The sequence below is a fragment of the Bidens hawaiensis genome, unplaced genomic scaffold, assembly GCF_021521415.1.
Source record: "Bidens hawaiensis isolate Kalapana, Puna unplaced genomic scaffold, B.hawaiensis_p1.1 tig00022192_1, whole genome shotgun sequence".
Classification (NCBI taxonomy): domain Eukaryota; kingdom Viridiplantae; phylum Streptophyta; class Magnoliopsida; order Asterales; family Asteraceae; genus Bidens; species Bidens hawaiensis.
This window is the reverse complement of record NW_027493447.1, coordinates 1-72,089: the sequence shown is the minus strand read 5'-3', so window position 1 is coordinate 72,089 and position 72,089 is coordinate 1. Positions and strand designations below refer to the sequence as shown.

The following is a 72,089-nucleotide window of genomic DNA, read 5'->3' as shown; positions in this document are numbered from 1 at the left end:
TGATGATATCAATAAGAAATATATGAATTCCTTCTACCATCATTATTTTTGAAGATGTTGGGATTGCATCATAGACGTTGTATTGTCACTATGCTATTCCTTCTAGTGTGTGTTAGTAAAAAACACATTACCACCTGTTATAGAAAAAAGGTTGTGATAAGTAGAAAACACAATTATAATGGAGATAAACGATATTTGACACCTAATGTGATAACAAAGCAAATAGAAGTTAATAGTATAATCATCAAAATCCATAAAAAATAAATCTTAGTGTAAAATTTACTTTTGTAGAAGACTAATCCTCTTCACTTACCATCTGTTTCAGTCTCTCCGGATCAATTCCTTAAACAACCAAAGTATGCGATTGCCGGCGGTGGTTTCTGTCTCAGAGCACCCTAACCTCAGAGATCTCCAATCGATCTTCTCCCTAACCCCAGACTCAGAGCTCTTCAAGATCGTCGGAGCAACGTTGTGACTGCCGACGGTGGTTGTTGTCTGCCTGATTAATCCTAGGGAGGCCGAGGGGAAAGCCAGTCACCGATGGCGGGTGCAATACCAGATCTCGGTAATAACGTATGTGGTTCGTCAGAGAAGACAACACAACAAAAAGTCGTTTACAAAGGTACAACATACAAAATGTTTAACACGACTGTAATGCACTGTTCAACCACAACAGCAACTTGTACAACCTTATGAAACACAATTCTCCCAATATCTAACTATCTATATAATTGTCTACCATAAAATCTTAGGTGTCGCTCTCAGGTTGTTTCCTCTATTCTTTAGAGCCATCAGATTGTTTGATTTATAAATGGAGGCTTCTCATGCATTTGACCTGAATTCGCGGGTATGGGTCTCACCAAACCCGTATAGTCTTTAAATGGGTTATAACATCGCATTTATTTGTAAAACTATTTCATAATCAAATAATAATTTTCATGGGTCATGGGGCTCACCAAACCCGGATAACCCTAAACGGGTTATAACATCTCATTTATTTGTAAAATCCATAATCATCAAAGAATAATTTTCACAGGTTATGGGTCTTACCAAACTCTAATAGCCCTCATATGGATTATAAGATCTAATTTATTGATAAACTCTTTCATCATCAAACCCTAATTGTACTTATCTGTGTTACATGTTATCTGTTGCCGGTCTATCATCTCCATCGTCGGTTAACTTTCGATACTACCATCCATTGTCAACTACATCAACATCCATTTTTTCATTAGACAAGTATTTGTATTCATGTTTGTACATTTAAAAAAACCAACATGCTCGTGTTCGTTTATGTTTGTTAACTACAAATCTAGAAAACCTAAAATCTCAATTGATAAAACCCAGACGTTCAAAAATATAATAACAAACTAATATATATGTATTAAATTAGAACAGAATTACTTTAAAAAATAAAATAAATCATCATAAAATAGCAAAACGATTAAAACAAAACTTTAAATAAACTCCCGTAATAGGGGAGGATCAAACTAGTTTTATATATATAAATAAATATGAAGGTATTTTCTGTGAACTTACAAACATGTAATAATATTTAAAATACAAAATGTACACAGCCTTAAAAAAAGAAGAAGAAAAAGGAAAACTAACATTATTGATTCACTTAAATTCAGTGTTTTAAAAATCAGTTCAAACCGGCCGGTTGAACCGGTTAAACCAGATTTTACACAACATACCTGTTTTGGATAAAAATCAGCTAAGGATCAAGTATCCAAATCTGTAAAGTGAGGTATAGTGCTAATACGATAAAAGTGAATATGTAATCGAAATCTTGATGAACACAATGATTTGATCACGAGGGAAAAAGCCCTTGAATACGATAATCTTACTTCGGTCAAAAACTAGCAAGATAATCTTTGGTCGAATCACTTCGGTCAAAGATTAACGAGGTAATCTTTGGTCGTATAGTACGTGATTATAGTAATCTCCGGCACAAAAAACCCCCCGGACGGTGAAAACTATCACCGTCAAATTTATTAATCGAATAAAGGGTGTTACAATTGGTGGAGATTATGATCAGTGATACAATATTTTCTAAGTGTGTGTGTATTGCTGGCCTAGCTTCTATATATACATGAAATGCAATAAGTAAACTCCTATTTTTTAGCCACTAATCAAGCAATTCCTTCCATTTCTTCATTGTAATTGTTTCCTTAATTATCCACGCATTTTGTTGACTTGATTGCGAGATTATAGGTTGGAATTGGTAACTAGCCTTATACCTGCCAAAATATCAAGATAACAAAGGAAAATCATTAATAAATAATAAGTACCGATGATCATTGATCCTAACAGGATCTGCAACATATTCTAAGGATAATTGATCCATATTGTATGCCAGGATAACATATCCACAGTGTCAAATTTCCGTGAACTAACAATTGCCTCAAAAATGGCGGTTGTGATAAGATCACAGCTGTCATTTTTCCTTTGAAATCAAACTTCCTGCAAAACAGATGAGATTTGACAAGCTGGATATAATTGTCATCATGGAGTTTCCTTGGGAACTTCCCTTCCGGCTGTATATCCTTTTACCATAAGTATTGATCCTTTTGTGATCCTCGTAATTGAATTTAGGATACCTGATGCAAATAACTTATGATATTAACTGGGATTAAACCCAACAAACTGGGGACAAGCCCAAATAAACTGGGGACAAGCCCGTGCAACTGGGGACAAGCCAGTGAACTGGGGACAAGCCCAAACTGGGGACAAGCCCAAACTGGGGACTGGCCCAGAGATACGGATGTTAACTGGGGGCTCGCCCAAACCGGGATTTAGCCCAAACGTGAGATAACGTGAAAACGTTATAAACCGGTGGTATGGTACGTCTACCATAAATCGTAGGATCCTCCATATAGCCGAAGACAATGAAATTGTCAGCCACTAAACGTGTACTGGTCCCGCTGCCCCGGACTATACGTTGGATAGCGTGCGCTCTAGGCGAGAGTTTAGAAACTCTAATTTATAAGAAAGGTGAAAACCTTTAAACCTTAGGGGATATGACCATCGGGGGTCATATCCAATCGTGGGCTAGGCCAAGAAAATAGCAAAGTACCTTAAGTGTGAGGGAGAGGTGACCAACCTCTTAGACATTGAATCTCTTATTGAAATCTGCATTGTTATTTAAAACTTGGAAAAGACAAACGTTAAAAATATATTATCCTTAAATTAATAAGAATCTGAAATGAATAACGGATCGGATAGATATTACCAATTTCAGAATCCTTGATCCTTCTGAGGATACTTGATCCTGATTAGAAAAAGTATTTCTTGAGATGAATAGCATTCCATGCTCTAGGTAACCTGTTGCCTTCCATAGTCAGCAGGTGATATGCCCCATTTCTGGCTTCTGACTCGATCAAGTAGGGGCCTTCCCACTTGGGTGCTAGCTTTCCATCTGCTGGATTAGTTGTGTTTTGGAAAGCTTTCCTCAATACTAGATCTCCTTCTTGAAATCTTCGAATCCTGATATTCTTGTTGTATGCCCCAGCTACCCTTTGTTGATATGTTGCAATTCTGATTTTAGCTAGGTCTCTGTCCTCATTAATAGTATCCAGATCTTGGAGAAGGATTTCGTTGTTGGCTTAAGGATCACGGATGCTTGTTCTGGCAGAAGGAACCACTATCTCAGTAGGGATTACAGCTTCTGAGCCAAACACCAATGAGAAGGGTGTTTGACCTGTTGCATTCTTTGGTGTTGTTTTATCAGCCCAAAGAACATATGGTAGCTCTTCGGCCCACTTGCCTTTATTGGATCCTAGTTTCTTCTTCAAGTTGTTGATAATAATCTTGTTACTTGATTCTGCTTGACCATTAGCTTGAGGATGAATTGGTGTGGAGGTAATCATCTTAACGCCCCAACTATCACAAAAGTTAGTGGTTCTTTTCCCGATACACTGGGAACCATTGTCACAAATAATTTATGAAGGGATACCAAATCTAGTAATAATATTTCTTTTAATAAAGGATATCACCTCTTTTTCGCGGACTTGAACGAAAGCTTCTGCTTCTATCCACTTTGAAAAGTAATCACATTGCAAGCATGAATACTTTTCCTCCTGCCGCTTTAGGTAGCTTACCCACGATATCCATGCCCCACTTCATGAAATTCCATGATGAGATATAGGATACATAGGCTCTGCTGGCTGATGCAGAATATTGCCATATCTTTGACATGAATCACACTTCTTTGAGTACTCCATGGCGTCTCTCTTCATGGTAGGCCAGAAGTATCCTGTTCTCATAATCCTAGAGAATAGGGCTCTACCTCCAGTATGATTACCGCAATCTCCTTCGTGAAAGTCTTTGAGCACCTCTTGAATTTCAGGATCTTCGATACATCTGAAGTATGGACCTGCAAGAGATTTCCTATACAGAATATTATTTAATAAAATGTATTGTGATACCTTAAGTTTGAAGGACTTAGGTTTCTTTGTGGCTGGAATCTCTCCAGTTTGAATGAACTTCTTGATCGGGAGGATCCAAGATACTTGATTACTTGAGGATAATAGATCCAAAGACACAATATCTTTGTCAGTTGTTATCTCCCCAACTTCTTGTTCTCCTATTGCTGGTGAGAGTACATGGATAATTGGGATCTTCATATCTTCTGGAATCTTCAATGATGAAGCTAAATTTGCTAAGGAATCTGCCCCAGCATTCTCTTCTCTTGGTACCTGTATAATACTAAAAGAATCGAAGAATTTTGATAGTTCCTTCACAACATCTAGATATTTGATTAGATTTTCACCTTTAACAGCATATGAGCCATTAAAGTGGTTAGCCATCAATAAAGAATCTACATATACTTGAAGATACCTGATCCTCATGTGTTTAGCTAATTGCAAACCTGCGATCAGAGCTTCCTATTCCGCTTCATTATTGGTGGCTTGGAATGCACATGCAATGGACTGTGGTATTATGTCCCCCTGTGGCGATTTCAGTAGGATACCCAATCCTGTTCCTCTTACGTTGGATGCTTCATCAGTAAAGAGGATCCAAGGATCATTGGTTTCTTCCAGTTGTTGAACCTCCAAATCAGCTTCCTCTTGCATGTCACTACTGAAATCAGCCACAAAGTCTGCAAGCGCTTGTGACTTAATGGTTGTCCTGGGCTCATACTGAATATCATATGCACTCAATTTCACAGCCCATTTGGCCATCCTTCCTGACAATTCTGGTTTTCTAAGCACATTCTTAACAGGTTAATTAGTTCTTAAAATAATAGTATGTGTTTCAAAGTAGTGTCTCAACTTGGTTGAGGCCATAATCAAAGCAAGAATTAATTTTTCAAGGTGAGAATACCTTACCTCTGCGTCTAACAGGCTTTTACTTACATAATATACCGAGTGCTGTTGTCCTTCATGATCCTTGGCCAGAACAGCATTGATTGCATTACCTAACACGGCTAAGTACAGAGACAGCGGCTCACCATCTATTGGCTTCATCAAAGCAGGCGCCAAGGATAGATAATCCTTAAGAGCCTTTAGTGCATCTTCATGCCTTTGAGTCCATTCAAACTTTTTATTTTTCCTCAAGATATCATAGAAGTCTTTGCACTTCTCTGAGGATCTAGAAATGAATCTGTTGAGAGCAGCTATTCTTCCCGTCAGTCTCTGGACATCTTTAGCATTCACAGGAGACTTTAAATTAATGATGACTTCTATCTTCTCGGGACTCGCTTCTATTCCCCTTTTGGTCACCATGTATCCTAGAAACTTTCCAGCCTTAACACCAAAATGCCATTTTGACGGGTTCAGTTTCATATTGTACTGATCAAGGATATTGAATGCTTCTTCAAGATCTCTAAGATGATCCTCAGCCCTCTTCGTCTTCACTACCATGTCATCTATGTAGACTTCCATGGTTTTGCCTAACTGATCCTTGAACATCATGTTGACCAATCTTTGATATGTTGCCCCTGCATTTCTTAGTCCGAACAACATAGAAATATAACAATATATGCCGGTAGGAGTCATGAATGTTGTATCCTCTTGATCAGATGGTTCCATCTGAATTTGTTGAAATCCAGAGGAAACATCCATAAAGGTAAGCATCTCATGCCCTGCCGTTGCATCCACCATGGAGTCTATATGTGGTAACGGGAAAGGATCCTTGGGGCATGCCTTGTTTAAATGAGTAAAATCGACACACACCCTCCACTTTCCATTCTTTTTAGAAACAACAACCACATTAGCCAACCATCGAGGATACTTAACCTCTCTGATCATACCGGCCTTAAGAAGTTTTTCAACTTCCTCTTGTATGATCGCGTTCCTCTCAGGAGCGAATTTCCTTCGCTTCTGATGGACGGGTTTAATAGAATAATCAAGGCCTAACTTATGAGTAATTACCTCCTTATAAATACCTGTCATGTGCGAATGTCTGAAGGCAAACGTGGATTTTCGTTGATTTAGGAAGGATACTATATCCTCCTCGATCTCGTTAGGGATACAGGATCCTAGGAACACCTTCATGTCTGGATCTTCAGGATCTAAAGATACTTCTTTTACATCTCGCTCCCGAGCTTCCAGCACGTCCCTAGGATGTTGTTGTAATTGCTATGCTATCGTTTGTTTAGCTGTCGGCTTCGTTGATGAAGAATAATAATTCTTGGCTTCCACTTGGTCACCATCTATCCTTACTACTCCCCAAGGAGTTGGTAGTTTGATACACTGATGGTAAGTAGAGGCTACAGCCTTCATTCCATGTATCCAAGGCCTGCCAAGAATAACGTTGCAACAAGAAAGACTGTCAATAACACAAAACTTTTGGTAAGAGTTTAACCCTTCGATGTATATTGGGAGTTTGATGTCCCCAATGTTTTCTTGGTTTCACCACTGAAACCCACTAACACTGACGTTCTTGGGATGATTTCTGAGTCTGTGATGTTCATTTTCTGTAGTACGTCATGTTGGATGATGTTGACCGAGCTTCCACCGTCGACTAGGATCCTGCGTACATAATGGTTAGCAATAAATAAAGTTATAATCAAACCATCGTGGTGAGGATCCTGGATGCTTGTCTTATCTTCTTCGTCAAAGAAGATTCTTTTGTCAGTCGTCAAAGTAGTGGATATGACTGGTCGGTCTACGTTCTCCAACTTTGTTTCTTTGGCATGTCTTTTTGCTGAGGAGAAAGAAGTACCGCATATATCTGAGCCACCGGAGATGAAGTTGATTACTTGTGCGTCTGGTGGGGCGGAGTTACTTTTTGTGGTACATCTTCAGGATCCTGGATCTTAGACTTTTTTCTTCCCAAGAGCTCTTTGAAATGACCCTTGCTCAGGAGGTATCCAATTTTCCTCCTTAAACCAATACAACCTTCTGTCTGATGGCCAAAGTCTTAATGGAATGCACACCACTTGAACTTGTCTTTGAAGGATGTTGTTTTTTCATTTTTTCGAGGTCACCTTGCTTTCTCTCCAAGATCCTTCATGGCACAAATCAAACCATGGGTATCAACAGAGAAGCAATACTCGGAAATACTTGGGTAGTCCTCATCATCTTCTCCTTCTTCAACTGCCCGGACATTTTGATTGTTGGATTTTGAGTACGGTTTTGAGTCGTTGTTCCTGAATGAGGATCTTTGTTTCTGGTTAGGTGACTCTTGTTTCGTTGGAGCTCCTAACCGTTCTTGGATATTCTTGTCATCTTCTAGTCTTATAAATCCGAGTGCCCTGTTTCTGACTTCATCTAAAGTCCTGCATGGAGTCATCACAAGATCGTCATAAAATGGGGAGCCCCTTTTAAGTCCCACCTTGAATGCTTCAACAGCCGTAGCCATATCAAGACTAGGGATCTCTAGGGCCTCCCTGCCAAACCTTGTAAGAAAATCCCTTAGGGATTCATTATAAGGTTGGACAACTGTAGGTCCCCCCGTGGACGTCGCCGATCGATACGAGATCCGCACGAGGTCTAGGAGTGCGGAATCCTCCTAGACTCGTTTATGGTGTACAGACGAATAACACAAACACGTACACGATCAAATACACAAACAAATACTAGAACGGGATAAACAAATCTGCAGATTCATATATAAAATAATCACGTTACATACCGTAACAAAAACAGAAAACACGACTGACCCGAGGTGAGCTCTACCTCGGGTCGTCTCTCACGACTCTAGTCTCTTACTCTCTCTCAATAAACAAGCTGCTCAAACACACCCTAATTTCTTGATTCCTAAAACTAAACAAGACACAACTATATATAGACAAACATTCACGGGCCTGGGCTTCAGTAGGCGAAGTTGTGATAACTTCGCCTAAGGCAGAAGTTGTTACAACTTCGCCGTTGGCGAAGTTGTTCTAACTTCGCCTAAGGCGAAGTTGTGCTAACTTCGCCTGTGGCGTTCCGCTGGTCAGAATTGCATAGCGACGGTCACAAAATGCACCAACAGTCTCCCCTTTGATCGTTGCTCTCAATTCTAACAAACACAAAAGATCATCTGTTACAAAACATGCACCAACAGACTCCCTCTTAACTGATGATCTTCTGTTTTCTCATCAACCAGCCGTGTCTGAAACTGTCCTGTAGCTTCACAAATCTACCAATCACCCAGCGTCTTCCATATCAGATCTCCCCTTCAGTGTAAGCATCTCCGACTATAACGATTGAGGTCTTTGAAATGCATGCATCCTCGTGCCAATAGATCATCTCAACCAATCACGTGAGTCCATCTGACTTCACCAACACATGAAGTTGGGCTTCCTCCACAACTTCACCAACTCGTCGGCATACAATAAGGTTTAATCTTCAACTACTCAACATCAAGTGATCAGTTTCATCACAAAACCACCTTGACAGAATCTAACACATGACCATTAATTAATCTGAAGCATCTTCAATCACCAGGGATAACGATCAGGAACATAAACACTTTAATTCCCGGTTAAATCCAACTTGTTCCAGAATCTTCACTCTAATAAATATGCATCACGTTTCAGGATCCAATTCTCGAACGCCTTGAAAATAACATAAATAATATGCTCTGACCGCAATCCAGTAATGACGAAAAACCTTCAGTTCAATTTGACTTTCTTCGGTTGGTCACCACGAACAACAACAATTTCCTTTCCCACAAACACCCGAATATGTGTCAATATCCAGTTTCAAACAATATCCCATTCACAACCTCAATTCCAAATCAGAGTTGACACGTATTTGTTCACACGTAAAACCAAAAGATAACAAGATCACTCGTTGACGGAACAACATCTTCGGTCTCACAATAATCGTGTACACCTGGCCATACAGACGAAAACTCCAAAATACTTTTTTTTTTTTCGTTAACTTCGCCTAAAGTTAACATCGCCTGGCCATAACTTCGCCTGGCTATAACTTCGCCGAGAAGTCAACTTCGCCTAAAGTCAACTTCGCCTGTTCATAACTTCGCTTCTTCTTATATCTTCGCTGAAACCCTACGAACAGTGACGGCAACTTCGCCTGATGAACAGCAACTTCGCCTGATGAACAATTAACTTCGCCTACGGCGCTGTTCAGCCAGAAACGCACAGAAACGTGCCAGAAACACCAAAACGCAGATCTCGAACCATAGCATAAGAGCCTAAGGCTCTGATACCACTTGTAGGTCCCCCCGTGGACGTCGCCGATCGATACGAGATCCGCACGAGGTCTAGGAGTGCGGAATCCTCCTAGACTCGTTTATGGTGTACAGACGAATAACACAAACACGTACACGATCAAATACACAAACAAATACTAGAACGGGATAAACAAATCTGCAGATTCATATATAAAATAATCACGTTACATACCGTAACAAAAACAGAAAACACGACTGACCCGAGGTGAGCTCTACCTCGGGTCGTCTCTCACGACTCTAGTCTCTTACTCTCTCTCAATAAACAAGCTGCTCAAACACACCCTAATTTCTTGATTCCTAAAACTAAACAAGACACAACTATATATAGACAAACATTCACGGGCCTGGGCTTCAGTAGGCGAAGTTGTGATAACTTCGCCTAAGGCAGAAGTTGTTACAACTTCGCCGTTGGCGAAGTTGTTCTAACTTCGCCTAAGGCGAAGTTGTGCTAACTTCGCCTGTGGCGTTCCGCTGGTCAGAATTGCATAGCGACGGTCACAAAATGCACCAACAACAACTCTATACAAATCACTAGTTAATTTCTCAAATTTCCTACTACAAGAAAATTGGTTGTTGAACAAGTTAACTAAATGCGAAAAAGAAGTAACAGAATAGGGAGGAAGACTTAGCAGCCATTTAAGTGCAGATCCTGTTAGTGTGGATCCGAAACCCTTGCATAGACATGCTTCCTTGAGTCTTTCAGGAATTGGATTGATCTCCATCCTCTCCCTATATTGAGCCACGTGCTCTTCCTGATCAGTGGTCCCATCATACACCTTCATGTTGGGGGTTTGAAAGCGTTTTGGGACTTCAGCATCACAAATTGGTGGAGCAAATCTGGACAACTTATGGCTCCCTTATGGTATTTCAGGAATTGGATGGACCACTCCTGGCACGCTGGATATCATATCCTTAAGCTTCTGAAGTTCCTTAGCCATAGCCAGGTTGATATATGTATCCTGCATAGAGCCAAGGTTAGTGTCTAAGGATATATGATTATACATGTTACCTCTCGGTTGATTGAACGTTGGTATCCCAGAAGTGTAGCCAAGATAAGAAGCATCTGCTATAGGAGTTGGTCCACCATAGGCAATGGTTTGCATGGGGATTATGTCTCCTTCATGAACCTCTGAGGATCTTTGATGTTGCAACCCTGAGGATCCTTGATTCTGCCATAAAGATACTTGAGGTTGGGAGCTGAAGGATCCTTGGTGATACATCCCAGAGGACCCTGGTTGAAGGAACGATGATCCTTGAGTTTGCTGACCCATGGGTCCCTGTTGAAGGATAGATAATCCTTGTTGAAGGAACGAGGATCCTTGATTTTTCTGACCCATAGATCCTGGTTGAAGGATAGATGATCCTTGCTGGAAGATGGAGGATCCTTGAGTCTGTTGAGCCACGGATCCTGGAGTAGTGAAATCCAGAATCCTTGGCATCAAAGGAGTCTCATCCTCCAGTGGTCTCTTTCTTTACTTGAGATCTTCAATTTCACGAAGGATCTTCTGATTAGTCTTGTTCTGCTGCTCCATGTATGCTTTAACCTGTGAAAACGTAGCAGAAACATCATTGTTAGAGTTAACCACTGATGTGGCAGTAGTGGTCTTTGAGCTCTGGAAGACTGGAATTTGTGTCTTGTTTCCAGCAGCAGCAGCCCGTGATATTTCCGTGAATGGAGGAGGCATCGGCGAAGTCTTTGATGAGAGAGAAACTGAAGATGGCATGGTTGATGAAGCAGAGGTTGATTGAGAGGCCATTGATAGTAATATGGGTAAGAAAGGTTGAATATTGATAAGGTATTTTCTGGATTATAGCACCAATTGCCCCACGATGGGCGCCAAATTGTTTTGGATAAAAATCAGCTAAGGATCAAGTATCCAAATATGTAAAGTGAGGTATAGTGGTAATACGATAAAAGTGAATATGTAATCGAAATCTTGATGAACACAATGATTTGATCACGATGGAAAAAGCCCTTGAATAAGATAATCTTACTTCGGTCAAAAACTAGCAAGATAATCTTTGGTCGAATCACTTCGGTCAAAGATTAACAAGGTAATCTTTGGTCGTATAGTACGTGATTATAGTAATCTCCGGCACAAAAAACCCCCGGACGGTGAAAACTATCACCGTCAAATTTATTAATCGAATAAAGGGTGTTACAATTGGTGGAGATTATGATCAGTGATACAATATTTTCTAAATGTGTGTGTATTGCTGGCCTAGCTTTCATATATACATGAAATACAATAAGTAAACTCCTATTTTTTAGCCACTAATCAAGCCATTCCTTCCATTTCTTCATTGTAATTGTTTCCTTAATTATCCACGCGGTTTGTTGACTTGATTGCGAGATTATAGGTTGGAATTGGTAAATTGCCGTTATACCTGCCCAAAATATCAAGATAACAAAGGAAAATCGTTAATAAATAATAAGTACCGAGGATCATTGATCCTAACAGGATCTACAACATATTCTAAGGATAATTGATCCATATTGTATGCCAGGATAACATATCCACAGTGTCAAATTTCCGTGCACTAACAAGACCTATATTCTGAGTCCGGTATTTTGACACGTTTGCTAGAACATCGTACCGGGGGTTTTTGTCTAAAATACTGGTTTTACTGGAAAACCGGATTTAGGTCCGAGAAATGTTTGATATTTGTGGTCCATATTTTTTCAAAATTACTTTTAACCCAACAATTAACATTTAAACGTGTAAACTTTAGGACTATTTTTTATAAAAATTGAGTGCTTTTGCATTATTTTTTTAGTATGTACTAACTTTTGGATTATAAATCATTTACTTTTGGGTTATTTTTGAATTAAAGTTACATTTATAGGAAATTATAAGGTAAACTATTCAACCGGTTGAATCTTCCGGTATAACCTGTTTTAACCGATTGTACCATTTTTTAGCCTAATCATATACAAGTAAAATACTAGTTTTTAAAACATTGCTTAAATTACAAACGAACTCGGAACTCATTCTATAGGCGTTCAAACCGGCTCGTCAAATATCCTTAACCAGAAATCTTAAGCCTCACACCAAATCACAAATAAAACCAATCTTAAACCTCACACCAAATCACAAATAAAACCATATATTATATAAGGGGAAAGTGAATATGGGGCTGTTAAGCACCTAAGCTTACATGTGAAACCATCAAAACTATGTAGTTTTGATTAACTATTGCTAAATAAACTGATTTTACTTTTCTTGTAACTGTTTAATTCCCAACAATTTAGCAAATTTAGGTTAAATCCCTAACTTATAATTTATCATCGATGGATCTCTCATATTCAAGCAAATAATCTTCCTTAATCTTCAATCATAATTTTTTAGTTTAAAATTTTCCAATTCATTTAAAATTAGCCTCCGCAAAAACAAGTTTCAAAACAAAATTTATCTTTGGAGCATTTCTAGACCTCTGGGCCTGTGGTTATAAAGTCAAAACAGAAGCTGTTGAATGATATATTTTTCTATTCTTTATTTTTGCAACAAAAATTATTCATATTTGTAAATCGTAACAATAAGACATGAGAAAAAGTTTGAACCAGTGGAAGTTAATGGTGGCTTACACTATAAAAGGAGAAGTCATTATTCGTTAGAATAGGATGACGTCTTTTTGGTTTTGATATGAGAAATTGTGATTAAACATTGAGAATATGAGTTGCTTAGTAATCGTTGATGTTGAATGATTAAAGTAGGTATTTAGTCCAAGTTTGTTAATTTAATAGAGAGGAAACAAAAATAAGAAAGGAATAAAATCATCTTTTTTAAGAATTGTTAATCAAAACTACGTAGTTTTAATGGTTTCACATATAAGCTTAGATGCTTAACAGCCTCATATTCACTTTCCCCATTATATAATTATCAATAGTTAATAAAAATATTTGTAGCATAAAATCATATGCTTTAGTTGTCTCCACAAATGTTGGTAACTTTAATGGTACTAAGATAGTCAATGTACTTTAATTTACAAAAGATGACAAAAAAATCACTCTAGGTTAAAATATATAAGCTAGAAAATGTAGGATGAATTTTTTAATAAGTTTATAATCCGTATACATTGAAATATGACTAGATATAACAATGAATTTTTTATCGACTTCGGCTTCAAGTTAATTGCTCGATAAAGGGTAAACAAGAAAAAAAGAATATGTATAATGTAATCAGATAAATTCTTATTTAAGTGATGACATATTGACATATGATAGGTGATCATATTGTCTTTATTTTTACACTTATGAGTGAAAAGCTTCAATAAATTCATATGTGTCATTGATTTATGGTTATGGTAGTTATAACCATTTCTACTAAATTATAAGTTGTCTTTTTAAAATTTTTTTTTTTTGGCACTTTTATGATGTAACTAACTCTTTTTTTTCTTCTTCTTCTTTCATTTTTATTAATTAAAGGGCAACTAATATATTCATATTAGCTACTCCTAACATCACCAATCTCAAACACTAAATGAATTGAACCCCTAGCCCTCATGCTAGGGTAACTAGGGCATAATACTCGGACAATCCTAGTACCTGGTTCGAGTATCCGAGTAAGAAGGTGAACCGCCTCCATAATTTGAACCACTCGCCCTCATTGACAAACGGGATGTCCCATTGCGAACTAAGGATGTAAAAAGCTATAACTATGTTTTTATAAGTAGGGATATTTCATTATAAGGTTCTTGTATGCTTCCTAATAATAATCAGGATCTATTGAATTATAAACAAACATTCACCGCGCTTATCAGATATTGAGAATGTCTTGGACGGGGAAGTTATGTTTTGGATCTGACTAAGATTATCTTGCGTATTGAGAATGTCTTGGGCGGAGAAGGCGTGTATGTTTGTGATCTGACTATAGTTGTTTGATCTGTTATTAGGACCTACACTTCAATGTTGTAAAAGTGTGTTTTCAAGGCCAAGCATTTCCTGAGTACTCGTTACAAAGTATGTCGTCGTTGCGAGTTTCTTTAACTCCGTCTAGTTACTAAAGTTGATCAAACGTGGTCAACTTTAGTCAGAATCACATTAGTCGGTGAATTTGGGTTGATTTTAAATTAAAAAAATAAAAAAAAATTGTATTCCTATAATTTTAAAGACAAATATCATTTTTTTAATTAATGATTAGCAATTTTTAGAATAATTTATTATTTAAAAATGTATTTCTCTTATTTATATTTATATTCACCTATATTTTTATAAATATTAGTAAACTTATGATATTTGATATACATGTGTGTGTGTATATATATTTATATATGCACAATATCCAAAAACTAATGTTTTTTATAGTTATCATGTCTGAGTACTCCCCGAGTACTCCGAGTACATCTAACTCCCTAGTCGATTGCCTAGCGACTTTTACTTGAGGTGTACAAAAGCGGTTTTTTTCCAAACCGAATCGTTTGGTTAGATGTTGGTCAAAACCAGTTTGAATCAAATCGGTTCGGTTTATAATCCGGTTTAGAAGCAAAGCAAGCCGGCCTAGTCTAGGTTGGTTCGGTCCGGTTTAGAACCGGTTTTAAATTTGTTTAACTGGTTTTCCTCAATCTGGTTCGGTTTTAAAGCCGGTTGGTTGTTCAAAGGGGGAAGCGGTACCAAAACCGACAGTTTGGGTCGGTTCATGAACCAGTTTGAGGGAAACCGGTTTCCTTATCAAACCGATTCGGGTCAGTTTACCATGAACTGGTCCCAAACCGGATTTTTTAGACCTCCTTTTACAACCCTGCTTCATTCATGCATATTGAGTTTGTTGGCCAGAAGCCCAAACAAACCGATCGAACAATTTACGGCCCAAACAACAAACTCTTAACGGGCAAAACCATGCATAAATAAACCGGTCAATGTGTTGACTCAGTAAAACGGAAATAAACGAAAGAATAATAAACTACTAATGAATTATCTATCGGGTGACAGATTAAAGCTACATGATAACAAACAGTGACGGAACCAGAAATTTTTTAATGGAGTGTTCAACATAAATTTTGTGTTTATATTCTTAATCATATGTCGGCCATTTTTTTTACAATAGATGTCACGCTAGAACGATTGTCAACTTTTTTTTAACATTACCTTAGTTGTTATATAGTGGATTTGATAAATCATATATTTATACATTATAAAAAAAAATTGTAAGGGGTATAACTGTACAATAAAAATTGTTATTCAGATTAAAAAAAATAGAAAGCAATAAAAATTGTTATTCGTATTAAAAGAAAAAACCATAAAGCATTTAAAATTTAATAAATAATTAACTTGATAAATGCATAAACAAATGAATCATAATAAATAAAATAAAACAAAAATATGAACTTCTTTTTATTTTATATATTGATTTTAAAAATTAACAAATAATAAAGAGATGAAATGTTATAACGTACATTTGCTTCTAAACGTTTCACTATTATAATATTTATAATAAGTATTAACTAATGTTTATCTATGTAGTTTTTTAAACTTTTAGAACAATTTCTTACTTCATTAAAATAAACATAAAAAAACTTGTTTTAAACTGGGCTGGAGCTTAATTAAACAGGCCCAACACATTCTAAAATGAAATTAGGTCGTTGACTTGTCGTCTTCTTTGTTTCTCTAACTATGACAATATTTTATCATACAAGCCATCGGAAAAATCTTGGTCTTACTTTTACTCAGGATCTTCGTCTTAGATACTCTCTATCTCTAAGTCTACCAAAGATAATTTGTGAGGGTTAAAGCGAAGAAAGCGACGGAGTTAAACACCACCATTTGAAGAAACTTAAGCTTTGTCGGAGGATCGCCGGAGGGTCAAAGGGCCCTCTTGGCCCTCCTGTAGTTCCGTCCCTGAATAACAAAATGAATCAAAGTATTTTCTTATGTAATCATGCCAGTAGATGTTAGTATAATTACTTGCTATGCAATAAGTTGTATGTAAAAATGAAATAATAACTAAACTTTTATAATAAAATTTAAGATACAAAACACACACACGACCAAATAAAGATATAAATAAAAATAAGAAAACTAATACTATTGATCCAGTAAAAAAGGAAAACTTCCCAAAATAACTATATTTTGATCATGAATTTCACAAATAGCTGAAGACCAAACAAAAATACTCAAACTAGTCAAAAAATTCCGTCGGATCCAACTGAATTTTTGGACCTTTAATATCGCGTCACGTGCCAACGTTTTAGCGGATCTGACCAAATTTCTTAAAATTCCATCGGATCGGACTGAATTTTAGTATGTGGATCCAACTGAGTTCTTTATCTTACCTCTCAAACCTTAAACCACTACCTCTAACTTTCTTATTTTTTCACAAAAATCAAGCAAATAATGGCTAGTTTGAGAATTTGTTTTGGCCTTATGTTAGAATTGGAAAACCTTTGTTAATAATGGTTAGTTTATAAATTTTCTCGGTAGAAAAGAATTGAAATATAATAAAGTATTTAAAAGGCTAACATTTCTGTTTTCCTTTTCCTTTATGTCAAAATGAATATTATTATAAATACCGTGAACAAATAATGAAAGGTCCGTATTTATCTTTTCCATGAATTTAGAGTATCAATAAAAGTACAAGGAACCTAAGAAAACTCTCCACCAAGGAAAAGTTTCATCTGCCAAATTAAAATACAAGGAAATTGAAGAAGAAGAAGAAACAAATTAATTGAGTGTATGAAATCTATCATCAGGTACTTGTAATCTACACTAGATTTTTTTATATTTTAAGGGTAAATCCATCCATCTGGCTAATTAACTATATATACTTGAACATGTAGTAATTAATTAGCTAGGAATAAAAGTAAGAATGGGTAAAGGAATTAGAGTTGAGTTGAAAATGATATATATACGTTTTCAAAAAGAAGAAGAAGATCAAGAAGAAATGGCGCTATGTGATGCAGAAATTGACCTTAATTACCATCTTCTCTATAATGAGTTGATCTGTACCAGGTACTCTCTCTACCCATACACAGTTACAGCTAGTTGCTTACAAGCTTTGTGTTTTTCTTTTTGAATTACCTAGCCAGGCTATTAACTAAAATTGGAGAAAGGCTAAATCTTTTATGAAAACATGATGATATATGTGTTAAAAAAATGAAATAAATAATCATAATGATAAAAAGTGTTATTGAAATTTATATTCAATGGAAAGTGATTACTTAAGGGTACGTTCTTAATTAATCCCTTCTCATTTTCTATTCTAGTAGTCTTATGCGGTCTGTTCTGTCCATTAGCTGCTTAACTCATAGTAGTTAGGAGGTTGTTGTCCTAATGAGTGTAGCGGAGTGCTCCCTATCCTATTACTCATCTATAGAGCTATCACCCTAGCTTTCCTTGTCTATGCCTTTCTTTCCTAGTCCTGAGTTTTTCTTCTTGACTATTGCTTGGAATTGGGTTTGACACTATTCAATACTAAATATCTACTCGTGGAGGGAGGGGAGGCAATAGATTCATCTTAGGCGATAAGTGAAGGAACTGTAGCCACTTAACTGTCATTAAGAGACTACATCTTAATGGCTCATAGTCTCTTAATGGTTAAGAGGTAGCTTTAAGTCTGAATGGTTAAGAGATAGCCTCTTAAGTCTTAACCATTCAGACTTAAGGTTACCTCTTAACTATTAAGAGGTTACGGGCCATTAAGAGGTAGCCTCTTAACGATTGTTAAGAGGCTACCAAACAAAGTATTGTTTGCTTAATTAAGGTATTTCATTTCTCTACTAACTAGCTTGGATATATGCATGATCTTCACTATTATACATTTGGTAACGAAAGTATATATAAATATTATCCATCTTCTGTCTTGCTACCTAAAGTTAATTAATTGATATCTGAGTCAAGAAATATAATGTTTTGAGCCAGATCTTGGATAATAATAATAATAATAATAATAATAATAATAATAATAATGCTTTAAGCCCAAAACAACTTCTTTTACGTGCAACGCTTTAATATTAGTTGGGATGAAGATAATTATTTAGTGTTATCTATCTTCCATGTTTTAAGAAATATAATGTTTTAAGATCCAAGAGTAACGTTTCCTTCTAAATTGTGGATATCATATCTTTGAATGATACTATTTGTTAGTAAAAGTGGAGGGAGGCTACAATTTTGTTTCTGACCATAACTTATTTGCATGCTGGGAAGAAAAATCGAAGAAGCAGATATGATACGAATATATTGTTGTTATTTGGTGTTACAAGATGCACGTACGGGTTAGAAATGATCAACTCGATCTACAAACAATGAAGGGAAATGCAATAAACCACCCCCCACAAGGTACTCTCTACACATACAAATATATCTAAAATTGGAGCTAAGTTACTTTGCTAAGTTTTTGCGTGTTTCTTTTACTTCATATTATAATGTTTTTTGGGTTATTAGACACATATATCTAAAAGTAGAGGCTTAGAGCTAGAGACTGGCTTAATAACATTGAAAGTTAATTCTGAAATAGGTCAAAAGAGAAAGTTGAGGAGCTAAAATTACAAGTTTAGTTTAATTAGTTTGAATAGTGGTTTAGTAGTTTTAAGTGTTTGGCAAGTTTATCTATTATTTCAAAGTCTCGAAATTGGAAGTATGAGTTTAAGCATGTTTAGATTGGGTCAATTAGGCTATAAATATAGGGGTTAATGTATTGAGTTTAAACCGGTTGTATTGTGTGTACTTGATCCAGTTAATTACAACAAATAAAGGAAAAGATAATTTGTGTAAAAAAATACTAAGCAGTATGCTTCATGGTGAAGTACATTTTGGGTGGCATTTAGGGGATAATTATATGGTGTTTTTCTCACTTTTGGCTTATAATAATCATAATAATAATAAAAAAAAGGTTATTGACATTTATATTCAATGAAAACCAATTACCCATCTTCAGTTTTATTCAATGAAAACCACTTCTGACTGATAGTCATAATTCTCACTTTTGTTCATAAACATCCCTTTTGTTTGCTTGCCTGCTTTTGCCCGTATTTTTCTTCTAACTAGGATGATTTTCATTATTATACTCTGGGAAACGAAAATATATTATCCATCTCCAGTCTTGCTAATAATTTGAGATCTGAGACAAAAAAAGATATTATACTACTGCTAGAATAGTTGTCAGTGGGTGCTAGATTATGTTATGGTTTGAAACCTACACAGTAATAATTTTTAATAATAATAATAACAATAATGAATTATGTATGTTATGTTGGGAGAAAATGGATATAAAGAATTAAAAATGAGGTTAGTTTCATAGCAATTATTTTCTTGATTATTATTAACAATTTTCAAACAAAAATAACAATTCTTATCGATCATTTGATGACATATGTGGTAGATAACATTTTAGGGGAATACATACCCATTGAGAACTAAGGATGTAAAGAATTATCACTAGTTTTTCATAAATAGTTAGGGTTATTTCCTTATAAGGTATATGCTTGTATGCTTTTGCTTCATAATGTTTCCTTACAATCCCTACTAGTTTTACCTTTACTTTTACTTGGGCTATTAATTACAATTGTTTTATATGCATCTGAGTGAAGATGTCAAATCAGCATCATTACTTTTGAAAGGCCAAACTATCATTTTGAAAAATATAATTTATATCTTTTAACATATAAATAAATTACTAAAAACTAAGAAATATTTATATAAAACTATCATGAAAATAAAGCACAGTGGGTTAGTATTTTCTATCAAGTAAGCACATTAAATAATTAAGGAGCTCATGCTCATAAACAAAATCATTTTAAGGCAAGAATATCAAATAAAAGGCATTAATCTCTGACATACAAAGGTTTCCTCAGGGAAATATCCGACAAGAAAGGACTACTACATAAAGTACTCTGATTAAAGTACAAAAATATGGGTTGACTGAATGAAAACATGACATGACTTCTTGTTGAGTTGCAAATTTACAATACAAAATGTCATATAAAAAAGATACATGGTTATGGCATAGGCTTTTTCTTTGATGTTTTTGTCAATAAAGATTACTTTTTAACTTTTAGAACATTTAAGTCAACTTTAATTAGTGTAAATAATAATTTGAGAAAAGAGATGAAGGTTAGCACCAAGTGTTAGAAGATTTTGATTGAGCAGTTGTGCTTATTTTCATTTCCGTCAGCAGCGGTTGATGTAAGATGGCTTCTACTCATACACCTCTACGCCACCCTCAAACTCAAATATGCCAACGCCACCAAGCTCAATCGACCGTTCATTATTGAATCTGTTTAATATATGTAGGGAACATGATTTGACATTCTACGCTTCTATATATAGACTTTTGCTATAGAAAATGAACGGCCTTTAATATATTTTGGAGATTGTGATTTCCATTTTCTTGCAACTCAAAGATCAACTACATATCTAATAATCATGATTATGAGGAAAATGAATAGATATAACGCTGTGTGTTGCACACATTTTGAAGATACAATCCCATGCATACCAGCCACATGCAACTATCCTTTCTCTAATCCGGTAAACAACTGATATTGCGACCATATATAGTTGTTACATATAACTTTCTTACATAAGTAGTATTTTTCCTCTTATGAGAAATATTCTATCTATATCTAGTGACTAAACACTTAATTAATTAAATACATATATAAGATATCTATAATGTATTAAAAAAAAATAGATGGGACCATTTATAATGTGACCATTTTACCATCCAAGATTTGTACTAACCAGCTTTCAGTAATTAGGACGAGGTTGCTATTTAATTAAGATCCATGTAAAGATAACTAATCGATGTACCTACATTGTTAATTGAGATTTAACCCCATCGATCTACCTAGCTACGTACATTGTTAGTGGTATGAACAAGTTTCTTAAACTTTGTAAAGATGCATATGCTTATTTTATTTTATTTTTATTTAAAAAAATAAAAACACATGTCCGATTAAGACACTTGAGATGGCACAATGGAAAGTAACAATATATAATCAAGGTCAAGATTCATAGGTCTCATGATATGTAACATATTTTATATATGGAAACTTTTTAACGATATTAATTACTTAATTAATTTGTTGCCTTTTAATTTATGGAAACCTCAAGGGGGGTTTAGGATTATTTATACTTCCTAATGAATAGCGTCATTAATTAAACACTCATGTAACACATATGTCCCCTGCCGGTTTACCCTCGTTTTTTCGATTCGTATGGTAAGTTTTCGCGATTTCGTTCGAAAATTTTTATAGGTATCGGGGTCGGTTGCTTGGGCCTATATTTCTAAAATTGGTTTAGGATTTAGTGGGCCAAGAGCTGGTTGTATTGTAAGAATGTTTAGTGTTTGCACTACACACACACTCTCTCTTTCTATAATAAGCTGATCTTAGGAATTAAAAAACACTCAAAACAAAAAAAAGAAACTACACATTGTTTCAGCTGGTTTCAATATTCTTAAAAAAAATCACACAATCTTATCGTCAAGAAGCTGATTGCAGTGTCTGTCTAGTAAGAAGCAAGCTGGTTTAGGTGAGTGATATTTGTTTGTAACTTGCTTGCTCTTGACAAGGGTTAGGGTTTACATTTTTACTTTACTGATCTTGTATTTTTCTTCTCAATATCATTCCACAGGTGCTCATTTATCTCAAAAGCTGAGTTCAGTGTAGTGGTTTAGTGATATTATTATTATTGTTTGCACTCAAGATTCATCCTATTTGCTAATATGGCTGATCATGGTCACCAAGAAGATGCTGCTGATAGTGTTGACTGGCGTCAGTGTGGCGTCGTTGGTAAAGTCAAGGACCAAGGAAAAGGCTGTAAGCGATTCACCTCCCATACCTTTGTTGTTTTTTTTTTTATATTTTATTGTTTATATATTTATTTTATTATTTTCAAAAAACTTTGTTATTTTTCACGGAATAATAGTAGATATGGTGACATTAAGTACAAGGGGTTGTAAACAAGCTCGACTCGCAAGTTGTTTTTTCTAAGCTCAAGCTCGACTCGATAATAAACGAGTTTTATTTGAGGTTCGAGCTCTGCTCGTTAGTTGTTTTTTCAAGCTCTGTTTTGAATAAAAGTTTACACGAGCCTAAGCTCGACCGGCTCGAACTCGTGTAGTACTTTAAACGAGCCAAGTTCGGCGACCGTATTATTTAGTTTTTATGTGTTTTTACCTGTTTTGAATAAAAGTTTATACGAGCCTAAGCTCGACCGGCTCGAACTCTTGTAGTACTTTAAACGAGCCAAGCTCGGCTCACTAGTACAAAAGTGGATTATTGAGGCGTTCGTGTATTATTAATTATTTAGTTCATATACGTTTTTATCTATTTTGAGAAATAATTTTAACGAGCCTAAGCTTGTAAGCTCTGCTCGCAACATGTTTTTTTCAAGCTTGAGCTCGACTCGTGTATTGTTTGTTTATTAATTCATATAAGTTTTTAATTATTTTGAGAAAAACTTTTAACGAGTCTAAGCGCGGCTCGAGCTTGTAAACTTGCCAAAGCTCGGGTTGAGCTCGACTGGGTAATGTAAAGCTAATACATAGAAATCTGGAAGAGGTAAAACTTAAAAACACATGAGGTTCGTTAAGGCTCGATGACTAAGCGAGCTTTATTTAAGGTTCGGACTCGGATCGTCAGTTGATTTTTCAAACTCGGGCTCGACGTATTATTTAGTTGTTATGAGTTTTTACCTATTTTGAGAATTGTACTTTAAACGAGCCAAGCTCGGATCACTAGTACAAAAGTGGTTTATTGAGGCGTTGGAGCGGCTGCTATGCAAAATTTATTTTTAAAAACAAATATACTCAACCGCGCTCTAAAAAGGCGTGGACATGCATTTCATTGGTTTGAATTTATATGTATCGTTTCTTCATGGTTTCTGTTTGGTGTAAAATCGAGCCAACTTGCTCGCAAGCTACTAGACACCGGCTTTCAGAAAAGTTTGAAACAAGCCGAACTCAAATGAGCTCGAGCCTTAATATAAGCTTGTTTAGTAAATGATGAGTCCGAGCTTGAGCCGTATTGTAAGCATAAACGAGCTTGTCTTTTTTTTATATATAGTTTTTATGTTACATATTTAATGTATAATTTTATAATAATTACTGTTATGTGTAAAATTATGATAATAGCATCTAAATAATATATATTATTTTATATATAAAACTATAATTGACTTAAAACACATAAAAATATATAACTTAATTAAGAAATAATGAACAAGCCTAGCTAACTCTAGCTAGAATAACTATTCACGACTCGAGCTTGAGGTTTAGAAATACAACATAAAACAGCCAAGCTCATGCTCTCGGTAAGTTAAACGAGTCGACCTCAGGTTCGACTTGACTTGTTTACACCCCACCACTAGCGTCGGTTTTTGTTGCCATTTCATTTCGTGATTATGTGAAACCAAACAAATTTCTTAAACATTTTCATTTTCTTGGTGGCATTGATCCCAAAGATATTTTAATGCATATAACAAAACCGAACCATCTTACTATGTCATTAAATTACCAATTATTTACACTAGCACTCTAATATGATATTTCCTTGAATGAAGGTGTGTGCTGGTCATTTGGAGCAATTGCAGCCATAGAATCTGCTAATTTTCTTCATACCAAGAAGATGATTTCACTGTTTGAACAGTTTCTCATCGATTGTGATAAGGACTTTAACAAGGGTTTTGCTATGGGTCAAGTGAAGAAAGCATTTAAGTTCATCATCAAGTATGGGGGTGGGGTCCCTAGTGAAGAAGAGTATCCATTCAAGGGTGAAAAAGGAACATGCAAAGTTAGACATGTTAGTATATACATTTTATACTTTTAGAACTATAAAAAAAATAATAATAAACTACAATTGCATTTAAACTTGTCTTGCAGATGAGGGTTGCTGCTAAAATACATGGGTATAAGGATGTGCCATCGTGCGATGAGGAGGCGTTGAAAGAGGCTGTGAGGAAACAACCTGTAACAGCTGAGATAGATTGCACAAAGATTAAAAAGCTCAGTTCTCCAAAGGTAAAAAAGTAAATTATAAATTATAAAATCTTAATCTTTTCCTTGTGTAATAACATGCAATTTCTTTGTTTTTATCAGGAAATAGTGCGTTATATACCTGTCTATAAATGTAACCACAATGTTTTAATTGTTGGTTTCGGAAGAGAAAATGGCATTGATTATTGGATAATCAAAGGCTCGTGGGGTGACAAGTGGGGTGATGGCGGGTACCTCCGCCTCGAGAGGAATGTTACCGATCCTAAGGGAACAGTGGGGATATCAACTCGATGCTATTACCCTTTGATAAAAGGTTTTAACATGTAAATTTAATATTTGAATACACTATATTAGTTTATGTTTAAAGTATTATCATACTATGGAACACGATCTTTTTAAGCATGAACTTGGTTATGATATTTATGTTTTTCATTTGAACATGTAGTTAATTGGTTATGTTTATGTTTTTGATTAAGTATTAATTAACAAATATAGATGTAATTAAGGATGGATAGAGGAAGAGTTGAGTTGAAAATGATTGAGAACAAGATGAATAGATTGGTGGCAAATGAAATGATAATTAATTTGTGTAATATAATAATAAAACTAATATTTATATTCGATAAAAGCTTATTACCAATAGACTGACTATGTTATCGTCTGAACTTCATTGAAATTATGACCTTTTAGTAATAATAATAATAAACTAATAATGAGTGTTATTTTTATTTCCTTTGGAAGTGATGGATGGAAAGAGATAAAAATGAGATTAGTATCATAGCTTTTTGTCGATTATTTTTAATTTTCAAGCATAAAATAAAACTAGCTATCGTTTGGAATTAGGCTATACTTGTTTTATATTTGACTTCTGTGATGGGAATTTGAAATCATTCGGCAACGATGAACTTGGTTTATACGTGCTCAATGAAAGTGATAATAAAATGTAAAAGCATGTCTACAATCAAATTGTCTAAGAATACGGTAAGCACATCAGAATTCGTTTTCATTTTCGTCATGAAATTTAGTTAAAGACGAAGTGGTTTCTTTGGAGCATTGTGGTTCAAGTAAACAAACAGACAACATACTTACATAGCCCCTAAGCCATGATGTTTTTTTCAAAACTATGGAAGAATGTTGGCGAGTGATTTGTTGAAGACAAACTTGAGTTACGTACCGACCAAACGAAAAAAATAAAATAAAATAAAAATAAATAAATAAATAAATAACTGCTGTGAAACCAAACCGATGCCCTAATCTGATTTGATCAGAAGAGAAGACGGTTAAAGGAGATGATTAAATTATGCTTTTAAGTTACAACCAAACAAGTTAAAACGTACATTTTATTATGCTAATCTATTAGATATTTTATGATACAAAATAAATTGTTACATTACATCCTTATTTTTGAGGAACAAAAAATAATAATAATAAAAGTTAAATAACCGGTTCCAAGTCCAAATCGTACAAAACTCAAACCAACTAAGTTTTGGACGGTTCCTTCCCGAAATTCAGCAACCGATGTAACATCATATGTTAGATGTAACATTAAACTATTCTCATGATCCTCATTCTCATCAAAATTCAGCACACGATGTCTCCTCGTGTTGCTTCCCGCTACCAAAGAGCATAAATTAAATTATAAACATCCAAACAAGTTACCTTTTAGTTTTCAACCATCGAAACAGTATGTGAACATGAATTCTAGACAACTATCTATTTTATCAAATTCAACAAATCAAAACAAGCCACACCAACTACGACTTCAGCTGTTTGTAAACTAAATAGTTTTTTTGTTTTGTCTTGTAAAAATGATGGGTTCGCATTTGATAACAACGAATTTAGAAGTCGGGAAAGGTTGAAGTCGAAGATGATGATATCAAATTCTAGGGTTAGTATTTCTAAATTATTCATGTAACAAGTTTCTCTAGTAATTTATGATAGATAAAAATAATGAATTGAAGCCAAACAAAAACAGTCAGTTTGGAATTATGTTTCATAAAAAGTTAAAAACCGAATCGAATTTGTGTATTTTCGTGTTTAATATTGATATTATGTAAATGTAAAAATTTAATAAATAGTGTAACCCAAATGTATTATAGCCAATTAATTAGCAATTAACAACAAAAGAATCCCAAATTCATTACTTTGGACCAAAAAATAATTTCATCAAAAATTTTCAAGCACAAATGGTAAAATCAAAAAAGTCAAAAGCAGAACGAAATCAATGGTTTTCCCTTTCCGGGTGTAAATTAAAAGAGGGTTCAACAGCATTCGAGTCAGCATGCAGTAATATGAACACAGTGTTAGGTGTCTGCATGCAGTAATATGAACACAGTGTTGGGTAAGGTGGTGGCTTGAAATGGTGATAAGGGAGGTTTAATTATAATCTTAGGTGATGAGTTTTTTTTGATGAATTAATTATCCCATTTCTGAAAAATGTGATGTTGTGAATCTTTTGATTTCTGTTTTTCTTTTTCTTTCGGATTTCAACTGCAGTTTGAGGAAGTGCCACCAGGTTTGAAAATAATTTCAAGCCTGGATTTTAAGGCCAAGCAACTCAGATTCAACGCTTGCTTACTAACATCAGACGTTTAAGGAAGGATCAAACATTCAATTGTCTTATGAACTCGGATTCAACCTTTGATTAATCTGAGAAGTCAGTTCACGTACTAGTGATTAAAGACAGATATGTGCATAATGAGAAGCATTAACAAAATACATATTGGTCATAGCAACAATGTCAACTGTGAGCATGTGGGAGCGATGCCAAACGTTAACCAGCAAAGCAAGTGTTTTAACACAGCAACATCAACAGTAGCAGCAGAACATTAATACAAGTAACTTAATATAACTTAACAGATAATTAATACCAAGCATGACACACATGCTCCCTAAGGTTCGGGTTGCGGTTAGACAGGCGCTGCAGCATCCTGGTGCTCATCATCATCATCATCATCATCATCAGCAGCAGCAGCAGCAGGAGGGGCAGTAAAACCTAGCATTTATTATTATTATTATTATTATTATTATTATTATTATTATTATTATTATTATTATTATTATTAACATGAAAGAAAAGATGCATATGATCACTAGTGATATGATAAATCTGGCTTGAATTAATGGGTAAAGGGGATCGAGGAACTTACAAGAGCATGGTCTTTGGCGTTTGACAGTAGCATCCACCTGATCATTAGTGGTATCCTTTTCATCACCTAATAATATTTGGCAAAGAAAGAAAGAAACATATGATCGTCGAATCCATGATTAGTGAATCAAAGATTTGGCTGGGTAAAGACTTACAAAAGCAGAGGCCTTTGCGTTTAACACCAACCGTCGACCCCTCTTCTTCCACGAACCAATCTTCAAAAGTCATACCCACAACCAACTTTTCTGAAATACTTTCATCAATGTACCCTAACAATTATTATATATGTTAAGATTAATATTATTAATATATAAAGAAAAAAAGAAAGGTAATACGAGATTATTGGATCACTAATTAATTAATAATGGGTAGAGAGATAGAGAGGAACTTACACGCATGCACCCCCTTCTTTTCGTCTTCGTCATCGGATTCAGGTTCCCATGATAGGTAGTCTGCGCGGAACTCCTCATCGGTCAAGTCTGAAAATTTGTTCAAATGCACCCACATTGGTTCCTTTGTTAGCGGAAACGCTTCCTCTGCTTCACGGAGACTGGCTTTAAACGTTTCGAATCTCTTGAGCTTCAAAGCTTCGGTTTCGTAACTTATATCGCGATTTTTCATCCATTCCTCAAAAACCGCCATGTCGTCAGGCATTGTTCCACCTGTAATTGAACAGAAATCTGGAAATTGATTTACAAGATTAAACCCTAATAACCAATTAACAACTACTTTTGAGATCGATCCAGGGGTTTTGATTTATATACCAAACAGAACTTGTAGTATTTGGGTTTAGAAATAACAACCAACCCCTAATTTTGAAATCAAACCCTAATTTTGGGATCGATCGATGATTTAAGCTATGCCAAACAAAAAAATATACTAACAAGAATCAAAGCTAACAATCACTCTAATAATAATAATAATAATAATAATAATAATAATAAGAAGAAGAAGAAGAACCCTACCTTTCGTTGTCTGAATCGGGGGGGGGGGGGGTGGGGGGGGGGTGCGATAGAGCTTATACGTATTTGGATTCTGTTTGTTTGTGTAATATAATATATAATCCCAAGACACAATCCGTTTTTCCAAGATACGGGTCGGGTGGGTTAATCTCTTTTTAATATTATTATTATTACTATTTTAATAAACACACACTAGTAATAATAATAATCATTTTATTATTCAAAACCCTAATGATCCTAATAATTATTTATATGGGAAATATGAAGGATGAACCTGACTTGTCAGGGTTCGAGTCCTGATCTCACTCGGTTTTACCGGCTCCTCGTTGTCGTGCCATTTGGCGGGCGTGGGGGTCGGGTTTTATCCGGGAATCCCTCAATAGGTGAACCGCTAGGTGCTCCGTCCGTCCGGACTCGTGGCCGGCTCGGGCTACCTTTAGCCAATGGGGGCCGCGTACGGAATACCTGACGTTACTTAGTTGGTCGTTTCAAAAAATAATAATAATAATCATTTCATTATTCAAAACCCTAATGACTATCAAAGATTTATAACTCTCAATTAAAACCCTAATTTCAATACTTAGTTTGAGAAAATTAAATATTTGTTTCCTGCTTTCACCCTTTTTATTTTGCTTTTGTTTACTTGTGTCTTTCCTTCTCATTAGTTATATATTGTATTTTGTTGTATTGTAGTTAATAATGTTCATTGGTTTCACATTTTGTATTTTAATCAAGTTTAAAAAATAATTGATGTTTATTTATGTATTTTACTTTTGTGAACGGTGGTACTACAACTCAAATACAACAAGTCGAATGCTGCTTTCAACCAAGGTGTCCTAGCAATTTTCAGCGTACGGTAAATGCGAACCGAAATGTATCAAAGTCATCTCCAAAGCAACATATCCTGTCATTAAAGGATGAAAAATGTGAGCGTTTGGGGGCTGCCCTAAACTTATTATATTTTTATGAAGCTTTGTTTGCATCTTGCATTAGCCTTTTCCTACAAAAACAAATTGAACCACGTTTTCTTCATGAATGCCACCGTCAACTGTTTGATGATCCTCTTCGATAGCCTTAATATAGCCTCTCCACTCTCAACGCACCCATTGACCAAATTATTAAACTCTTTGTCCGGAATGATGTCTAGTGTACGAGTCTTTAAATAGATTTAAAGTCCTTCAAGTAGCTATACTAGCCACATGGACTCGATCATTTCCTCACAAAACCTTGGGTCTAGCTCGATTCCGGATTTACAATCGTCTTTCATGAGTGTTGTAACACCACATATGCGCATCTCATCACATGCACATATCATAAGTGCAATCTAACCGGTCTCAAAAGATATTTATTCACGTCACCTAGTTACATGTACCAGTACGAACTTAACCAATCTTGAACAAATCCGTGCCGTTTTGATCATAAGTTGCATGTGTGCCGAATTATTGGTTGTTTACAAAATTATTATTTAAATTAGCGTTGGTGTCGTGGCAAACTTCAAGGATACTAACCGAGTTCATGGCCATCCGCCGCACATCGGGTTTTGCTATCTAGTTAGCTTAATTACATTAGGCACATAAATTATTTATAAATTCATAAATCATCTTAAGATTTGATATTATTTTAAACTATACCTTATCTATTCTAATTATACTATTTATTCTTAATATTCCCTCGTATTCTTCTAGTTTCTCTTCTCCCTCATTCTACATATTCATGAGTTAAAACCATTTTAGCATATGTGTCATAATTTTCCCTTAGACCATCCATAGTCGGCCAAGTTGTGGCGTTTTGGGAGTGTGAAAACGCCGAGGAACACCGCCCCATAAGCGTTTTGGGGAGGTGTTTCCTACAATACGCTAAGAAGGCACAAATTTTGAGGATTTTGTGAGAGAGAGGTAGAGAGAGAGAGGCGTTTTAAAGTCTTATTCCCATTACACCCAAATTTTGCAAAATACCCAAAAGCTGATAGGCGTCACATGGCGTAAAATGTTCGGGTGTGCCTAGTTTTGACTACGCATGGTCTTATAATTCTTCAATCTCTCATCTTATTCATTCTGGTTATCCATTGATCATTGATTAAAACAATTTTGGCAACGAGTTATAATTTCTCTTCTAATTCTCTAATCTCTCATTTTATTCATCATAGCTATCTGTGAGTCATAGATCTAAACAATTTTAAAAAACGGGTTATATTTTTTGTTTAAATTCTCTATTTTTTCTTCTCATTCATCATGGCTATTCATGGGTCATGGTCAAAACAATTCTAACAAATGTTGTCCATAAATAGATTTTTACAAATTTGTATATGTGGGATTATACACTTTTTGTTGTTTGTACTATATATTATATTTTTTTATCTTTAATTTTGTTGCTTTATTTCAAAATTTAGTTAATTAACTTGATCTATAAACTATAACTTCAGAATTTAAAATAAATAAAGTCGACATGAATTGGCTTCATAAACAAGTTTAACATATAAGTTCACTTTTTAGATAATTGTAAGGATATAACAAATATATACGTTTGGAAAAACTGTCACTTTAATTCACTTCTCACTACCCACCTTTTAAGTGACATAATTTGAATTAAATAAATACCGGAAAAAACAATTTATAGTAAACCAAGTAGCATTCCGGAATATTTATTGACATATTAAAATGAAGTGATGGAAACAAATGAAGACAATCAACTCCAAATGTGTGGAGAGTCGTAATTAATAGATTGGCGACTCCAGTTGCCTTGGCAAGAAGAAATATCCCGGTAGGGTCAATATACCGGTTTGTGGCGTGGGGGAAGAAACGGTCGAGCATGTTTTTTATTTTGTGGGATGTAGCTCAAGTGGTTTGGAGTTTGAAATGGTGCAAGGTGCCTTCGATCTATGCTTTTTGTTTTAAGGATTTGGTCTAGCTTCATAGATTTCAATGCTTCCGAAAGAGAAGACTAAAGTGTTTCATGTGGTTTGCTTGATTACGATGTGGTGCCTTTGAAAGAAACGCAATGCTTTAGTTCACAAAAAGACGCCGATAAACATGCATAGATTGTTGGAGGACATAAAAGCGCTCGGGTATTTGTGGATAAATAATAGGTAAAAAAAAGATCGGTTTATTGTGAGAGAATTGGTGTAAATTTCAGTTGTATATTTGTTGTTTAACATGTTTAGGTGGTTGGTTTGGTTGTTATTGGTTGTATCTTTATTGTTAACGGGTCTAATGCCTTGCTAGATTATTAATAAAATTTTGTTGGTTGTTGAAAAAATACAATCAAATACAAATAAATATGGTTCGCTAATGGTCAAAGACATGGAAACTATGAACTTGATATTTTTCGGTCAGTTATACTATAGCATGTTTAGTAGTAAAAACATTAAAAGGACAAAAAAAAGGCATGAAAAATATTAACTTGATATTCTTTTAAGTAAGATGTGTCGCTATAAGAAAGAGGATTTAAATAACCAAATCCCAAAAGTTTTTGTACATAATTTTTTTTTCTACTAAAGGGCATATAGTTCACCGGTACCAAGGTGTAAAGAAACGATGTCCCTCCGGACCCTCCCTATATTTTTGATGGTTCAAGTTTTATGTGGGCACAATGTAGATATAGAAATAGTAGGGTTGTCATAACATGTCGGACACGGCACAATAAGACAAGACACGATAAGACACGATGACCTGTTGTGTTAAACACGAACACGACACGATAACTAATCGTGTCATTTTTTCCAAACACGAACCTGTTTTGTAAAAGGTTAACCTGTTAACAGACATGTTTAAAAACTCAATGAATAATACATGTGTACACGAAATCAAAATTTTCAAAACGAGCATAAAAGTCTTAATCAATAAATAATCTATAACATATTTGAAACAAAAACCCACAAATCCATAACATACTAGAAACAAAAGATGACAAATACATAACATACTTGAAACAAAAAACCATAGATGCAAATCATAACATTCATAAAAAATATAATATCGGGTTTTGATGGGCATTAATGAAGTGTCATTTGTAAGTATAGCTTTAGGTTTAAGACTTTAGGAGTGTATATATACTCATTTTTTTGTATTAATATTACACAGATTATTAACATGTTAACAGGTCTTTAACCTGTTAGGACACGAATAAAATAAATGTCTTACACATGTCAACATATTTAAGACATGAAACCTGTTAAGCTCAAACTCAAACCTGTTAAAATCAGTGTCGTGTCGTGTTAACAGGTCCGTGTCATAAGTTGACAGCCCTAAGAAATAGGATTAAAGGGTATCCATGAAAGCAAACTTTTTAACTTCAGAATTTAAAGTTAGTGAAGTAGATTTGATTTGGTTTAACTAGTTTGAGATATATGTTCACTTTTTAGATAATAGTAAAGATATGATCAAATAAGCACCTTTGGAAATAAATGGTATCACGAGCTACAATGACATAATTTGAATAAAACAAATACTGAAAAATAATTTGATATATTGATATAGCAAGTAACATTCCGGAATATTTATTGACATAATAGAATGAAGTGATGGAAACAAATGAAGACAATCACATACAAACAAATATGGTTCGTTAATGGTCAAAGACATAGAGATAACAGACGGCCATTAGTTTCTCCTGGGAAGGATGACACTCAGGCCGACGAATATTCCGAAAAGAAGTATCAACAATCCAGTAAAGTTGATCATCAAAGCTTCTTGGCTGCGTCGTAGGCCTAGAAAAATGAACTTTTGTGCCAATCCAGTCTCGGCTGTCACTAGTGTCATAAAAAAAATGACTATGCCGAAAAAAGCGTGCCATGGAGCCATGCTTGCCCTTCTTGTTGATTCGGCTCGCGGGTAAAAGAAAGTGAAAAATCCTAGCAGCCACTGTGTCACAAACAAAGGTTTTGAGTTTATGTTTATGCCGAAAAATTGTAAAAGTTGTTGCATATAATTAACACTACTACAAACATGTCATTGTACAGCCAAAATGGTCCCAACTGGTTGCAAAGACCTTTTCGACAGATCTTGGTAGTCATAAAGGGTTATTCGCTAAGATAATTTGCAAGGAAATCATTTACGACATACTGTAACCGCTTATAAAATTCGTTTCTAGTTTATACCGAAAATTTTGATACGTACTTTGATCGGTATCATTTAAATACTTCTATTTAGGGCATATGGTACTTTTCACGTACCAGGTCGATCATCTTGACCAATGAGTTTAACAAAATAATATTTAATTTTAAATTTTCTAAATCAACGAATGTTTGAGAAATGCCAGTTAATTCAACATATTTTAAGCTTGGTGTAGCATATTTTCATTTGGCGTTATAGTATATTCATTCTCTTGCGCCAGATGAAAATTTGTTGCACTTGTGTAGCAGTGTACACCACTTTTGGTTGGTTGAAACAGTTGTTTATAACTAAAAGCAAGAAAAATCAAATATTTTTTTGTGAGAAAAAATCATGTTAGAAAATATATGTTACTTCCTCAGTCCCTTTGAAAGTGTCCACATTTCCTTTTTAGTCTATCCCATTACAAATGTTCACTTTCAAAATTTATTAATTAATTTCCAAGTTTACCCTTACATAAATGCAACCATTCAAACTTTCTTAAATTTTGTCTTTTTATATATGTCGGGCATTATAGTCATTTGTTATGCAAAAAGTGCAATCATTCCAACTTTTTTAAATTTTGTGTTTTTTAAACCATGAGGGACGGGGGGAGTATAATCCTGATATAGGAATACGATGCCACAATGTTACCATTTTTCTAATGTAATTTACTCTTTTCAAGCAATATAATCGGCATAAAATATGTATTTAAATACCTGTAAACCAAACAAGCAGATGGTTGATAGGCCGATCCAAGAATGTAGGGTGTACATATGTGGGATGTGGAGTTCATGATGGAACTTGAAAACTGCATAAACACCCAAAATTCCAGCAACAAGTGCGATAAAATGCAATATCAAGTGCATTACTTTTTGTGCTTTTCGGTTGGCAGGTATCGCCTTGTACACGATGATAGCTGATTCAAAGACCATTATCGCTAATTAGCATCCGTGTATAGATTGTTTCAAACAATTAAAACACGAAAACTTGAAACTATAGCATATGTTACCTTCTCCGGAAAATATAAGGAACCCAAGAATCATGAGAAGCGGATGCAACTACAAAACATAGGCAAGGTTTAATTAATCAATTAATTAAACCAATTAACGAAAACCAAAACCAAAACCAAAACCAAAACCAAAACCGAAACCCTAAACACAATATTACATATATATTTAGTTATGAAAAGTTACATTGAAAATCTTGGCTTTGACATGGGACTTGAAAGCGAAACCTTCACGGAACTTTAAGAGCCAGACAAGGGTAAGGGTCACAATAGATATCACTAATAAGTGTACGAAAACAGTCACAGGAGCCGCCGACATCTGATAACTATAGCCACCCTTCACCATGAAAGCAGGACGGGCTGAACCAAAAATATTAGTCTTGTAATTGATCTTATAAGAAGAATTGCAAAGACATATATATGTAGTCATAGAGTTCGATAAGACCAAAACAAATGTTGTATTGTTTTTATCGGTAAAACATTGGGAAATATTAAACTATATAAGTTAACTATTATATATTATTAATTGTTGGTAAGCATTGTGTTGGTACTGCCACGTACATGGGCAAAGTTCTTATTTGGAAAAAAGTTGAGATGGACAAAAACAAGAAATGATAAAATCAATAGATTTATCATTGTTGATTGATAAATCAAGAGAGGGAGAAGTTTTAACGGGTTGTGAAGAATAACAAGATTCTTAGACCGAATGTTAATATGATATGATCACTACAAATGCTATAATCCAAAGTGCTATTACAAGGAAAAGCAATGACATTATAGTTGATTAACTTTTGTAGGGTACGGACGTCAATTAACTTTTATGTGACTAACATTGAACCAGCTTTAATTGTTTTTTTAGGCTAGCCATATCTTGACCATCTACTAATATTGGTATTTTGTTGAATTGTTTTATATTTTTATTTTTTTATATTTTATAGAAGTGTATCATAAATTATTAAATGATTTTATCATATGTAACACATATTAAACTAAATAGACTAGGATTTTTATTAAGGTTTATTATTATTAGTTAGAATATTTATTATTACTATTATTATTATTAACTTACGAGTTTTGCTATTATAATTATTACGAATATTATCGTTAATTTATGATTTATTATTTAGGATTTTTATACTAACATATATATTTTATAATTTCATCATCTTATTCATAACCCCCTATTTGAGATAGAGGATTCCATGTGTCCTGTCACCTCATATCTACCGTCATTTGGAAAGGTTATTGTGGTGTCATCTTAATCATCTATCTTAGATAGTAATTTGCCTATAATCACTTAAAATAAAGCCAGCCATCTAAAATCATTCTTTTTTTATTTCAAAACCACATATTTAATAAAAAAAAATCGGTTGTGCGCACATATAAAGTGAACAGTCTTTGACTCAATGAAGCACTTAATGATATCTCTGGCCCTTAATCTAATTAGGTCTTCTCATCTAATACCGGTGGATGTATCTTTACAAGCAAGAATGATCAGAAAACAAGGCAAGCTATGAGGAAGTTGTAGTTGAGTCCTATTTGGTAGTGAACTATCCTGCTATTGCTCCCTATATTTGATCCGCGGATGAAAACAAGACATAATCATGTGTCAAGAAAGTTTGGTTTTGACATCTTTACTACTTTGGCTCATGACGATCGACTAAGCATATTCAATGTCTAGTCAATATTATATGATCAGGGCCGACTTTGAAAATTCACGTGCCTCGGCCGAGCTGAAAAAATATGCCCCTTAAACCTTAACATACTAAATAATGTAAATACATTTTTATACGCCGATTAAAATTATAGCGATTAGCATAAAAATTAGATAATCATGATATTATAATGAGTTTATGACAGAGTTAATAAATTAATAGCTAATTGAGGATTTGTGAAGCTCTCATAACATTATTTATAGCAAATTGGTGAATTAACTCTTCGCAGTTTATACTCACTAATGTTCCGTTCTTGATAACTTTCATCACCAACCCGCTAAAGTCTTTCTTGAGGCATTTTGGGTCGAAAATAGGATTTCAATAACTATAATTTTGAAAAACTCATATTTTCATATGCTACCGTGACTGCTGGTGTTCGAAGTCGACGTGACTGCTGGCCTTCGAAGTCGATTTTGCTATTATCTCGCCAATTCGTTTCTTCTATTTATTTAACATATATTGATTAATTAGAACTACTTGGCATTTTTCAAATTTTAGTGGGCCTATAAGTCTTTGGTTAATCCAAAAAATGAGGTCTAAAAGGTGTTTGAGTAATATAAAAATAATGATTATAAACATTCGGGTATTCTACGTATATAACATCAGGAATTTTTAAAAATTTTGTGCCTCCGAAAAAAACGTGCCCCGGCCGGTCGCCCGCTTTGCACACCCAAGAGCCGGCCATGTATATGATAATTAAGGCAGGAAACTTAGGAGGCTCAATGATCATGAAATATATAAGATCCACACATACCCTTTCATTACATTGTATGTTAACGTATACCTTACAAATATCCAAATGTTACTAGTGCAAATGTGGATCAACTAAAGGAAAAAGGGTTTGCTACTTGGTTTACCAAACATGTATCACAATTTCATAAATACAACCCCTAAATTCATGTGTTTTTTAATTTACTTATTGGTGTTTTATTTTATTTCTAGCTTCATCACTAAGTGATCGATCGAATGAAGCTTTAGCAAGCGGTAATGTTAATTTAGATACTATGTCAGCTTCCATAGAAATCCGTAGATAAGCCCTTATTAAATTCCCCGCTGGTAATCCCTCTGTAAATTCACTCTTAATCAAATTACTCGGACCCTTATTGCTGGCAGACTCTCCCCGACGGATACACGTTAGTGATGACTTTTGTTGAAATATTAATTCAAAGTTTATGTCTATATTATTATTGTTATTTAGGGATTATCTTGTTTAGTTTTTTAAATTAGTTTTATATTTATCTTGTTTAGAAGTTTGATAGGGTTAAGTTTTATTTCCTTGTTTGAGTCGGTTTGGGTTTCCTCTCCTATATAAGGAGATTTATGTTTAATGAAAAATATTGTCGTTCTTTGAGTAATCCGACTTGGTTGTTCTTGGTTGCCATATTCCAACATTGTGGTATCAGAGCAATCCGGGTTGCGATTCAAGCACTTCGTTCTTTAATCAATAACATGGCCGGAAAAGATTCAATTTCAGCGATCCCTATCCCAGTGTTCAAAGGGGATGGGTATGATTTTTGGCAGATCCGCATGAATACCATCTTAATTGCTCAAGATTTATGGGAGTATGTTGAAACAGGCTTTGATGGGGGTGATGATGACCATGACCGATTAAGGGAGAATAGGAAGAAGGATGCCAAGGCTCTGGCTATTATTCAGCAAGGGGTCCATGATGAGGTGTTTTCTAGAATTGCTGCTACAACCCAATCGAAACAGGCATGGAATCTTCTCAAGAACGAGTACCAAGGTGACACCAAAGTGAAGACAGTAAGACTTCAAGGTCTTCGTCGGGAATTCGAGACGAGTCAGATGAAAGAAGGAGAACTGGTTGCAGATTACCTATAAAAAGTTATGAAGATTGTTAATCAACAACGGGCGTATGGTGATGATGTTACTGATCAAACGGTGGTCGAAAAACGCGGTGTTAACCGTGGTCGTGTTAGAGGTAGAGGACGAGTTTTTGGCAGAGGAAGAGGAGGCGTGCAATGTTACAATTGCAATCGTTTTGGTCATGTTAGATCGGAGTGTTGGAGTGAACCTCAAGCAAACGCTGCCCTAGAAGGAGAAGATGGTGATGATGAGGGACGACTCTTCATGGCGGTTTCTGGTTGCTATGATCAAAGTGAGGCTTTCATGGCAAATAATAATGAAGGAACATCCACGAGTAATGTATGGTTTTTGGACAGTGGATGCTCAAATCACATGACGGGTCAAAAGAAATTATTTAAAACCCTAGATGATACTGAAAAGGTAAGGGTTAAAATGGGTAATGGAAAAGGAATACAGGTGGAAGGTCGAGGTGATGTAAAAGTTAAAGTCATCACTGGAAAATATAGGACCATTGAAGGGGTTCAATTTGCTCCAGACCTAAGCTTTAATCTCCTTAGTGTGGGACAATTGATGAGGATTGGTAACTCAATATTGTTTGACAATGGAGTATGCACTATCACAAACAAACGAAGTGGAGAAGTCACATATAAGGTGCCCATTGCAAACAATTATACTTTTCCTCTTGACATCACACAGGTACAATCTGTACTAGCTTCTTTTGATGATCAAGATTCCTTACTATGGCACCTTAGGTATGGGCATCTCAATGGACAAAGTGTAAAAGTACTACGAGATAAAGGTATGGTAAAAGGGTTACCGACAATACAAAATTGGAGTTCGGTGTGCGAAGGGTGTGTTTTTGGAAAACAAACCAGACAAGAGTTTCCTCATAATGCATCGAGGGCAACTCATATCATGCAGCTGATACACACTGATGTTGTTGGACCAATGCCGGTACCATCGTTAGGAGGCAGTAGATATTTCGTGTTATTTACCGACGATTATAGTCGAATGACTTGGGTATATTTTCTAAGGGAGAAATCAGAATTGTTCAGAAAATTTAAAATTCTCAAGGCTAAGATTGAAAACGAGACGGGAGAGAAGATAAAAGCCATACGATTGGATAATGGTGGAGAGTTTTGCTCAAAAGAATTCAACATGTTTTGCGATAATGAAGGAATTCGACATAATCTCACTACCCCATACACACCGCAGCAAAATGGTGTGTCAGAAAGAAAGAATCGAACAGTGTACGAGATGGCTATGAGTATGTTGCATGGAAAGGGTCTAAGCAAACAATTTTGGGGAGAAGAAGTAGCCACGGCTGTGTATTTAAGGAACCTATCATCGACTAAGGCTGTTAGTGAGCAAACTCCATATGAGGTGTACTACGGGACGAAGCCCTCAGTGCATCATCTAAAGGTGTTCGGATGCGTGGCCAATGCGTTAACACCTGTACAACAAAGAAGAAAGCTAGACCCTAAATCAGTTAAGTGCATATTCGTTGGATATGCTCCCAACAGCCAAGGCGTATAGGCTGTATGACCCAAGTAAGAGGACCGTAATTACCAGTCGAGACGTTGTATTCGAGGAGATATCGGAATGGCATGCAATCAAGAATAAAAGACATGTTTTACCAGCAGAGTTTGTACAACCAGAACTAATAACTATCGATAATGATCATGAAAGTACTAGTGGGTCAGAGATGATCATGCAAAAAGTATCGAGAATAATAGTGGGCCAGAAGATGATCATGCAACTGATGAGGAAGAAAGTTTAGATACGGCTGCAAATAATCCAGAAACAAGGAAGAGTAGCAGAACAAAAAGACCATCCACACGTCTAAATGACTATGTTGTAGGGTCTACTAGTAGAAAAACTACTGATGATCAAACGGGTGAACTAAATACATGCCAACTAGCTCTTACTTTATTGGAACCCACTAACTTTAATGAAGCAATTCAACATGAAGAGTGGTTAAAAGCAATGAAAGAAGAGTTAAAGTCCTTGGAAAGTCATGAAACATGGACGTTAACAAGTTTACCAAGTAACAAAAAGGCCATTGGGTTGAAGTGGGTTTATAAAATAAAAGGTGGAGCTGATGGAAAGATTCAGAAGTACAAGGCACGTTTGGTTGCTAAAGGGTATTCGCAAGAGTATGGAATTGACTACGAAGAAACTTTTTCACCTGTAGCCCGGTTCGAAACAATTAGAGTTATACTATCTATTGCAGCTCAACAAGGCTAACGTCCAACAACTTGATGTGAAGTTAGCCTTTCTTAATGGCCCCCTTCAAGAAGAGGTATATGTCGTTCAACCCCCAGGATTTGAGATTGAAGATCAAGAAGAAAAGGTGTCACACCCCAACCTACGGCGGAAATGCTGGGGCGCGAACTGATTGTCACAGCTCTCAAGGTTACTATAATGCACAATATAAGTTTCAATATCTATTTAATTATTTCAAACAATATTCATGTACATCAAATTTATAAATAAACAATTACATTAAACATCCAAAATTAAGTTCTTGTATCTTTTCTCTAACATGCATCCTAAATTTCTTCAAACAATCTTGATAATCACGTCACACGATAACCTGCATATGCGTTGAAAATAATATAGTTTGTCAGCACAAGGTTGAGTGAGCAACACACCAGTTTAAATGTACATATAGTATATAACAAAAATATGTAGTTGCAACAAGTCAAATGAGGATAACAAATTAACCAAATGAGCAAGTATAAATGAGCAACTAACGACTGGCGTATGATCATACTAGACTGAGATTATGTTGGACCTCTCCGAATGCGAAAGCATACAAAGCAAATAAGCACATAAACAAGTAAGGTATAAGTTGTTAACACATAAGACAAAGTTGCAGTTTTAAGTATAAGTATGTAATGAGAAATATATTTACGCATATGTCCCCAAAACGTTTATGAAAATCGAGTAAAATAGGGGAATGTGGTACTCACCTCGATAGACGAACAAAAGTGAAAATGGAATATTTAGAGTGATGATCGCGGATCATGCGTTGACGATAAAGCCTAATAAGGATAGAATACAAAGGTACTAAGTTAATGAATCGAATAGGAGAGTCGATAGTTATAATATTTATTAAGTTTACATTGTATTATTAGTTCGTAAAAATCATTTTAAAAATACATCATGAATATATTATAATATTTTATTATACAAAAAAATATTATATAAGTAAAATACATCATTTGAAATTAATTAATTTGCCAAAAATATAAGTATAAGAATTTCCCTTTTTAATATATATTAACCCTACAATCCAATATTACATGGTATTAATTATACATGTCTATACAGATATGTATATCTATATATACATATATATAAAAAACGAATCTTTATTCATAGTCGGTTTTATAAAATACTAAAGTATAATATATATTTTAATTATATTCTTTAAATAAACATCCTTTTTAAATTAAAACCTTTAGCAAACTTTTAATAATCCAACATATATACTTATATGTAAATATATAATTTTAACAAAGGTTCGGAAAAAGAATCAGTTAACATGTCGGTTTTTAAGATAAAATACTGCTAAATTAAATACGAGTATTAATGAAGTTAGTCTTTATTTAAAATAATCTTAATTAGTTAATATTATTATTAATATATTTATTAATTGTTTTTATAAAATAAAAATAACCAACATTATCGAAAATATCGAGGTGCAGGGGTCGAACCCGCGACCTCCACCCCGTAAACCTTGAGTTTTTAACCAAATGGGCTATCAAACACTTGCATCAAAACCCAGTTCTTATTATTTATAAACAATAATAGAAATAAACAGATTTAGAACAAAACCCTGGAATAATCAATCGCGTAAATCCGTAATTGTTAATCGAAATAAGGTTAGGGCTTTTGATATATATGTAAATGCGATTCTACTCATGTGTTTTATTATCTCATATGATGATCAGTGATGGGTTAAAGAAGCTCAACAGGGGACGACTGAGGATGATGATGAACGAAGAGAAATAAGTGTTTATAATCAGATTGGTTGGAGGGGTTTAGATGTCGATGGTTAGGGGATCATGGCTGCAAGTTAAATTGAACAATTATAAACGTTTACATACATATTAAGTTAGGGTTAGGGTCGGCTGGTTGATTTACGAATTGCAGATTCGTTTTGATTTGATTAACATATTAATAACGTCGGTTAGGCCGAGAATGCTAAGTATAACATGTAACGTGATTCAATTACCATAAAAACGACGAGGATTGTGGTCCAAGTTAGGCAGATTTCAATCGGGTATGAACAATGGGTCGTGGGTTGGGGGTTTGGATCAGGATACGGGTAAAAAAATCAGATGGGTAAATAATATTATATAAATTGCACATTAGTCCCTGGATATAGAAGGTGGAAACAAAATTGGACCAAAGTTTAGTGTCGAGTTATATTTGCCAAACCTTGGAAGTTATAAAATATATATATTAAATGAATAATTAACAATAATATTATAATAATGAATTACACTCGAAATATATATATATATATATATATATATATATTAAACGTGATAAAACTTCCAAATCATCGAAACGGGTCGAGTATTTAATAATATTTATTTGAAAACTAGAGTTGTTACAAAAGGTGTACAAATTACACAAGGCATTATATGGTTTAAAGCAAGCCCCGCGTGCGTGGTATGAACGAATTGACAAATATCTACAAGAACAAAGGTACTTCAGAACTCCAAGTGAACCAATTGTGTATGTGAAGAAAGCCAACAAAGATATTATAATTGTATGTCTATATGTTGATGACATAATTTATACAAGTTCATCAAAGGAATTATTGTTGGAGTTCAAAACCTTGATGCAAAAGGAGTTTGAGATGTATGATCTAGGAGACTTATCATATTTTCTTGGGTTAGAAGTATTAAATAGGGCTGATGGTATTTTTGTATCACAAAGGAAGTATGCCGGGGATCTGCTAAAAAGGTTTGGAATGAAGTAAGTCCTCTTTGACTCCTATGAATTGTGGAGAAAAATTTAAAGTTGATGTAGTCGATGAACTAGCTGATGCCCGTGTCTTCAGAAGTCTTGTCGAAGGTTTATTATATCTTTCACATACGAGGCCTGACCTTGCATATTCAGTAAGTTTGATCTCAAGGTACATGCAAAATCCCACAACATGTCATCTAGGTGCAGCAAAACGAATTCTCAGGTATGTAGCTGGGACAATAGATTACGGTTTGTGGTATGAATATGGAAAGGAGATAAAGTTGGAAGGGTACATAGATAGTGATTGGGCAACATCTGTAGAAGATAGAAAGAGTATCTCGGCGAATGTGTTTTCTTTAGGTTCCGGAGCAGTGTCTTGGAGTTCAAAGAAACAACCAATTGTAGCCTTGTCCTCGACCGAAGCCGAATATGTGGCAACAACTGCGGCAGGATGTCAGGCAGCATGGCTGAGGAAATTGCTAAAAGAATTAGGGTATGAACAAGAGGTACCAACCCCTATATTCTGTGATAATCAATCTGCTGTGTTTCTCTCTAAAAATGCTGCATTGCATAACAAAAGCAAATATAGATATAAAGTATCATTACATAAAGAGTTTGGTTGAAACAAAGCAAGTGGAAATCTTGTCATGCTACACAGAAGATCAAGTGGCAGATGTTCTTACAAAGGCTTTGGGAAGTGAGAAATTTTGCTATTAAGTTTGTTGGGTGTTAAGAGACTTTGAATTAAGTGGGGGTGTTGAAATATTAATTCAAAGTTTACACTACGTGAATATCGACCTTCGGCCACACATGTGGTCTGGGCGATTTGCCACACTTCGGCTTAAATGTGTGGCTAAAAGGTCTTTGACCATGTTTGAAAACCTTCCAGAATGTTTTGGCCACACTTATTATTCTTCACGTGACCATTTTATACCTACTCAGGTACTTTTCGCCACACTTTTAAAAAAAGTGTGACAAAAACTAGCCACATTATAAAAACGTGTGGCGAAATGTAACCTACAGTCATAGTTTGTTTCATCTTTGATACATGTGACTAAAAACACATGCATTAGCCACAAACTGTGACATTTAACTAGCCACATTTTTAAATAGTGTGGCCAAATTTTACAAACGGCTACTGTATTGATAAAAGATGTGTCTAAAAGATAAAAGATATAGCCACTTATATTACGTTGTGTGACCTAATGTCACATTTTCTAGCCACATATTAAATAAAGTGGCGAAATATGACGAACAACCATTGTATTTATTAGTTATGTGGCTAAAACGTTTAATATATATGGCCACTTAGACGAGGTTGTGTGACCAAAGAGTAGTTTACTTTTATTTTTCATAAGTTTTTTATTGTCACGGAAACACATATTATGTGTGGCTATAAGTAATAAATGGTCACACTAAAATATTATTAAGTGTGTCCAAATGTAATTCATGGCCACTTATACGAGGTTGAGTGACCAAAGAGTATCTTAGTTTTGCTTTTTATAAGTTTTTTATTGTCACAGATACACTTATTATGTGTGGCTATAAGTTATAAATTGTCACACTTAAAGGATGTTTTAGTGTGTCCAAATGTAATTAATGGCCACTTATACGAGGTTGTATGACCAAAGAGTATCTTAGTTTTACTTTTTATAAGTTTTTTATTGTCACGGATACACTTATTTTGTGTGGCTATAAGTTATAAATTGTCACACTTAAATGATGTTTTAGTGTGTCCAAATGTAATTAATGACCACATATTCGAGGTTGTGTGACCAAAGAATATCTTAGTTTTATATTTTCTAAGTTTTTTATTGTCACGGATACACTTACAATGTGTGGCTATAAGTTATAAATGGTCACAATATAATATTTTTAAGCGTGTCCAATCGTCATAAATGGCCACACGTTGATTTGACGAATGGCGACGTCATCATTGCCTTTACAGTTTCTTGTGCCGCCAAATTCAAATTGTCAAGGAGATGTACAGGCGGTTTCCGATGGTGTTTAAATACCAGTCACAATCACAATCCACAATCACAATCACAATCCATAATCAGAATCCACTATCACAATCACAATCTACCTTTCTTCCGATTATAATTTCCGATAATGGCTGCAGCTTGGCTCGAACGTGCACCGGGTGCTCAAGCCCCCATCTACGACGACCCCACATTCTTCACGATACGATTCCACTTTTTTTCCGGCGCCTTCCGGAGGAATCAAAGGGTTAGATATATTGACTATGTCAACCCTCAAACCTTCTCGTACCAACAACTTAACCGAATGGTTAGGTGGCTTGGGTACACGACTCTTGATTATTTCAGCACTGAAATGGTAGTGCCGGGGATCGAGGTGGCATACATTGAGTTGGAAGACTTGGAGCACTTAAGGGCGGTGTCCGTTTATGTGGCATTCCATTCTCAGGTGAACCTTGGCCTCCATAGGCTTAGGGACTCCACCTACACCTCCGATGGCATGTACCAGAGGATCATGCCCTCTCATACTCCAGAGGATTCGGATTCGGATTCGGATACGGAATCTGATGGCAGGACTCCGGATGTAGATATGGATATCGATGTAGATTCCGATTTGGAATCGGATGCTAGGAGTTAATTTTATATGTTTGATTTTGGTTTTCTATATATTAATGTAAAATTTAATATTGTAAATGTTATTATATTTTGGTTTTCTATATATTAATGTAAATTTTAATATTGTAAATGTTATTATTAACTGTAGTGAAAAGATCCAATACACTAATCCTTAACGTACATTAACGTAAACGAATCCATTTTTTCACGAATCGATCCATGAAATCACATCCAAACATCTCGGAATAATCAATATATCATTTGTTCTCCGAAAAAAACAGTTAATCGATCAATTTTTCAATTTGTTCACGAAGACCGTTTTTTGAGCGTTTGCCTTTAATAAAATTTTAATTAGGGAATGACTTCTATGTAAATGTTATTATTATATTTTTGTTGCGTTTTTTAAGCGTAGTTGATGTTGATTTTTTATAAATAACTTTAAAATAGATGTTAGTGTGAGTGAATAACAAAATAGAACTGAAATTTAATTTTTGGGAGTTGAGACAGTAATTTGTTGTAGTTCAGTTGATTTGTAGCGTATCTAGTAAGATAAACTAGTTTTTTTATTTTAATTAACTTGAATGTAGGCTATTATTTCATAAATATATTTCAAAGATTTTCTGACAGGTATTAAAAGCGTAAAAAGCATGTGATATACTAGTTTTTATTATTTTAATTAACTTGAATGTAGGCTATCATTACATAAATATATTTTCAAGATTTTGGACAGGTAGTATGTATAAATGTAATTAATTTTCAGGATTAATTAGCTACTGTGCGTTTCCAAAGCGTGTGGAAACTATTTTGACAGGTAGTATGCAGTTATACACTCAATAACCAACTATATAACAACAGAGACTTTAATGACTGCAATAAAACTGGTGACTGAAATTTATTACACTTCTATATATGTTATGTGAATTCCAAACTTGGCCAAGCAGAAAATATCTAAGGTTTCCACATATCTTAAACTTCCCAAAGATGTTAGATTTTGATAAAATCCTTTCCAAAACTCAATGCCATCACCAAATCTTAAATCTAAGGTTACTGGTGATGGCATTGAGTTTGGAAAGGATTTTTCAAAACTGAATTTTATTTGTTCAAAGACTTCTTCAAAGTCTGGAGGGTACAACTTTGGTATGCAGGTTAGTGAAAATAAGGGTATAATGGTCTTTTTTTATAAAATGAGTTGATAATGTTTTGCAAGAAACCAGCTGTTGAAAAGTATGTTGAAACATAACCAAATTGAGGTTGTGCAAGAAACAAAACCATCAGACGAGAAATGATTACTGTCACCGAACACCCTAGACAACATGATGCATTTTTGGGCTTTCTTTGTATTAATGTAACTTTGATATAGCACGAGTCAGTTATGAGTGTAATGACTTTATTGATCTTACTATGGTACACTACAAGTCAATTGTGACTTTTATCGATGTAACATGATGTATGTTTGAACTTGACACCAATTGACCAAAATAGCCAGAAGATTAAATGAATTCAACAAACCGGCCTGTACGTATAAGTAGTAATAGTATTAAAAAAAACCAATATTTCTTTAGTTTGGATTAATAAGTACAAAGTAAAGAAGGAAGATATCATGTATCACAACTATATTTAAACATTATTTACATCTAACTAGCCGAACGAACACAACTGTTGGGTCGATAACCCCGACATCGGTGTCAAACTCCATCACGAATAGTTGTAGGCTTTTTCCCGGGCCGCAAGTAATCATCCGGGGACTCATTACGAAGCAGTTGATTTGGTTGTACAAGTGGCAATGTATTACCCTCATGAGGGAAAGTTACCGTACTAAATTCCTCATTGATCTCGTCATACGAATGCCTATAATTCTTGGGTGGAGTCATGAGGACAACATGCTTTTTTCTATCCAGCTGATCTTGAACATAAAACACCTGGCGTGCTTGTGAGGCCAATATGAACGGATCATCCTTGTGGCCAAATTTGTTTAGGTCGACCGACGTGTAACCAAGAATATCATGTTTGACATGTTTACGGTCAACCCATTGGCACATGAAGACCGGAATTCTTTTAGTATGATAATCTAGGACCCATATCTCTTGCAAAACCCCAAAATAAAAGTTTTGTCCATACGTCACCACGTCTTTTTTGATGTTCATGTCATCCGCCTCTACACCAACCCCGCTGTTCTGGTAAACTCTACCATCATGAGATTTTGTACGAAATTCAAACCGTTGATGTTGTACGAGTCGTATTTGTAAACGTTGCGGTGTGCTCCGTGTGCAATCCACTTTACGGTTTCCGATACAGAACCTGGGGAGCCCGCTAGCTCTCTTTCAACCTGAATTTCATTAAGGATTAGATTCTTCACCTACATTGCAGAAACTATAAAAGAATTTTAAAAATTATAGAAGACTTAATAAATTGATCTACCTTGTCGCGTAACCAGTCACCAAACTTTAAAGTATGCTCCTTCTCCAGCAATGCTTGTCGTTTACCAGGCATTTGGTTTTTCAAAGAGGTCTTGTGTTGTCTGCAAGTAAGAGTATAATATATTGCGAATTAATATATATATATATATATATATATATATATATATATGTATGTATATATTAATTTTGTGTGTGTTTGCTTAGCGTTCTAGGTTTTTAGCTTTGTTTTTTGCCTTTGAATGTCTCGCGTAACTACCGTACGTTAGGGCATTAGCGTACAGTAACTGCACCCTATATATATTTATATATATATATATATATATATATATATAATTTAGAGTATATATGTTAGTAATACTTACTCGATATACGGCGCTATTTCAGGCGCATTCTGCAGCACATAGAAATGTGCTCTCTTGAAAAGATCAGGAGAAACTTCAACTGATTTAACGCCTGTGACAGGAATTGTCTCCCCATTATCATAATGCTTATCATGTGAAATACCAACAGTACTCTTGATGTTTTTTTGGTATTCGCTCAGAAACTCGATTGTTTCTTCCGCAATGTTCTCCTCAGCAATGCACCATTCTGGATAAGTTTTGTTTCGCACATGCCCTTTGATAACCTTCATACACCTTTCAAAGGGATACATCCAACAAAACCATGGTGGCCCACATAATTTTATCTCTCTAACAAGGAGCACGGTTAAGTGAACCATGACATCAAAAAATGATGGCGGAAAGTACTTCTCCAGCAGGCACAGTGTAACTATTTGCTCTTCCTGCATCTTATCAAGCTCTTCTACAATGATTTCTTTGCTACAAATTGACTTGAAAAAAAAACAAAGCCTGATTATAGCATTTCTCATTGGTTCTGGCATGATGGACCGTATTGCAAGGGGCAGAAATTGTTACAAAAGCATGTGATAATCATGTGATTTAAGGCCTTGTAGCTTCCTTTCTTTTAAGATTCACCAAACTAGAGAAGTTAGAACAATACCCTAGTGGAGCCTTCAGTTTATACAATGTTTCAAGAAACATGTCTTTTTCTTGCGCTGATAATGTGAAGCATGCTGCAGGCATTTCTGTATTGTTGCCTTTTGCTTTCGGTTGCAACTCCTTTTTAATCCCTAAAAACTCCAAATCCTTTCTAGCTGCCAATCCGTCTTTTGTCCTACAGGGAATGTTCAGCAACGTCCCGACAATACTTTATGCCACATTCTTTTCAACATGCATCAAATCAATACAATGTTGGACAGGTAAATACTTCCAATAGCTGAGACGTTGGTACCATATGTTGAACTTCTTCCAATATTGGTGCGGCGTTGTGTTATCCCTTTTCCTTTTACTCCCACTTAGGGATTCAGATTCCTTTCCCCATTCATTGTTAATGTTTTTGACCTCGTCGTATATCTCTTCCCCTGTCATAGGCTCTTTAGCGGTTCTCATCTCCTCTTTACCGTTGAACGTCTTTGTTTGTTTTCTGAAAGGGTGGTCATGTGATAAATACCTTCTGTGGGCAGCATAACTCTGCTTCTTTGTGTGATAAAGTCGAACACACTGAGTGTCGCCTCGACACACCACACAACCTTTGAATCCACTGTAAGGGCAACCACATAGTGTACCAAGAGCAGGGTAATTATTAATCGTCCATAACACAACTGCACGTAGTGTAAACATTTCTTGTGTATATGCATCATATGTTGGCTTCCCGACCTCAAATAAAGATGCTAGATCGTCAATTAAAGGCTGTAAAAACACATCAATATTGTTTCCTGGCACTCCGGATATTAATAAGGAAAGCATGATGAATTTTCTTTTCATACACATCCAAGGTGGAAGGTTGTAAATGACTGCTAAAACAGGCCAGACACTGTGGTTTCTGTTGCCTCTATGTATGTCGACCCCATCAGTGCAAATCCCTAGACGAAGATTTCTTGGATCTCTTCCGATGGTATCGGAGTACCTGTCATCTATGGCTTTCCATGCCAGTGAATCTGAATGGTGGCGTAAAACACCGGGTTTATTGGTACTCGTGGCGTGCCATGTTAAATTCTCTGTTGTGGTCTTTGATTGAAAGATGCACTTGAATCGTGGAATAATGGGAAAGTACCACAGTACCTTAGCGGGCGTGTTTATGTAAGTTTTGTTAGTCTTCTCATCCACCTTCCACCTTGACTTGTTACAAACTGGACATGCTTCCAAACCCTTGTAATCCTTATAGTAAATAATGCAGTCATTGATACACACATGTATCTTTTCGTATCCTGAGCCCATTGCCTTCATCATCCTTTTGCCCTCATACATATTATTTACCATTTCGTTATCTGCAGGTAGCATCTTTTTCAACAATTTCAGAAGTTCATCAACGAACTTATGAGATACCCCGTGCTTGCTCTTCAAGATGAGTAGTTGTACTAATGCAGAAAACTTGGTGAAGTCAAGACATCCTTTATATAGGGGCTTCTCAGCGTCAACGAGTAGTTGTAGAAACTCTTGATACTTCTTGTCGCCTTTGAAATTGTCTTTTGTAGCATTTACCATTTATACAGTTTCACAGGCATCTGTTGGAATGTTGGTGTCAACAAACCCATTATTATTATCATAATTAGTTGGAATGCTGGTGCCGGCAAACCCAGTATTATTAACATAATTAGTTGGAATGTTGGTGTCGGCTTCTCCAAGTTTTATCCAAGTAGTATAATTCTTATCAATTCCAAACCTGTACAAGTGATGTTCTACCTCGTCTACACTAAGAGATACGTGGTTCACACACTTAACACATGGACATGAAACATAAATTGGTGGTGATGTCTCCTTGCAATTACGAACTACAAAATGTAGAAATGCCTTATCACCATCTCTATATGATTTACTGCACCTGTCGCCTACTGACATCCAAAACTTATCCATCTTCCAAGAATTTTTTTATTATCTGTGTCATCAACGATATATATATATATATATATATATATATATATATATACTAATTAACGCCAATAAATGTAACTGACTAAAAGCAAAAATATTTGGTACTCACCTGAGATTAATGAAGCTGTTTGGTAGGATTGAGATTGATGAGAGTTCAATAAATACACTAGCAGATCATTTATTAGGGTTTGGTGAGATTGTGAGATTTTATTTGGTCAATACTAATTGATTTGTGAGTCTTCTAGAAGATAACTCAATTAATTGGCGGGTAAAAATGAAAATTTTAAACTTCTAAATTTCGTTATATAAATATTAGAAGAGGTTCTATTACGTTCTCAGGGTGTAGCTCAAACGGTTGAGGCGCTTGTGATTAAACATAGATTGCAAATATCGCGGGTTCGAAACTCAGGAGGGACATATTTTTATTGATTTTTGATAATAACCTCTTTTTAATGAAATATTATAATAACCTCTTTTTAATGAAGTAAATACACTGTGATTTTGGAAACACTCAAACTAAACTACGGAAACACTCAAACTAAACTACTCATTAAGCCTTTAATTGCGTTCAGAAACATAAAAATACATCATAATAGCTGGTCTAAAATCATAACAAAGTTTCTTAGCTTTTAATTACAAAATTAATTAAAAGCCCTAAAAACAACAATAAGCAAATAAAATACAATAACTTCACTTTTTTTTCTGATTCAATCCTTGAAGCTACACTCCTTGCAAGTTGATCCTCTAATGACTTATTTTCCCTTATCAAGATAGGAATTATGTCTGTACATCTTGTGCACATATCAGATCTTGTGGACGAAGCACAATCAGACCATATAAAGAAATCACATTTTTTGCCCTAAAAGTTGAAAAAATATAGGGTTTATGGTCAACAATTGTAACCTGAGATGAATTCCAACTTTATTTGCAATTTCACTAACCTAAGATGCACAATTGTAGAACCTCCGACCTGGATTTTTGGTGGTGCTTGATGTTCTTTGAATGGCTTCAACTCCACAAAAACAATAAACCTGAGATCGATTGCTTCTGTTACTGGATGTGGTGGTCCTCGATGAGTTTTCTTCCATGGTGAAAAAGGAGTTTTTATTGAAAAAAAAACTAGATATATAAGTGTATATATATATAGGAGGGTTTAGAAAGGAGTTGTTGTACACATGCTTTTTATTACCGTTTTAGGATATTTATATATTTCTTTGTACAGTAGCGGGTTGCAAGCATAACAGACTCTTTTGAACAATTATATTACATATTTTAACCAAATTGATTACATGCATTTTTAACAAAGAAAGATGAGAACCATTAATCCATATTTACCATTCATCAAAAGATGCATCACAAAAATTACCCTTAATTACAATATATAAAACATGTTAAGAAAGCATTTTAAGATAATATATATTTATCATTCATCAAAAGATGTCATACAAAAAGTACCATTAATTACAATTAATACATCATAAAAAAACCAAGACCAGCAAAGCTAACACCACCATCACTCCGCCTTGTCCACAGTCTCCGCCCCCATCTCCTTAAAACTCATGTTGGTTGACACCGTAGTTATTAACTACGGTGTCAACCAGGGTCTCACACACTGAGTCGTAGCATTCAGACTGTTGTTGCTGATAATCAGCAACCATTGCTCGAAACTCAATGTCGTCTTCCCACAACATGAGGTTATAACAGGATTGGAAGGTGTTTGTTTTTTCGGCGGCGAGTGTAGCCCTAATTGCTTCGACTTTCTTCAACAGAGAGTCATCTTTGTCTTTCTGAAAATCCATCGTTTTTTTCACGATGGCCTTCACGGTTTTCTCTGAAGAATTCATTTTTATTATCTTTCTGAAACTGTTAGTGTGATTGAATAACCAAACTTAATGTAGTTAAGTTTGATTTGTAGTAAGATATAGTAAGATCTAGTAAGATATAACTTAACTTTAATGTAGGCTATCATTACCATAATATTTTTCTTGGCATTTTTGACAGGTGACGTATAATTGTGATCAGTTAATCTGACAGGTGATATAAATGCAAGTAATCTCTAGATTAAACAAAAACACATGAGACAAATTGTTGCGTTTCCCAAGCGCGCGACACCCTTTTGTTTTTTTATTACAGTTACTGTTCGTCTGTGAGCATTTTGTTTATATATACCTACATAATTTTAAATTATTATTTTTAGTTAATAATGGATTGCTCGTCATCATCATCATCATCATCATCATCATCATCATCATCCAGATCCTACAAGGCTGCCCTAAGAAGGCGAATTGAGGCTCAAATCGAGGTAGATAAAGCTTGTCGGGAAACTCTTACTGAAGAATTTGTAAAGACTAGCAACAGCTTGGATGCCAGGGATTTCATTACAAAAGTTCTTACTCGGATGCCCGCTAGTTGTATCCGAGATCTTGCTGTTTTGTTTATGGTTGATGTAGGACAGAGAGAGCTCGAAGAGTTAAAACTTTTGGGCAAGGCAATTCTTGAACTGAATTTCTCAATAGAATTGAAGTTGAAGTTTCTTATGTCACTCAGAGATTAGTATGTGATGGTGTTTCATGGTGTGTTTTTATGTGTGTCACTCAGAGATTAGTAGTAATAAAATTTGTATGTTTGTGATGGTGTGTTTGTATGTGTGTTTTGGTAATAATAAAATTTGTTGGTTATGTGTTAAAACATTGATTCAACATTTAACTATTATCTTAAAGTGGTAATGTACATAGCATAACATAACAAGTATCATAAAGTACATAGCAGTCAGTTTTGAAATCATTCAAATTTGTTGTTGCCTTTTGTTAAGTTCAGCAATCAACTCTTCTCCGGTTAAACGAGTGTCGTCATTTTCATGGAATAGCAGTGCTTTCTTGATAAGAGTATTTCTGTGTTGATTTGTATCCGAGAGGAGGATTTTGCACAAATACTTTAACCCTTTTAGCTTTCTTTGTTGTTCAGGGCCTTTCGTTTGGAGATTACACCGCCATGGTCTCTTCCCATTATATTTCTCCATGTGTCTCATAGCAAAAATACCACAATCTATTCCATTACTTTTTGTTCTCCATCTCATCTTCAATCTATTGATTGTTGCTACTTGGATTTGCTGAGTAATGGGGTGTTTGATTATTTTAAGATACATGCAAAAGACGTTTCTCTACACAAAATAGAAAGCAATTTAAGTATTTTGACAATTTTTATAACAGGTATATATGTTTTTTGGGTTAAAGGTATATATGTTTACCAGTATATCAGGAGTCTTTTCGTATCTTTCTTAAAAATTCTCTCTAATTGCTTTTGATTTGTCTTCTAAGCTTTTAAACTTTGCATCAGCTGGTATTTCTTGGTTTGCACTGTTGTCAAGTAAGTCTATCACTCATGTTTGAAGATTGAAGGCAACCACAACGAAATGATCGTGTTGTAGAATTGGCACGAGCACTATAGCAACCTCCTTGAGTGATAGAATTCCAGTCCTTGCCATTTCTCTTTCGATGTTGTCTGAAAACACATCCAGTCTTTCTTTGTCTGTGAAACCCTTTGACTCAGAACAATGGTCACTTGTCTGTATAATAATTAAAATGCAGATGATTAAAGCGTTTATTCAGCGTTTTCTAATAGTACAAACAAAATAGATTAATTTGTACCAGCAAATTGCTTGAAGCAAAGAATATGAACGGTGATGCTGCAGATTTTTTCTTTTCTTCATGGTTCATTAATTCACTGAATGCATCCATTGCATTGGCTCCGATATAAATTCTATGAGAGAAGCTTTCAAAGACCACCTTGAAGTTTTCTGTGTGAGTGGACTTGTAGACCTCCTCCCAAATGTCTCCAAGACAAAAAAAATATATACTCTGAAAGTATTTCTTCATCTTCTGTGACACTAGCGGATGTGTCAACCTCTCTCAGAAGATATGGAGAGTTCAGGCTATCACTTGTTGACAATCCGGTGTCAACTGTTAAACATAAAACAACTCACATTAAATTTGACTGAAAATAATTGTAACTATAAGTAAATACCTTATTTCCCCTTTTGGTTTTTATTTATAATTACATACCCACTTTTGCCCACCTAACCACTGTATTAACAACTTTATCAATATCTGCGCACGAGACATTGTTTTCTTGACCTGCATCACCTGCATCATTTTTTATGACAGCCAAAGATGTAATATGTTCAACTGTGATTATAATTAAGCTGGTATATAATTAAGCTGGTACATATATGATATACCTTTCTGAGCAGCCACTAGACCACCAACACCAACATCTGAATCAACTGCACAACACAGATGTAATAAGTTTAAAAGAACATCATAAGTGTTTTAAGAGCGTTTTAATTATACTAATAATTAATTTAACCTAAATACCTTTTAGAGCAGCCACTGGACCACCAACACCAACATCTGAATCTTGTGTTTTAGGGACCACATTGTTAGTGAATCTGTTTTCCCATTCACAACATCTAGCAAAGATATTCTCATTTGATGGATGTCTATCCTTTCCTTGACAGACCAACTCGTTGATCTCGGAGCAAATTTTATCAAATTTCTTCAACTTGTTATCCATTGCTTTATTCCAAGACTGTAAAAAGAAAATATAGTTTGGGTTAATTCAAAAACATTTTCAATTTATCCCAGCCAGTTGTAATAGAGTTAAATAATAGTCAACAAGCACGATAGGCATTTGCAAACTTAAAGGTGAATAATCGCTTACATAATCACCAAATCTTGTTCATCTGTTTGATCGGCATTATCTGTTTCAGATGCACTTTGACCATCTGTTTTTTAATTACATATAATGTTGTATTACATAAAATGCATGTAGAGATAAGAGATATGAGAGTTTTTTACAAGAAAATAACAAGTTTAATACCATGTTCTTGTTTCTCCTCAGCTGCAGTGTTTTCTTCAACTCCAGGCTTACCGGCAGCACTAACCGTCACAGCAGCAGTAGCAGCAGCAGCCGCAGCAGCAGTCTCATCAAGTCTCTTCCCGGCAGCACTAACTGTCAAAGAAGCAGTATCAGCATCAGCAGTCTCATCAAGTCCCTTCCCGGTAGCACTAACGGTCACAGCAGCAGGAGCAGCAGCAGCCGCATCAATCCCTTTCCCGTCAACACTAAACGTCACAGCAGCAGCAACAGCAACCTCAGTAGCATCTTCTTCTAAGGGAGGACCATAATTCTCCAAGTATTTTTCCATCTTATTAAGATTAGTTGTTGTTATGTAGTTGACTACAGGCGTTGTGACGGGAGTCCCAAATGGACCATATTTTTTCTGGTATTCATGCGTGTAAAGCATCACAAGGAAGGTGATCAGACCGTTGTATTGAACGTTAATACCTCTCCATTCTTCCTTTTTCGTTTACAAGTTTTCAATAACATAGCTGCACCAGTCCATATTTGGAATATCGGAGGTTTTATCAATTGCGGCGATGAATCGTTGATTGACTGTTGTTGATTTTGTCACAAATCCTATACATGTGTTGACCAACACAAGGAAACTAATCTTAAACAGTTCACCAAATCCTTGATCCGCGGCCAGTTTGTCTTTCACATGCTTTATACTTATTCTTGCATTTTTCGGGAATTGAGATTTGAACAAATCTGTAGTAACATCTTCCCCCAATCTTGGTCTATTCTTGCCTAAAACAGGAATCTTACCCATTGGTATCCCCAACACTTCATGTACTTTTTGTGGTGTTATCTTAATAACACCGCTCCCAATGTTCAATTCATTTAAACGGTTATTATAGTTCATGAGCAACCAATATCCCAAAGTTGTTGGAGTTTGGGTTACTTGAAGTCTTAACATTGACCCGAAACCCATTTCTTCTACACAAGTTTTTTGGGCAATGGTCATTGCCTTCACTGCATCAACAATATGAATACGTGCACACCTATTCATCAATTTTTTGTCTACAAATTCAACAAAAGGTTGTCCCCTCTCGGCTGGCTTCTTTTCTTTAACGGCTCTCTTTTGTGGACGCTGAAAGTCCAGGCCAGAGGTGCTGGGTTCCACCTGTTTCCGCTTTGACAACAACCTGTCGATTTTTGTGTCAAGGTCTGAATCAGAGTCTGCTTCCACATCATGTTTTGTTTTCCCCACCGGAGCAACTTTTTTAGTCTTCCTTTTATCAGTCTTGGTTTTTTTCAACAACTGTATCACATACATACAATAAAACACGGGGGTAGGGGATAACAACACGAATCACAAGGAAACAGAAAACTCTTATAAAACATCACAGTGATAAATTCTCATACCAAAGCCATAACACGCTAATCATATGCATATAACATGCTCTAATATTATACATAGATTTAAAAAAACAAGGATATGTATTACAACAACAACAACACGCTTATCAAACGTATTATTACATAAGAAGATTCAAACAAATGCTTACATTTTAAGATTAAGTAAACCTAAAATGCTAAAAAAAAATCATAAAGTAACACATGTTCCATCTTCATTCTGAGACCTATCGTGCTTCTGCTTCGTCCTTGGTTCTGTTCCAGAAGTAGATGAGTTAGGGTTCTTCATTTTGGTTCCGTTCCAGAAGTAGATGAGTTAGGGTTCTGAGACCTATCGTGCTTGTACTTGTGCTTGTGCTTCACTGTAGAAACGAATCGTCGACGGTTCCAGAAGTAGATGAGTTACGTGGGTAGTTATTTGACACTTTTAAGAAGGCGCGTGCTTTTAAATTTTAATCGTACGGTAGTTATTTGACCCTTATAAAGAAGGCGTGTGCAAAATATATATATATATATATAATATTAGTGGGTGGTGGTGGGTTCAGGTGGTCATGATGGTGGTGGACGGTAGCGGAGGTGCGGTGGTTCGTGGTGGCGGATGTGTGGTGGTGGGTGGTGGTGGTGGGCAGTGGTTGGTGGTGGCGGAGGTCGGTGGTGGTGGTGGTGGGTGGTGGTGGTGGGCAGTGGTTGGTGGTGGCGGAGGTCGGTGGTGGTGGTGGTGGTTGTGGTGGTGGTGGGTGGTGGTGGGTGGTGGTGGTGGTGGTGGGTAGTGGGTGGTGGTGGTGGATGGGTATAAATAAATGTATATATATTTATATATAATATTAGTGGGTGGTGGTGGTGTGGTGGGTGGTTGTGGAGTGTGGTTAGTGGTTGGTGCTGGGGGTCGTTGTGGCGAATGTGGGCGGTGGTGTGTAGTATGATTGCGGATATGTAATACATGAGACAATGACGGTGCTATCCCGTATGATGACCATGATGATTGGCCCAATTATGACGAGAGGATGCTAATATAACTACCTGGGTTGGTGGTGGTTATCATATTGATGTTGCTAACCTATATATACGGTTTGCTTACACCAACCCATACGATGGCGAATGTAGCTCGTACGACGAGCATGACGTCTATGATGATGATCACACATATATATGATGAGGGCCAATTATATGTACCTATATGACAATACGCCACACAGGCGCGCGCACGCACACACACACACATATGTTGATGATAATGGTGACACCAATGTTTAATGACATGTAACCCGTATGATCGACGACGACCATGATAACGTATGCGATGGTCATACTAGTGGTAGCATGTACGACTAATGATGTCGTTTGATGACGACGACAATTCATAAGATGGTGCCGACAGTGATCGCTACTATTGGGCGTTTTGTTTATGATAACCCATACGATGTTGACTACATCTCGTACATGGCAATCGGATGATGATGATGATGATGATGCTGATGATGATGATGATAGAGATGTGTGACGATGATGACGACACTGATAGCGAGATATATGTTTGAGCCCTTATGATCAACGCCGACTACGATAGCCTATACAATGACCACGTTGATTATCCGCACGTCTGATGAAGATGCCGTTTCCTGGTGATGGTGATCAATGATTATGATGATGATAACCACTATAATACATGATAACGATGATAACTTTATGATGTTGATCATCATCATAACACATATGGTGATGATGATAACCTAGAAGATGATAATGATACAAAACTACATATTTGAAATGATAACACTAGAATGTTATGAGCCTCTCTATTACGAAGTTGTAAATCTTATCCAGAAAATCTTACTAACGGTTAAGATATTACTTCAATAAAATGGATAAAATTTTAAATTTATTTAAAAAATACGATTTATTAAACGAACTCCTCTTTTAACGAAATTTAATACCGGAATGTTAGTAAAAAAAACTAAAAGTAAATGCTTTTATACTATTTTTAAAAAGTTATAAAACAAAAAACCAAAATATATAAATAATTAAATGTGTAGAAATAAATAAAACCAAAATTCAAAACCCTTTTAACTTCAAAACCCTAAATCGACTTCTACTTCGCTTTACTGTAATTCGAAGACATCGCTTATCGAGTTAAGAACATAAAAATTTAACGTCTCAATAATGGAGTTAAGTTCCTGGTAGATATCGACAGCGATTCCATGAGTAGGATGGTATGTTAATATTGTTATCTGGTTAATTTTTTTTATGAAACATTTTACAGTTTTGCAACAAATACATTCTAAGAGCATTTTTTGTGTTACTTATAGCTCATTCCTAAAGCTGTTCAACCAATGTTTGCTGACATGAAATCGATTACCGGCTGTTGTTTGATTTACGATCAATGTGGTAGAACGTTTTATGTTGTTATAATCAAAGTACTTGATGACTTTTATTTTGGAACCGGTTGGACTGAATTAATCAGAGAATGTTGTATAGAAGCTGGAACATATGTTGTTTTTGAGATTAAACCAAGATCTATGTTGAATATGTTTACTTTCAAAAGAAACATAAATGATCAATCCGGTACTATGATATGTATTCCAGTCAGAAACCGACACGTCCATTACTTGGTAAGTTTTAATTTCTGTTTTTAATGATTGTTTCCAAATTCAAATGTCCTTTAATTAACATGTTTAATAGGATTTCCCTGAGTGGTACGTGACTCAAGAATTTGGTGACAATTACATGACTTCCCTTTTCGAGCTTATTGCTCCAGATAGATATATGTTTAAAGTTTCATGTCTTAGGGATGGAATAGGTTGTAGGCTAGAGGATGGATGGAATGAGGTTTTTAAACAAACCAACGTGAAAGGTGGCTCGTTTGTTGTGTTTGAAATCATATCAGATAAGACATTTCATATTAATGTCTTTCATGAAGATGGCATAGAATTTATCCTTCCTGGTCCAAATCAGCTGTTTCTCAACTATCAATCAAGCAATCAAGGTAGTTCCTCCCAAAACCCAATTCATCTTGATGAGCAAAATGATGACTCTAAAATCGTCTTCCACATGAACGTCACCAAGAAATTGGTAAATTGAATTTTTAAATTTCTTTTTTATTTACAAGTATATTTGAAATTTGCTTTTCACAACGTATTCCGCGTCACATTGCCACCAAGATTGATGCCTATGATGGAATGCCAATCACTTTGGTCAATCCCGAAGGTCGTAAAAAGAAAATGAGACTTGGTGAACTGTCGGACCTGAACTTCAGATATCAGTTACCAAAATGGAAAAATTTCAAGGTGGAAAATGAAATACAGATTGGTGATAAGTGCAGATTTGAATATGACTTCAATGAAGCTACTTTGTTAGTTTCAAAAGTTGATTAGTGATTTGGTGATGTTTGGAACATTTTGGAAATATTTGGTGATGTGTTTAGTGATTTTTGGAACATTTTTGATTTGGTCACTTTGTGTAATATTTGTATGGTTGTATTGTTACACTTTTTAGTTTATTGTGTTGAATGTTGGTTGGTTAATTAGCTTTTAAATGCTTTAATTTTATAGTTTCTTGTATCATCTATTTTTTTATTCACTCTTATTTTTGTTTCATGGAATGTATTGTAATGGTGCCTTTTGTATGAAAACTTTTAATGAATGGTAATTATGGTTAAATCTAAAAATAAAACAAAAAACACTTTGTTAAAAAACACTATTACGCTTGTCACGTGCTAATGTACATAAACATATATAAATATCCTAATACGCAATACACGCTTATCCAACCATCTTCTGGCAAAGTGCCTATTTTCAGCCACAGGTTCTCTGCCTTAAAAACTATGCCAATAATTAATTAAAAGGGAGGCAAAACTCAAAAAACTCCAAAATATTGGCTCCAAATATTCAAAAACTCCAAATTACATTTAACACTCCAAAAATCAAGTTACACTCCAAATTATTAAAAATTTTCCACTCCACAAATCAGCCAAATTATTAAAAAAACAATCGAATATGAAGCTTATAGATGAAAGAATCGAAGAAGAACGCTACTCCGATGAGGAAGCCAACTACGACGACGACGCTCAATCAGACAACACTGAAGGCTACTCCAGCGAGGAAGCCAACGATGACGACGGTCAACCAGACGATGGTTATCGAACCCCTCAACAGTTTGGAGGCTATTGAACCCCTCAACAGTTTTGCTACTACGAAAAAACCTACAAGGGGGTTGAAGAGGTTACCTAAGCTGCGTACCTAATATGCAAACTCTAGTGGTGTCAAACTGGCAGTGGAGTTTGATAATCTGGGTAGGTTCACTGGCCAAAACAGATCAAAGTTTGCAAGTTTTTTAGGGGATGTTGTAAGGTAAATAGTTGGCTTAAGACATTTAAGTTGGAGGGAGGTCACAAAGGAGCTTAGAGATAAACTGTAGGAACAAATAACGGTTATTCTTTATTTCTATTTGTGCATTTTATATTTTGAGATGTAATTTACCTTTACTATATTATATTATGCAGAAATATTTGGAGATTGAGGCTTGTCGCAGGCCTTCAGTGATGAATCGGCTCAGACACCTTCTTCAGGATTTCAGAAGAAAAATGTATGCCAAATACATTATGCCGAACATCGGTAAACCTCTGAAGCTGAAGGCGATACCCAAGGGACACAGGACGATGATCAGGCAAGAAGACTGGGATCACTTCGTTGAGTACACAGAATCAGATAAGTTTCAGGTATAAATCCTCTACTCTGCAAACGTAGATTGATCGACTATATATGGTTTATGTTTTCTGTTTAAATATAATGAAATGATTATAATGTGTGGTTGAAGAAAAAATCGGCTTCATCAAAGGGAGCTCGAGCAAAGAATGTTTTGATCATCACATGGGACGAAGGGGTTATACCTACCTTCGAGAGAAACTGGTAATCACTGTCAGCTGCTTTCTCTCTAGTTCAATGATTTGTTGGTTATGTGTCTAACGCATGACCATCAGCTGCTTTCTCTTGAATATTTTACAAGGTCAAAAAGAAGGAAATTGGACAGGATGAGATCCCCGGCCGTGTATTAATGTGGACGAAAGGAAGGGAGGACAAAGATGGTGCATACAAGAATGCTGTTGTTGAAGGCGTGGAAACCAAATTAGTATGTTTTAGTATTAAACTTTTTAAATCATGTTAAAGTCAATTCATTGCCTTATATTGGTGTCAAAAAAACTTGAGTCTGTATAACTTGTCTCAACATTTTATGTAGATACATAAGCGTGTTACAAGTGTATTAGAACATTTGTTTTCTTGCAGGTTGAGCATGAGGAGCAGATCGCCTCCGGAGCCCTGGCACTTCAACCGTGCACAGATGCCGTCACCTTAGTGCTTGGCAAAGATAAAGGTGGGTTTTTAAAAGGGATTGGGTACGGATTGACAACAGGTAAATATTGGGGTGTGAGTCAGGTAAAAGGCTCGTTTAAGCAACGGATTGCCCAACTTGAGCATGAGGCGGTGCAGAGAGATGTAGTGGTGAACATGTTGACGTCTCTGCTTGAATCCACGAATGCTATGCTAGCAAGCCGTGAGAAGGAACGGTTAGCATTTGAGGCCAGGTTCAGACATCTCGAAGGATTGTTGCCGGAAATGTCGACAAGTCAAGTAAGTGACGTATGCTACATATTAATTAATGCATTCGACATACAATATTGGCACTGTTTTTGTCACAATTTGTAGGTAAATCCTGTTCCCAACCAGGTTGGTTCTAACCAAAGTACTAGTGTTGTGGCGCAAAATAAAATACCAGGACCAGTAAGTATCTGACAGATTCTTTGTTTTTTACAACTTTTCATGTGATTTTTCATTTTCCATAACCTAATAAATTGATTTGTAGGTCAGTTCTGTGGGAAACATCTTAACCTTAGGTGAGGCTGTGCAACAAGAATCCGCTTCTCAGGTAACCATTTGACAGTTTGATTGATTTGTTTTAATAATTAACTTTCCATGTGAGTGTGCTGATTTTGCGTAAGTTAATTGTAGCCCAAGTCTGCGGATAAAATAGTTGTCGAAACGCTACCCGCTCCCCATATCGCAACATCAGTAAGTATTTGACAATTTCAGTACTTTTTATAATTCGTTTCCAATGTGAGTGTGCTCATTTTCTATTACCGAATTGCAGGACAAGTCTGTGGAAAAAGTGTTGACCAAACGGTACCCGCTGCCCATATCGCGACATCAATAAGTATTTGACAATTTCAGTACTTTTTATAATTTGTTTCCAATGTGAGTGCTCATTTTCTATTTACCGAATTGCAGGCCAAGTATGTGGAAAACAGTGTTGACCAAACGGTAGTCGATCCCCATAGCGCGACATCAGTAAGTATTTGGCAGTTTCAGTTTTTATATTTTATAACCTAATAAGTCCAAACAATCCCAATTTTTGTTATATTACCAATGAAGCCTGTAGAGAACAATGTTGACCAACAATCAATACAACTACACCACACTCCGGATAGTAACGGCTCGAAAAAACCATCAGTAAGTATCTGGCAACTTCAGTTTTTCCTTTAATTGTTGATTGATTCATTGAATGGTTTTTAGGTAAAACGGAGAAGCCGTAAAAGAAAAGTTGATGTATCTACGGATGAAGCTTCCCAACCTGTTGAAATAAAGGTATGTGCTGCACGAAACATTGTTAATTTCCCACCAACATGGGTATATACTTATATATTGACTTCAACTATGCCATCTTAATTTCACATGCTGGTTTATAGGTGTATGAGTGTCGTTTGTGTGTGCATGACAAGCGTAACAAGGTGGCAAATGGCAAAGTTTATTGGTCACCGGTTCCACAAAAGTTGCATGGAAAAGCAATCCCGGAGGGTTGCTATAAAGTTAGTATTGATGGAGCCATAAAGGAACAAGCAATTATTCCATATGAGGCAGGTGAAATTACGACTGTTGGCAACGCAATTGGTACTTTCATTGCTTGGCAAGAACACCTAATCGTATGTGACGAGGAGGTTTGTTCCCTTTTAACTTAACCAAACAAATATCTATGTCCTTTTTGATTTAGTTTAAAAAATGAACACTTGTGTTCGTTTATGTTCGTTTGTTTATAATCTAAACTAACGTAATTGAACAAAGATAAACGAACTTCCCGCCGAAAGGTTCACGAACAGTTAAACGAACGTTCGGTATGTATGTATGCATACTATTTTGTTCTATTCGATTACAAAATACGACATTAATTATACATATTTGTTTTTCATATTATGTTGTTCCAGCTACCACCACTACCGTCCTCAAAAGAACCAGACAGAGCTGGCAAGAAGGCAAAGGCAAAGTACACAACGATAGACCGGGTGACCAAACAGAAGACAAGGAGCAGTGCCAAGAAAACCGACGCCTAAGCTAGTATATAGGTAGTCGTTATTTCTGTATTTTGTAAGATATTTTGCATATACATTTGCAGTGAATATTATTGTTAATATAATAATTTTGTTTTGTTGCTTATAGCTGTTTTATATTACTGCACAAAAAATAAAAATAATTATATATTGCCTAATTACACACAATTTGGCCACATAGAACACATTAAATAGGTATGGCCAAAAGTAAGACAATAGCCACACCTGAAATTACAAAAATTAAAGTCTATAAATGACCATTAGCCACAACATAAACATTTTTGTGAGACGAAAAGTTTGACAATAGCCACACTTTATATTACAAAATCATTATGTGTGACAAACGGTAAAGACAATGGCCACACCACAAACTACAAAAGAGTGTTTGAGTGGCAACTTCACAGTTTTAGCCACATTAACAACAACCTCCAATGTCTATATGATATTATTAGCCACACAGTACCTAACTATGTGTGACGAAAAGTTTGACAATAGCCAAACTTTAAATTACGAAAAGCATTATGTGTGACAAACGGTAAGACAATGGCCACACCACAAATTACAAAAGAGTGTTTGAGTGGCAACTTCACAGTTTTAGCCACATTGACAACAACCTCCAATGGCTAAAAATGATATTAGTAGCCACACAGTACCTCACTATGTGTGACGAAAAGTTTGACAATAGCCACACTTTAAATTACTAAAAGCATTATGTGTGACAAACGGTAAGACAATGGCCACACCACAAACTACAAAAGAGTTTTTGACTAGCAAGTTCACCTTTTTAGCCACATTGAGAACACCCTCCAGTGTCTATATGATATTTTTAGCCACACAGTACCTCACTATGTGTGACGAATGGTTTGACAATAGCCACACTTTAAATTAGGAAAAGCATTATGTGTGACAAACGGTAAGAAAATGGCCACACCACAAACTACAAAAGAGTTTTTGACTAGCAAGTTCACATTTTTAGCCACATTTACAATAATCTCCAGTGTCTATAAGATATGATTAGCCACTTAGAATTTCAATACGAGTGACGAAAAGTTTTACAATAGCCACACTTTATATTAGGAAAAACATTTTGTGTGACAAACGGTAAGACAATGGCCACACAATAATCTACAAAGGAGATTTTGAGTGGCAAGTAAACATATTTAGCCACTTTGTATGTAATATCTTGTGTCTATATCATACAATTAGCCACGCTATTATTAAATTTAAGTGGCCATTTCTTTGCTATATTCACACTGTATAGATCACAATGTAAGCTTAACACAAACCTATTGGCCACATTAATATAAAATTTATGTGGCTGAAACATAAATTCATGTGGCTATATAGATGAAATGGTCACTCATTGGACATTGATATGTGGCCATTTTCTACCATTTAGCCACACTTATAGGAGAGGATTCTTGATGGCCAACAACTAATGTATGTACCCTTTAGCCACACTTATTACCACATAAGACCACTAAAAACTGTGTGTGGCCATATCATACCCACGGTGTCGCGACCTTTGGCCACATATGACCTGAACCAAATGTGTGTGGCTAAAGGCCTACGGCCACACTTTTTTCGTGTGTCTGAAGGTCAATATTCACGTAGTGTTATGTCTTTATTATTATTGTTATTTAGGGATTATCTTGTTTAGTTTTTTAAATTAGTTTTATATTTATCTTGTTTAGAAGTTTGATAGGGTTAAGTTTTATTTCCTTGTTTGAGTCGGTTTGGGTTTCCTCACCTATATAGGAGATTTATGTTTAATGAAAAATATTGTCGTTCTTTGAGTAATCCGCCTTGGTTGTTCTTGGTTGCCATATTCCAACATTGTGGTATCAGAGCAATCCAGGTTGTGATTCAAGCACTTCATTCTTTAATCAATAACATGGCCAGAAGAGATTCAATTTCCGCGATCCCTATCCCAGTGTTCAAAGGGGATGGATATGATTTTTGGCAGATACGCATGAAGACCATCTTAATTTCTCAAGATTTATGGAAGTATGTTGAAACAGGCTTTGATGGAGTGATGATGACCATGACCGATTAAGGGAAAATCGGAAGAAGGATGCTAAGGCTCTGGCTATTATTCAGCAAGGGGTCCATGATGAGGTGTTTTCTAGAATTGCTGCTGCAACCCAATCGAAAAAGGCATGGAATCTACTCAAGAACGAGTACCAAGGTGACACCAAAATGAAGATTAGTAAAGACTTCAAGGTCTTCGTCGGGAATTCGAGACGAGTCAGATGAAAGAAGGAGAACAGGTTGCAGATTACCTATCAAAAGTTATGAAGATTATTAATCAACAACGGGCGTATGGTGATGATGTTACTGATCAAACGGTGGTCGAAAAACGTGGTGTTAACCGTGGTCATGTTAGAGGTAGAGGACGAGTTTTTGGCAGAGGAAGAGAAGGCGTGCAATGTTACAATTGCAATCGTTTTGGTCATGTTAGATCGGAGTGTTGGAGTGAACCTCAAGCAAACGCTGCCCTAGAAGGAGAAGATGGTGATAATGAGGGACGACTCTTCATGGCGGTTTCTGGTTGCTATGAACAAAGTGAGGCTTTCATGGCAAATAATAATGAAGGTACATCCACGAGTAATGTATGGTTATTGGACAGTGGATGCTCAAATCACATGACGGGTCAAAAGAAATTATTTAAAACCCTAGATGATACTGAAAAGGTAAGGGTTAAAATGGGTAATGGAAAAGGAATACAGGTGGAAGGTCAAGGTGATGTAAAAGTTAAAGTCATCACTGGAAAAAATATAGGACCATTGAAGGGGTTCAATTTTCTCCAAACCTAAACTTTAATCTCCTTAGTGTGGGACAATTGATGAGGAATGGTAACTCAATATTGTTTGACAATGGAGTATGCACTATCACAAACAAACGAAGTGGAGAAGTCACTATAAGGTGCCCATTGCAAACAATAATACTTTTCCTCTTGACATCACACAGGTACAATCTTTACTAGCTTCTGTTGATGATCAAGATTCCTTACTATGGCACCTTAGGTATGGGCATCTCAATGGACAAAGTCTAAAGGTACTACGAGATAAAGGTATGGTAAAAGGGTTACCGACAATACAAAATTGGAGTTCGGTGTGCGAAGGGTGTGTTTTTGGAAAACAAACCAGACAAGAGTTTCCTCATAATGCATCGAGGGCAACTCATATCATGCAGCTGATACACACTGATGTTGTTGGACCAATGCCGGTACCATCGTTAGGAGGCAGTAGATATTTCGTGTTATTTACCGACGATTATAGTCGAATGATTTGGGTATATTTTCTAAGGGAGAAATCAGAAGTGTTCGGAAAGTTTAAAATTCTCAAGGCTAAGATTGAAAACGAGACGGAGGGAAGATAAAAGCCATACGATCGGATAATGGTGGAGAGTTTTGCTCAAAAGAATTCAACATGTTTTGCGATAATGAAGGAATTCGACATAATCTCACTGCCCCATACACACCACAGCAAAAGGGTGGGTCAGAAAGAAAGAGTGTACGAGATGGCTATGAGTATGTTGCATGGAAAGGGTCTAAGCAAACAATTTTGGGGAGAAGCAGTAGCCACGGCTGTGTATCAAAGGAACCTATCACTAACTAAGGCTGTTAGTGAGTAAACTCCATATGAGGTGTACTACGGGACGAAGCCCTCAGTGCATCATCTAAAGGTGTTCGGATGTGTGGCTTATGCGTTAACACATGTACAAACAAAGAAGAAAGCTAGACCCTAAATCAGTTAAGTGCATATTCGTTGGATATGCTCCCAACAGCCAAGGCGTATAGGCTGTATGACCCAAGTAAGAGGACCGTAATTACCAGTCGAGACGTTGTATTCGAGGAGATGGCGGAATGGCATGCAATCAAGAATAAAAGACATGTTTTACCAGCAGAGTTTGTACAACCAGAACTAATAACTATCGATAATGATCATGAAAGTACTGGTGGGTCAGAAGATGATCATGCAAGAAGTATCGAGAATAATAGTGGGCCAGAAGATGATCATGCAACTGATGAGGAAGAAATTTTAGATACGGCTGCAAATAATCCAGAAACAAGGAAGAGTAGCAGAACAAAAAGACCATCCACACGTCTAAATGACTATGTTGTAGGGTCTACTAGTAGAAAAACTACTGATGATCAAACGGGTGAACTAAATACATGCCAACTAGCTCTTACTTTATTGGAACCCACTAACTTTAATGAAGCAATTCAACATGAAGAGTGGTTAAAAGCAATGAACGAAGAGTTAAAGTCCTTGGAAAGTTATGAAACCTGGACGTTAACAAGTTTACCAAGTAACAAAAGGCCATTGGGTTGAAGTGGGTTTATAAAATAAAAAGTTGGAGCTGATGGAAAGATTCAGAAGTACAAGGCACGTTTGGTTGCTAAAGGGTATTCGCAAGAGTATGGAATTGACTACGAAGAAACTTTTTCACCTGTAGCCCGGTTCGAAACAATTAGAGTTATACTATCTATTGCAGCTCAGCAAGGCTGGAACGTCCAACAACTTGATGTGAAGTCAGCCTTTCTTAATGCCCCCCCCCCCTTCAAGAAGAGGTATATGTCGTTCAACCCCCCAGGTTTGAGATTGAAGATCAAGAAGAAAAGGTGTACAAATTACACAAGGCATTATATGGTTTAAAGCAAGCCCCGCGTGCGTGGTATGAACGAATTGACAAATATCTACAAGAACAAAGGTACTTCAGAACTCAAAGTGAACCAACTGTGTATGTGAAGAAAGCCAAAAAAGATATTATAATTGTATGTCTATATGTTGATGACATAATTTATACAAGTTCATCGAAGGAATTATTGTTGGAGTTCAAAACCTTGATGCAAAAGGAGTTTGAGATGTCTGATCTAGAAGACTTATCATATTTTCTTGGGTTAGAAGTAATAAAAGGGCTGATGGTATTTTTGTATCACAAAGGAAGTATGCTGGGGATCTGCTAAAAAGGTTTGGAATGAAGAACTGTAAGTCCTCTTTGACTCCTATGAATTGTGGAGAAAAATTTAAAGTTGATGTAGTCGATGAACTAGCTGATGCCCGTGTCTTCAGAAGTCTTGTCGGAGGGTTATTATATCTTTCACATACGAGGCCTGAACTTGCATATGCAGTAAGTTTGATCTCAAGGTACATGCAAAATCCCACAACATGTCATCTAAGTGCAGCAAAACAAATTCTCAGGTATGTAGCTGGGACAATAGATTACGGTTTGTGGTATGAATATGGAATGGAGACAAAGTTGGAAGGGTACACAGATAGTGATTGGGCAAGTTCTGTAGAAGATAGAAAGAGTATCTCAGCGAATGTGTTTTCTTTAGGTTCCGGAGCAGTGTCTTGGAGTTCAAATAAACAACCAATTGTAGCCTTGTCCTCGACCGAAGCCGAATATGTGGTAACAACTGCGGCTGGATGGCTGAGGAAATTGCTAAAATAATTAGGGTATGAACAAGAGGTACCAACCCTTATATTCTGTGATAATCAATCTGCTGTGTTTCTCTCTAAAAATGTTGCATTGCATAACAGAAGCAAACATATAGATATAAAGTATCATTACATAAAGAGTTTGGTTGAAACAAAGCAAGTGGAAATCTTGTCATGCTACACAGAAGATCAAGTGGCAGATGTTCTTACAAAGGCTTTCGGAAGTGAGCAATTTTTCTATCTAAGAAGTTTGCTGGGTGTTAAGAGACTTTGAATTAAGTGGGGGTGTTGAAATATTAATTCAAAGTTTATGTCTTTATTATTATTGTTATTTAGGGATTATCTTGTTTAGTTTTTTAAATTAGTTTTATATTTATCTTGTTTAGAAATTTGATAGGGTTAAGTTTTATTTCCTTGTTTGAGTCGGTTTGGGTTTCCTCTCCTATATAAGGAGATTTATGTTTAATGAAAAATATTGTCGTTCTTTGAGTAATCCGCCTTGGTTGTTCTTGGTTGCCATATTCCAACAACTTTCACCAATGGATTTTCAACAGACTTGTCTATCGATGATACTAGATTGTTTAATAGTGAACAAATAAAATATGTAAGACATGGCTTGTTACGTGGATAAAATTAGGGTCTGATTGTTTTTTCCTTGTCGGTGTGGCCCGGTCACAGTATAACTTGTCACCATAGCATGTCGTTGTGCCTCTTGTTGCCACCGTTGTGATATTATTTGCCATCATTTGCTTGCTCTCATAAAATTTTCTTTCTATTAATTTATTTTTCATAATTAGTTGTTTTTCTTACAAAATTTATTTTGTGTTCATTACGGTCTAAACGTTCGATTTTCTCACTACAAAGGTTACTTGATAGAATATGTTAGTTTGGATTTAATTAATTGTGCTGGTTAAATATCTTTTATTCAAATTATATCTTTAGTCCCAAATTAGTTTTTCATCAAGTGGTAAATAGCACTATGTCAATGGCTTATATAATCGTAAATCAACTAAGGTAGTAGTAATATGCAGCTATTAAGCAACAATGACAATCAATTAGTAACACAAAGCCAACCAATTAATTTAATAAATTCTTCACTTCTTACAAATCAAATATATTGAAAACATATTATAATATCCAAGCAAAAGGAAAAGGACACACCATTTAAGTATGCGAAGCGTAACGACCAAGAGAGACCGAAAGATCAACCGCGATACCAAACAAAAGGATTGACAAACCAAGAAAGTTGATCACATAACTTTCTCTATTGTTTGTGAGCTGCATGAATGTGAACTTCTGCATCAGTCCGGTTAGAGCCACACATATCGCCATGTATAACAACATTCTTCCGCCCAACACGTGCCAATGTGATAGCCTTGTTCTTGTCACCACTGATGCTTTTGGAAATACAAACAAACTGAAACCGAATAGCCACTGCCCAAAATATACAATGTCTTAATTCAAAGATATTTAAGTTCTAACAATATTAATATTCAAACACTTGCACAATTAGTCCTAAAAGTCTCATGTTAAACTTGTCACGTTGGATATAAATCTATAAAATATCAATTATTATAAATAAAAAACAAATAAATGTACCCAGTAAAATCAGACTTATAACAAAGTTATTCGTAGGTTCTGGAAGGACCAGGAAAAGTAGTATATCAAGTTTTGTATCAATCTTTCAAAATATGTGAGTAGTATGATAATATTATTAGCTAATAATCTTGTATATTACCTGCAAGATGAAGAGGCAGAAAGTGCCCATACCAATCCA

The 72,089-nt window shown here is 35.6% G+C and overlaps 2 protein-coding genes, 2 long non-coding RNA genes and 2 pseudogenes across 4 annotated transcripts; 4 read left to right on the top strand and 2 right to left on the bottom strand.

Annotated features, from left to right (window-relative positions):
- The first annotated feature begins 22,289 nt into the window (after window positions 1–22,289).
- On the top strand, window positions 22,290–24,887 carry LOC143564975 (cysteine proteinase COT44-like). The gene is made up of 4 exons (XM_077052099.1): window positions 22,290–22,383; window positions 24,128–24,366; window positions 24,447–24,584; window positions 24,663–24,887. Exons 1-4 carry the CDS (start codon window positions 22,290–22,292, stop codon window positions 24,885–24,887), a joined length of 696 nt encoding a protein of 231 aa, XP_076908214.1.
- Window positions 24,888–33,091: 8,204 nt separating this feature from the next.
- Window positions 33,092–35,143, bottom strand: LOC143564973 (putative ascorbate-specific transmembrane electron transporter 1). Its single transcript, XM_077052097.1, has 4 exons — window positions 34,954–35,143; window positions 34,770–34,818; window positions 34,477–34,676; window positions 33,092–33,529 (listed from the first exon to the last, which is right to left on the bottom strand). The coding sequence occupies exons 1-4, from the start codon at window positions 35,110–35,112 to the stop codon at window positions 33,269–33,271; spliced, it is 669 nt and encodes a 222-aa protein (XP_076908212.1). The 5' UTR covers window positions 35,113–35,143; the 3' UTR covers window positions 33,092–33,268.
- An 8,180-nt stretch (window positions 35,144–43,323) lies between these two features.
- On the top strand, window positions 43,324–43,917 carry LOC143564974 (secreted RxLR effector protein 161 pseudogene; annotated as a pseudogene).
- An 8,100-nt stretch (window positions 43,918–52,017) lies between these two features.
- On the top strand, window positions 52,018–65,177 carry LOC143564972 (uncharacterized). Its single transcript, XR_013140977.1, has 2 exons — window positions 52,018–52,116; window positions 64,743–65,177. It is a non-coding gene; the product is annotated as an uncharacterized LOC143564972 (long non-coding RNA).
- Window positions 65,178–69,878: 4,701 nt separating this feature from the next.
- On the top strand, window positions 69,879–70,325 carry LOC143564976 (secreted RxLR effector protein 161 pseudogene; annotated as a pseudogene).
- Window positions 70,326–71,371: 1,046 nt separating this feature from the next.
- Window positions 71,372–72,087, bottom strand: LOC143564971 (uncharacterized). The gene is made up of 2 exons (XR_013140976.1): window positions 72,051–72,087; window positions 71,372–71,746 (listed from the first exon to the last, which is right to left on the bottom strand). It is a non-coding gene; the product is annotated as an uncharacterized LOC143564971 (long non-coding RNA).
- Window positions 72,088–72,089: the final 2 nt, after the last annotated feature.

Bases quoted from the DNA above. Each gene is read 5' to 3' on its own strand.
- LOC143564975 (XM_077052099.1), top strand. From the start codon at position 22,290: ATGGCTGATCATGGTCACCAAGAAGATGCTGCTGATAGTGTTGACTGG. The intron at 22,384-24,127 runs GTAAGCGATTCA...CCTTGAATGAAG, and splicing joins CAAGGACCAAGGAAAAGGCT to GTGTGTGCTGGTCATTTGGA. The intron at 24,585-24,662 runs GTAAAAAAGTAA...TGTTTTTATCAG, and splicing joins AAAAGCTCAGTTCTCCAAAG to GAAATAGTGCGTTATATACC.
- LOC143564973 (XM_077052097.1), bottom strand. From the start codon at position 35,112: ATGGTGAAGGGTGGCTATAGTTATCAGATGTCGGCGGCTCCTGTGACT. The intron at 34,819-34,953 runs GTAACTTTTCAT...TATGTTTTGTAG, and splicing joins TCAAAGCCAAGATTTTCAAT to TTGCATCCGCTTCTCATGAT. The intron at 33,530-34,476 runs GTATTTAAATAC...TTTGTGACACAG, and splicing joins TCTGCTTGTTTGGTTTACAG to TGGCTGCTAGGATTTTTCAC.